Source organism: Malurus melanocephalus, unplaced genomic scaffold (genome assembly GCF_030028575.1).
Source record: "Malurus melanocephalus ecotype Western Australia unplaced genomic scaffold, MMel_1.1 scaffold_116, whole genome shotgun sequence".
Lineage (NCBI taxonomy): Eukaryota > Metazoa > Chordata > Aves > Passeriformes > Maluridae > Malurus > Malurus melanocephalus.
In genome coordinates this window covers 1607817-1679905 of record NW_026623348.1, presented here as the reverse complement: position 1 = coordinate 1679905, position 72089 = coordinate 1607817, and the positions used below count along the sequence as shown (strand labels likewise).

Sequence of the window (72089 nt, the reverse complement as noted above, 5' to 3'; positions counted from 1 at the left end):
GTGGTTTTGCATTTGAAGAAGTACTTGATTTCTTATTCTCAAAAATAAGCACCATATGGTTTTGTAACCCGTTCCCTGTCTGGCCTCCCAGCTCATTTAATCTCTGGCTTCCTGACAAAATTGCTGACTTTCTTTGGTCATGCATCAGAGTAAGCTATTAGTTTTACACAGAAACCTTAACTTGTAAAAGAAAGCTTTAGTATCTCATGTCTGTAGTAATATGCAAATTTGATTTACTAGCATGTATAAAGCAGGCATCAGATTTGTGGAGAACATGTGAAAAGTTTCCAGCACATGAAAGCTTTGACAACTATTTATTTTGCTTTCTCATCAGGGTGTGGTGAACACTGGTTACAAGGATTTGCCAAGTAGAACGGCTAGTCAAGCCAGTAGCCTTTTTTCCAACAACATCTTGAAATTGTTAAAGCTGTTTCTCCTGAGAAAGAATATTTTAACTTTGAACAAAAGGACGATTTAGATTATGGGACTATTGATCATGTCACTAGAGGAATTTGGGTAATAAAGGTGAGTTTCAACACTAAAGCATTTTTGATAAAAAATATAAAATGTGTTGTCTGAAAGCAGTGATTTTGTTMGGGAGTTTAGTCATTCTGAGGAAATACTATCATTCAATATCTACACGATAATGTTGGGAAGGGAATTTCTTGCTATTTTCAAGCAGTAAAATATGGGGCAAAAAGACTTATAAAAATGTCAATACTCTAAAATTACTGCTGTCCCTTAAACTCGTTTTTTTTTAAAGGATGAGTTTTGAGAATCAGCCCATCTCCTGAGCTACTGGGCTCTGCCTTAGCAATAGAACTTGGAGTGCTAAGTWCATGGACTTTAATGCACATGTATTAAAGGAAGGAGCTGGTAAGTAGGAATAGGTGAGCTGYGTGTAATACACAAAAGGACTTCAAGCAGTGCAAGTACTTGAAAGGCCAAATGGTCTGGTGACACTTACTACATCTTTGCCCCAAGGTCAGAAGAGGTGGAGTATTGCTACTTACAAAGAGAAGGTGGTTTTCTGTTGAAATGAGCCTGAGATTATCAACCATATTTCAACCCAGATATGAYATCATTAGGCTATTCCCCGTGTAGTCTCCACTGTAATGGCAGCAGCCCTCATGCCTTCCTCTGTCCTTCAGCCCCTTACTTTGGTGGAAAAAAGGAACCAGATACACTAGTTAAATTAGGAGGCAGCCTTAAGATCTGTGAAAACTGATATTAYTTGTGTGCAATTTTCTGTATGCGAGATATTTCTTGAGATAAACTGATTCTTTTTCAGTCAAGTTTATTTTGGATGTAGTTAAGACAAAAAATTAATTTCTGTAGTCGTGGTGAATTGAAGATTGACRGGAATCCGTATTTGCCTTCAGGTAGCAATAAAACAAAGTACAGTCATGCTAAACATTTACATATTGGCAGACTGGAATTACTTTTCTGCTAAGGAAGTGTTTGTAAAGAGAAGCATATTCATGTCAAACTTTTACGCAACAGAGTCTAGGATTTAGGTAGGTTATCTTTTTAAATGTTCGTTTTCTGTGGGTTTTTTTGTGTTTTCTTTACTTTTTAATTTTTTTTATTGCTTGCTGTTTTCCTCCTTCAGTGGTAAGTATATTACATCTGAAATATACCAGGCCAAAACTGGTTTAGTAAGAACACAAAATTGCTTTTTACAACTGACTGCATTCAGTGGTTGGTGCTATTTAGCAGATCAAGGGTTATAGTAATCAGTATAAGGTAAAAGCCAAATCCCATTCTATTTACTCATGTGAGTAATCCCGGTAATTTCAGAAGGAAAAATGAGTAATCTGACAGAATTTTGCTGAAACAGTCAGCCCATTATATAAAGACAATAGGAATCCATCTTAATGATTGTTTTGTTCTGCAACAGAAAAATGTAAAGTATTATTTAGATAACTTTTCCCAGGGACAGCACCTTTTCTATTAAAAAAAAAAAAAAGTATTAGAGCAAGATCAGGAGGWGTTATATCCTTTTAGTCTAGGAAAATTATGACCACTACTGAAATTTATGTAAGAAGTACAAGTGAATTTATCTATATTTTTTGTTACCAGTTGACATTTTAATGATCAGCTATGCTAGGCATAATTATGTAAAAATAAAGTGAGTACCTGAAAGGTGTTAGTGGACTAACACTGAAAAGCCACAGACAGTGGTAAGTCAGGGTTGCTATCACATCCTGTTGCCTTCCAATTAAATGAAAAGATAAAAATACACTTCTCAAGGTTCTTGGTGAATTACTGTATGCCTTTTGTTGCCAGTAAATTTCCTCTGATATTAATTATGTATGAATAAAGAGCCAATATCATATAGGTTATGATCCAGGGCCAATTGAAATGAACATAGGCTGTTCTCAAAAACTTTTGGATCAGGGCCTGTGTATACTGCATAGCTCCAGATGTCATTATCTGTGTCGAAATACATGTATGGAATGGATAAATGAATCAAATAGCAAGGTTTTGATTATGTTCAAGAGTATTATTCTCATAAACAAGATTGTTACRTGCTTTGCATTAAAAATAATGATGGAATGAAAGAATAATGCAAATGATAACAGAAAAGGATAGATATAACACAGCTTTTCAAGGGTTTGGTACCTTCAGGCCTCCTGTTCAAGTTGAATGAGTAGCAGTAGAAATATCTATTAATTCAAGGAAAGCAAGTTCTGGCAGTGTGCAAAGTTGATTTTAAAGAAGGAAAGCAGAGATGGAAGTCTGTTTCCATAACCAAACTTCATATAGAAAGTCCTCTCTTACTGTCTTCTYCCCAGGGTCATGGTCTTACCATGTTTTGTCCAAAGTGTCCACCTTGTTTGAAGATGTATTCTCAATGCAAATTTGCATATAAGTTTTAAAGTTTTTGTTGAAAACTTTCTAAAATAACAGTACAACTGAAAATTAAACTAATTTCTAAGAGTGATAGGATTGGAACATCTTGCTATTTTGAGCCTTGTCTTGATCAGGGAAATTAATTTTGTACATTGATTTGCTCAGAGCTAACTTGGGTATACTTAACAAAACCTAGTGTGAGTGATGACAAAATATATCTCTGAGTAGAATATCATATTATCTTGGATTAATGAAATGATCTAGTCTTTTCCTAAAGAGGGAAAAACATTTCCTTAAACCACTAACACATATGGTCAAAGAGASTAGTACTGGAAGCAATAATATTTTCTCCCAAGGAAGTATTGTTGAACGCTTTGTGTGGTCTGCATCTTTTAACAATGTTCAGATGCTACACTGTGGTCTGTATTTCTGCTAATGCAGTAAAGGTTGTGAAAAGCCACTGGGGAATTTATGACATATTTAATTTTGGAGTTTTTTTGGTGARCCATTTCTCCATATTTGCCCAAGTGGAATATTTTTTTATTTCATAAATTTTGTTTGGCAGTCCCATGTGCATCTGCCGACTGCTGGGGCACACACTTTGTTCTCACGTTGGCCAAGAGTCTATTATTCCAAAATTAGTTTTCTGGCAAAAACAATGTATACAAGTTATTCATGCAAAAGCATGAGCAGGAAATTCCTTCTGCTATCATGGGTGTCTGTGACACAACTTCTGGGGAAGTAGGGTTTGGGTTCTAYGCCTGTTTTTATTTTATGATTAATAAAGAAAAGTGCTTTTTTACTCTTCTGCGTACATAGGTATTTTTTCTTTATAGGTTTGGCAGGTATTTTAGGACTGATGCTTGTTTCTCCCAATCCTTTTTTCAATCAAATAGTGACCAGATTTATTCTTGCTTATAATAGAGGTTATCACACTACCCAGGGAGACACACCTGGCCTTCATTTGCCTCTCATACCAGAAATYGTATTTATTATTGCCAAGTGTATTGTCTGCTGCCTTCTTTCTCATATGCTTCACTGACAGATTTGAGTTCAATTTCATTAGAAGGGACCATAGGAAATCCAAACAATGTTAATGTCTTATCCAAAGTGAATTAGAAATGAGATTAGAATTTCTGAGTTTCTGATTCAAAACTTTTATTCCTGGCACTAAATTATTTTTTCATATTTACTTTAAATTCATGACACATATTCATGCACACAGATTTTTCTGGCAACCAAAGGATTGTGTAAAGATCATATAGGAATGCCAACATAAGCATCAATTTCATGTTTATACTCATTGTCTCTACAATAAATGTACATAATTTTGTGAGTGATAAGATGATGAAAGAAGAAGTTTAACAGAATTAATGAAAATAGTGAGAAGAAACGATGATAAATTTTGATGCAACTTCAGGTATGTCTGTRTGTATCCTTTGCTTTTTCCTCTGCATAGAACCAGATCCTTTCTGCCTGATCAGTCTAAAAAGGAAAGTATCTCCAAAAAAAGGGAAGTGTTTAATCAGTTAATGAAGCTACTAGATTAAATCTTACATCTGGGGGTGGGTTTGTCATGCTGATTAGGACTCCACAGTTATTTATCTGTTCTTTATTTTATAAGCTATCTAGTTGGTTTCTGAATCATATCTGTGGTCAATCAGTGATGTGATAAAGGTGAAAAAAGAGGCTCTGAATCACAGTTTAATAGTTCCAGTGATTAAAGGTAAGAAAGTWCATTCTAGCATTTCTCTAAAATACTCCCCAAAACTGCATGTAGAGGCAAAGTCTGCAACCACAGAAAAGAAAGAGCTGGGAAACTTATGGGATASATAGAATTTACAACAGCAGGATCGGTTCTGTTTAACGGAAGATGAAACGTTATTGACACATTAAAAAGACTACAGGGTAGTTTTCAAAACACAAGGCTAGGAAAAGCAGAGAAATTAGATAACATAATCTAGCAYGAAGTTCTGTAGCTCTCAAAGCAAAACAAAGGTAGAATTTGTTCAATAGCTAAGTAACCCCCAAAGCGAGGAGGGTGGTCTTGGCTAGAAAGTGAGTAATRTGAGCAATTAAAGAGCTGGGTCCTGTGTGAAATGTTAATGCTACATTCAATAAGGAGCAAGGAGTATGTGCAGAATCAGGCCCTCTTGAAAAGCAGCCCTCTAGGAAAGCCATTCACTTATTTGGGCAAATATTTGTCATCCTTCATTAGATCATGGAATCTGTTATCCCTAGGGCCAGGAAAACAATTTTACAGCCTTTTTGTTTTCTACTGTCCTTATTTGAGCATATTCCTTTGACTGTGCTATGTTTCATTCAAGAGAAAGCAGCTCTGCATTTCCAGTTCTGTAATGTTCAGTCAGTTACAAAAGCAGCAATATTCATCATGAACTTAATTCATTTGTTGAGATGCCAATCTCTAGCTAGTTGAGAGTTTATCAGGAAAGACGGYATTTACTTTTATTTGCTATTTTTTAAGGCCACCCTCAGATGCACTTCTTTGCTATTTTTGAATCCATATCCAGATGCATGTGTTGCTCAATACTTATTAAAACTGAGGTATTTCTTATTAGAGGTAGAACATAACTGGCATTCATCTTTACTAAAGACAGGGAAAGGAAGTATTTTGGGAAGATAACAATCTGTTAATAATTAGACTTGAACTGTTTTTTACCTGCCCTTAAGGCTTCTAACATCCTAGAAAATTGTTCAGCACTTACTCTGGAAAAAATGAGGTGTTGGATTTCATTAATTCTTTGAAGTTTCTCGAATGGGACCATCACTGGGGAAAAAATCTAATGGATGTCCTGGAACTTGTCAGAAGGTGACATGACAATCAAAATACATAGTAACAAAACTTATTTTCCAAATGGTTGTTTCACAATTAGTTTTCCATTGGAACKCTACTATTTGAAATTACATTGTATTGCCATAATAGAGTAGCTTGTCCATTTAAAAAATAAAGTAACAATTTTGCTTCTATAATACACAGAAGGAATGGATCAAGAAAATCTTAATATTTCAAAGATTGAGGGAGTTCAGATTGAACTGAAAATGGCAGCAGATATTTTCAGTTTGTATTCTCCATGCAAATAAAGGAGATTGTACCTTACACTTAGATTTTGACCTCATTCATTGTGAGGATAATAATTACATAAAAACTGGATCAACATATGCTGCATTGTTGCTCCTTCAAAATAAGGTGTAAAATCACTGAAGCTAATTTTTTTCAGTTGTTTTACAAATGAGTGCTTGAGAGGTATTCTGGGAAATTTGTGTTGCTTATGTTGCATCCTTTCCACAAGCCATAGTAAAAGCCACAGCGATACAGTCACACAGCTATTCTGTTTAACCCCAGATTTCCTCAGGATACAACATCTATAAACTTTCTCCATCTCAGGATTGCTCATATCCTTATGTGACAGTTTCCCTTCTGTCAGCTTGAAGCCTTTGGGCTTAGACTCCTGAAAAGCCCATAAATATTTCTTGCAGATACCAGCCAACACATGGTCTTTGACCTTTCCAAATGTTCCAAGAATGTTGTTGAACAGTTATATCTGTCTGTTATGATTTGAGCATCATGGATTTTTCTGGCTATATTGTTTTGGATCATACTTTCAACTTATCCTGTGATGTAGGTTAAAAGACAGTTTATTATTTAAAATTAAGTCACCATGTGCTCTTTAAATATCGGATGATTGTGTTTTTACTAAATAAGGTCATGTGTAAATTTCCGGGCATTTTTTATATCAAAGTATCTAAAATCAAAATGTGAGAGAATCAGAACTTCGTATTTACCTTCATAAAATATACAACTTTTACCCATGGACAATATAATGGCCATAACATTTTTAAATGAGCACAGKTCAGGGCAGGACCAATGTAGCAAAGGTAATTTTTTCATTTTTCAGCTTGAAATAAGGGGTGAATATTTTTCTGTAAGGGTAGAGTATTAAGGAATGTGCCTGAAAACAATAAAGACTAAGGCAGTAATTGAGGCATTTTAAACTAATATTAGAAAACAATACATCAGTGTTGATGATAATTGAAAACATGTACTCAAATATATGTCAATGGATCCAGAGCTGAATTGCTGAGATTCTAATTAGTTTCATAGTTGCTCGGTGGATTGGTGTCAAAGAAATACAGAAACCAGAAAATGTTAAGAAAGGAATATGCAGAAGTCAGATAATCAGAAACGGATATTCACTTGCAATAAGAAACAAAGAAGAAATCTTTCTCATCTTTAAAGATAAGCTATTTGTTCTCAGTCCTCCTGGAAATTATAAAAGAGTTTGAAGTACATTATTACTATGTTTGATGTTTTCCTTTGATTTTTGTGTTTTGTATTTTTTCACCTAATGTATTTCTGTTCAGTTGTKTACTGTGCAGGAGGGATGGCAGGGCTGTCTAGTCAGAACACTTCTGGATTTGGGAACACCCCTGGTAGGACTGAGATGTTAAAGCTTTAGGAGAAAGCAGCAGTTGAAGCACTGAAGTCTTCAACAGAAGTTCTGGGCATGGCTCTGGGTGGCACAATGGCCAKGTTCTCTTCTTGCAAGGTAAATGTACTCAATGCACAGCATCCTTGTTACTGATTATTTTACTATTCTTTGAGAGGATAGGAAAATACATACCATGAAAACATGAGTTCCTAAAGGTGGCACTTCTATCTAAGTGCTGAAAGATCTTATTTGCTCATAAAAAGTTTGCTTTGTTCAAATCAAATACTGTTCCGAAATGAAAAATTGGTATTTGTTTTTTCACATGAAACAATTTTCTTGTTATGAATTTACCAACTGCTTCAGTTGATCTAAATTGCAATAAATTTATGCAAAAAGAAAAATTTGAAAATTTTAATTCAGTTTTAATGCTGATTTTTTAAGGAGGATTTTGTATCCGATAGTGTGAAGGCCAATAGAAATTCTCAAGACTTGAGCCTGAGACTTGGTAAGAGAGAAGAGGGGAAGGCACTACTCTGCCAGTTTGTCACTTAGATTATGGCAGTCTTCTAATGCATCCAGAGCCGTTTTGCCTGCCTTGATTCTCTGTCGGCAAAATGTGTTTGGAAACTCTGGCGGGTACATCCACACAACTCTCTCCCATACATGAAAAACAGTGGCTTCAAAGGAACTGTTCTGGCTCTGTTTCTTACAAGTTGTCATCCCAAAATGTTCTAGCAATGTATTTTTGGAAAAGACTTAAATTAGGTTAAAATTTCCTATAACTATTATATTTCTAATTCATTGTATGAAGAGGAAAACAACATAAGTAAACAGTCCTTTCTTGCTCAATGGTCTGTTTATGCTTTGAGTATGAAACACAATGTAATATTTTATTTTGGATCTAAATAATTCAATTTTGCAGGTCTTACCATTGCAAAATTAACTGAAATCTCTGACCTTYCTCAGCCTGTAGCTGCATTTCACAGTCTGGTTGGTTTGGCAGCAGCAACTCTTACATGAATTGCCAAGTATGGGATTGAATTCCCCCACCTTGATGTTCACCCTTCTGCCAATGTTCTCAAAATTGTGGCACATCTGGGCACTGTATTGGGGATTGGGATGTAGTTTCAGTGCTTCTTTAGTGACTATTGTTAAAATTGCTGGGTACTCTTTACTGCAGTCTCTCATATGAAATGTAGAATGCAATTCACTAGAGGCCCTTTTCTGTTTTCCACAAAATCCAGTTGGATCCTAGGAGGAGATGGGGGATAATTATTTTAGGCTCTTTACAAGCAGAGGGAAGCAGTCTTACACAATTTAGCTTAACAGATTTGGTAGGACTGTAACACAAGGAAAAGAATGTTAGTTACTTTGGCTTTTGTGTTGATTAGGAGAGATGCTGATGTTGGTCTCAAGGATTTTTGGTTTTTTTTTTTTTTTTCTGGATTTGTTAAACAGTATTTGTTTAACAGAGAATCTGACTTAGACTCCGTAGAGCTTTACTCCTAAGAAACTCATGTGAACAACTGTTGGCCRGAGGAATTGTAGTAAGAGATCTTTTAGGTCCCGAAGTAGCAATTATTTCCTACTGTGAAGTTATACAGCTCTTGAAAGTTTGTGTTCTGCATAAYTGCTGTCCTATTTGATATTGCAAAGCAATCATACCCAACTGCTTTTGTTTCCTCATAATTAACAAGGCTGATATAGGAGAAGCCAGAGACTATGGCAGGAAAAGGCTGGAGCAACTCCGTTTCTGACAATTCCTTCCAAAAAAAATTCCTAATTTTTGTCTTCTGTCTGAAATAGGTACATCTTCCTTTCAGCTAAACTGATCACCGAGCAGACTAGTATTATTTGTATTTTTAGTCTGTASTGTAGCTTGTCTTAATTTCTAGTGCTTTAGCATTAAAAATACTTTTGTGCTAAAGGCCATACAGCATTAGAGCACCCATGCTCACTTCCAGTGTGCTGCGTTTGGCACCGTTTCTTACTTGGGCACCCCTGGCTGGCTTGCTGACAGCATCCATGGCTAGGATGATCAGTTTTGGCACTGGGTCCAAGGTGCACTCCTGGATTAGTATGCAGTCTTGGTGTTACAGGACTCTCCTCAATTACCGTCAAAGTCTCAAGAGAGCAATTCTTGAACCATTTCATTGCAAATGGAAGTTTTTTGCACGCACATGCAGCGCTTGCTGAATACTCTCCACAAGGCAGTCTTGCATGTTAACAGAAAAAATTGGCATGAACTATGAGAAATCRACAAAGCACTCTGCAGAATGTTTATCTAGCCCTATAGAAATTCCTTAACAAGTCTGCAAGACCTCGTAGGATCCCACAAACCACACTGCAGGGATCCAACACTTTCTAGCCAGCAGCAGTGCTGTAAAATAAGCCCTGGATGTTTATCTAGTCAAATGTATATGTAATCCTAGCCATTGCTGTAACTGCGGACCAGTTTTGGAAAGAAATAAGACAGTAAGGGTCTTGTCCTGCAAAGTAACAAATTATTTCAGCTCCTATTATGCCTATATAATCTTTGAGCAAAAATTCTCAAGGCAGATTTGCTTACATGGCCAAATCCAATAGTGGTCAAAAGTAACAATCTTCGGCTAACTGGATGATTGAATGAACTTTATTTGGTTTTGTTTCACTTAGTAAATATTTTAAGAATGATATAATTTCTTGAAATATTAATTCAATTTTTATTTCCCTTATATGGTGCATACTAGATTTCAGGGCCTGACAGCTGGAGGTGGAGCAGCTATGCCTTTTACTCAAATACCAGTTAGTCTGGCTGAGCCTTGTGTCCAGAAGGTTTTCTTCTTGACACCAGTCTTGACAGCTGTGGGTGTCTTGATTGGCTCCTCTGGATGGAGCTATCCCGTCATGCACTGTGTGTGTGGTAAGGAAATTCCACTAGTTTTTCATCTTTTCTGTATAAAAAAAGACAAAAGCGTCAACTTTGGAAACTTTTACAAATAAGATGTTGTGGGACATTGGATGACTGGGCTGGCTCTCTGACAGAATTTTGCTTATATTGGTAGTATAAAAAAAGAAAAGTTATGACAACTGGATATAGATGTCTGGTGGGTTTTCTAGAATTAAAATTTGGCAAACAAACTCCTATAATGCCAATGACAGCAAAGAAATCAAAGTATGTCTGGGTTGCATGATGTATGACACTACAGAGATRGATTCAGACAACTGAAGGATTGCAAGCAATATACAATACAGGAGAGCWCTTCCTTACTTTTACCCTGCTTTTTACCCATAACTCACATGTGGCACTTCACTGAACAGTGTGAATGTGCCATCAGTTCAATTCTGGAGTACAAATCACTGGCCTTGGAGACAGTTGATTCCTTCCGATTGAAGTGGTGATCTTATGCCGTAAGAGACCTTGCATAGTTTTGCCCAAGTTCCAACCCTTCTGTAAGTAAACAGTTCCTAGTACATGAAATCTGGCAACTGAACTTAAAAAACAAGGAAAAACAATAGCAGCAATGTGATTTACTTGTGAAACCAGCCATGTAAATTAATATTTTAGAAAACACTGAATGGCCTTCACTGAAAGATCTCACCCAGCAACTGCCTTTGAGGAAATGTGAAATGTGCTGTTTCATAACGTGCAAGATGGGAAATATTATTTAAACAAAGAACATCTTTGTTTTGCTAGTGAAAAATGTTAAGGTGATTTAGGGGGAGAAGAGAAATTGTTCAAAAATAAAAATATCTGAAAAACAAAGTTTTCTCCAAAGTGTATCTGAAAATCTGTTTGAAATGTAATTTTTATGCCAAGTGGGATCCTGAAGCTTTCAAAAAAAAAAAAAAAAAACAAACCAAAAAACAAAAACCAAAAAACCAAAAAAAGGGAATGCAATATTGAGCTGTTGAACCATTTCTGTATCAGCTTCACAGCTTGTTAAAGTAAACTTTAATGAGCTGAAAAATAATGAGCTGAGGAATAATGCAGTCTGACTCCCCAAACAAACTACATGGGAATTTACAGCAAATGAACAAATGAACTATTTATTTTGGTATTCTTTTAATGGACTTGGAACTGTTGTTTTGACCAATATGCTCCTTTACTATATTTACATTTAGGCCTGATCTTTGCCAAATGTCACTTTTGGGTGGATATGGCAGAGCATCTACAGCAGGAAGGAAACCTGTGGAAATTGTTGGAACTTGCACTGAAGCTGGATTAAACCAAGCTGCTGGAGTGATAAAGGAGCCTGATTCTGTCATTACTCTGGGTGAGGGTTCAGATATTTGCTGTTCAAATTACTCAACAGTAGGCTTTCCAARCTACCTCAGGTCTTGAGTAGCACTGAATATTTCACTGTTCACATTAATCAAGTCAAAATCTTCTTTCTGCTTCCTTTGAATCTATTCAATTCACGCTGRTAATCCAAAGGCAACAATTGTTGAATACCTCTTCAGTCCTTTTATGCCACTTGTATCTCATCTGATGTTAGCAGTCATTCCTTTCTTGGTTTTGCCCATAAATACAGACCTTTACAATCATTAGTCACCTTCACAACATACAGCTTGGTAGTACTGTACTGTTCATTCTTCTGTAATGATACAGCATTAGGCAAAGGGGTTAATCAAGGCCTTAAGGCTAATTTCATCAAGTTTACACTATTTGTCATATCCTGGAATTCTGGGGTTTTGCAATTGATGTATATTCCACCTCCAATATAAGTCAATCCTGTTCTTTATGATTAGACCTTAATGAACAGTGACTCACTTGATATCTGTGCACTCTTCTGGGAGCTTTCCTCATCTTAAAAAATAATGAARGCCTTCAGTGCAGGACTGGGGATAGTGGAAATACAAAGAATTGGACAYAAACCAAAATGTTTTTGGTTTTTTTACCCTTTGAATAGTACTGGTTTATAGGAAAGAAATAGGAGATGAAGTCACTGAAGTTACTTCACTGGGCCTCACTCATTGTGTTAATTCTCATTAGAAAAACCCCCAAACTTGCTTTTCCTAAAAATGGGTAATCCAGCATTGCTGAGATTTATGCAGGGTGGTCAGCTATTCAGTTCGAGATTTCTCTAAGAATGGCAAGCTTTGTCCAACAGCTAATCATTCCTCTTTCATTATAAAAAATTACAAATGCCTCTGAACAAAATGCATGTGAACAAAAGACAATAGTTCCAAATATGTAGCAGAAAATCCTTAAATATAATAGTTTTTGTACACTGGATTGCCTGAAGCAATTGAGCACTTGCTATGTAGCCAGCTGATATATTCTGCACCTCTGCTGAAACCTGAGGGGAATCCTGGGTCTTCTGTGCCCTAAGTTACAGGCGTTGGAAGTGCTGTATATCCCTACAGCTGTAATCAAGCTGACTTCTCCAGMTGACCCAAGAATACAGTTGGCTTTTTTCAGAGGCAGCTGCATGCAGCTCGTAGCCAAATGAATGGGTCATCATGATGAGGGGCCTCTGAGAGGAGAGGGATATGGAAAAAAAAGAAAAGAATTGCCAAACTCCCCCAGCAACGCAGGCTGCTGTAGAAAGTAATGTTAAGTGCAGTTCATTTTGTATAGTCACATTAAAAAAATCCAACAGAAAACACTCAGAGTCCTAGAAATTTGTTATTAGTCAAGATGTTGATATACTCTTCCCCTGAAGGTAAAAGAAATTATTTTTTAAAAGGTMAGAGGCTTTACTTGTAATAAAATAGTGCATTCCAAGTAGAACACTGCATTGTTAAAAATATACACATTTTAAAAAAAAATCGATATTTAGGGTGTTAATGATTTGTGGTTTTAATTTTCACTCACTTAATTGTCTCTTTTGGGKTTTTTTTTGTATGAGTCCTAGGTTTGTGAGGGTGGCAAATCTTTCTTATTATATTCCACTTAGCATAAGTAAGGAAGGCTATAAGAGCTGTAATAATTTCTTTGGAGATGAATATGAGCTGTAGCATCAGGAAGAAACGCAGAGATGGCTCTATATTGCCTCTGCCTTTCACTTTCTCCTGAGGCTGCCGACTATTAAACTAGAGACTATGTAGGTCACTGACAGGTGAGGATCTGGTAATTTCAACAGCACCTTTTCAGATCTTTAATTCTCCTTGCAGTGACTGTATTTCCTTCACAGAAGAATTCTTCACTGCTCTATCTGGTTTAGAGCTGCTTTGCGTCGCTGGACCCAGCTTTATGGATGGGAATCAAACTAGATTATTTTTTTCTAAACAGCTATGCAGGTGAGAGCTCATAAAGGAAGCTCATAAAGCTAAGTTTAGTACCATGGGATTTTGAATTTACTGCTTCTAGAAGACTCCATGTCACATTTTTTCAGCTGACAAAATGTTTGACTCGCTTTTTATCCTATAAACTCAGATTGTRAAGACAAGATTATGTATCTGTGTTTCATAAATATCTGAAATAGGTGTCGCTTCATTGCTGAAAATGAGGACAATCTGCTTGCGTTGATGCATCTGATGTTGTAAGTTTGTTGACATTACATTTACATGCATTTTGGAAACTTGTAAACCACAGTGAAATCAGRCACTTCTGTATTAGACTGCTTTTATTCCCTTCAAGGCTCAGAGTAGATCTATGGCTTCCCTAGACCTGGATGTTGTTCTCTATGTAACAGTACACTAAATTCCTTTGGCTCATGCACCTCAGTAGCTTGGAGGGCTCTTAGAGAAGATAGAAAAATGGTACAGCCAAACATCCTTCCATGGTTACCAGGCTCCTGGGAGGCATAGCCAGCCCTGTGGTTAGAAAGGTCAAGAGAAATGGAAGCTGTGACATGGTGCTGATTTTTATTCAGACTCTAGGAGACACAACAGATGCACAGACCATTAGGCTTCACTTTACTGGGCAAACTATGAACAACTTTGARAAAAGAATGAAAATAAGTTGGTAGGCACATGGATGATTATGTTGGTGATTATGTTCAGCAGAGGGATTAGTCATATTTCACAAACCCATTAAGAGCTCCKTGAAGGACTCAATGAACATGAGGAGGATATGGGTAATCTATTTGATACTGCTGGTGCTAAAGCTCTAAACTAAACCCTGTGTTTTTATCAATAGAGTTACTCTAGAAATATACCATTCATGACCACTGTGGGTAGAGGTTTTAGGAACTATTAGCAATTTTTTGAGCTGTGTTCTGCTATCCTAAGTGGTGGAATCTCTTGAATTGCTCAAATGTTCATTCCTGGATTGTGTGTAAATGGAATGCTTCCTGCATGCAGAGCTGTGGAACTGAGGAGCTGAACAGAACAGAGACGTAGGCTTGGCCTGTAAGTAAGCAGTGTTGAAATACACTATGTGGTATAACATAATGCACGTCATCCTCAGATTCTACACATGTGCTCCATTTAGTGACCTCACCAGGGCCTTGCATAACACTGCCTCTTAAGTCTTAGGAGTATTTATTTTTATGATATCTTGCATAGAGAATGCATGAAATTTTTTTAATAGTTTTCATTAGCACATGGAACTGCCAAGATTGGATTTTAGGTTTGAACACCAACAGATGGATTCAATTTTTTCATTCAGATGAAACAACAAACTGTCATCATTTATTGTATGCTTGATTAATGTGCTTTGGTGTTGTCTTGATAACTTGAAGCAGTGGCTTTTCCTTTCATAATAACACATTTTGTAATATATTTCCTTTTTGTCTGAGATACAGACTTGGCTCTGGTCATTGGTGCAAATGACACAGTAAACTCAGCAGCACAGGAAGATCCCARTTCTGTTATCAGTAGCATGCCAATACTGGAACTTTGGAAAACTAAACAAGGTACTAAAAGGCAGTGACAGAGTTTAGTACAGTGTTATGGTATGTTAACCTCTCACAAGAAAATTGCCAACACAGAGCGATATAAACAACAAATTTTCTAAATCAATGCCTCACAAGATGAATATACATAGGCACTTGTTTAGCTGAAAATGACCACTGCCCATACAGAGAAGGCAGAACTTTGCAGAGGCCTAGAGAAACAAATCCTGGCTATTGCCATTGGACTATCCATATGTTGGAACAGCWGAAGTATTTCATGTTACCTTGATTGCTTGAATCCACTGTTAGTTTTCATGGGCTTCAAAAAATTGAAGCTTTTTTTTTGTTTCTTACTCCATTCTTTTTTAGATGAATTCTCCTTTTAAAATGAGCAAAATCAGCTTGGCTATGCTTGCCTTAGATAGTATTCTGCATTCAAGAGTTCAGCACTATAATTTCATTGGCAAATTCCCTGTCTGCTTCAGGCATTGATTTTAAACCAGTTTCCGAATTAAAGTAAGCCATATTCAAGGAAAAGAGGAAGCTTTTGGTCATGCAAAGGTTTCTGTGTTATATTTTTTGCCAACACAGTTATGATACAATAGAATGCAACCATTTTTGTATTGTTAACCAACACAGGTATGCAGATCAAAACCAATATTGTAACCACACTCACATTAAYGTGAGGTTTAATGAGGAAGTAATGTGATCCAACTGCTTCAAGTACACTGAGGTGTGTCACATGATGTTTCTGACAATTGAAACTGTATCAAATTGCTTCCTTGTCTGCTGCAATTATAAAAAAAAAAGGGAAAAAGACTGTAGCATTGATTCTGCCCAAAGAAAACCTGTGAACAGAAAATCTATTTTGCATGTTTCAGCTGCATAGACTAACACTAGAAAATGCAGCTTCAGGTCAGGTGAAATTAATGCCACATTTGGCAAATGATTTAGTCATGAAACTGAAACCTCAAAAATAATTTTTGAAAGAAATAAAACATGATGTTCTTGAAATACAGAATTTTAATTTAGCATTAGGAGCAGCATTTGAAATGAAGGCTGAGTTTCAGCTTGAGAAAACTTCTTTTGCTGGAACCCAAAGTATTGTTCTTCTGTAGGAAAGACAGTAAGGATGCTTTTGTAAATTTAAAAGAGTTTGATTCTCTTCAGTTCATWAAAATCCATCTCCAAAGCAAATACTTTCAGAAGTTGTACTAAAGCTTTCAGATTTCATGCCAGTTCAACTGGATTATGGGCTCAGCTTCCTATATAGACTCTTTTATTAATTTTATTTACAGGTACGGGAAGCACAGTGCACAGGATCAGAGGTGGAGTGGGACTCAGTCTCAGTATGTTGGTGTGGCACATTCTCTTCTGTTCACTTTTCTGTGGTATGTTTCTAAACATCCTATTGCAACACCAGTGGTCTGAGAAGTCAGCAGCAAAATCCTGTGGTAACCACACCAAGATTGCTAAAGTTAGACAAAAGTTTCCACTTTCCATGAGGTGAAAATACAAAGTCTGCTGTCTGTTTTTCATTACAGCACTAGTTCCCACCTCTTGCTCTGGAACTTCAGAACTATTTGAATTTATTTCTGGCAGATAGTGGTGAAGAAATCACACCATTAGAGTGTGATACTCTTTACTTTAATGTGATACATGGCATTCAAAATTCGACAGCATCTCATTGCTCTTCAGAATGTATAAAATGGAGCAATGCGTTATCCTTCCCAACAAGTGAACAGAAAGAATGTGGTAGATTTTTCATATAAACACTTCTTTTAAATGTTGGTATTACTAAGTTTCACAGTCACCATTAACATTCTTAATGATAGCATTGCAATTTTACTAAAATGGTGTCCCTCAAGACGAGGAATAACAATTTAGGAACTCTGTTGAGTGCTTCAGTACCTAAGTAGGTGACCTCATGTTCTGGTTTCAGTAGATCAGGGCTTTAACTGTCACATATTCTAATCTTGATGGAAAAGCTTTCCTGTTGTGAAATTGTGCTGCAATCACTGTTAACTTTTGTGTCCCAGAATGCTCTGAGACACAAGTTAATGGTACCAGGCAGTGTATTAACTGCATTATAGTATATAATGGGAAATTAATAGGAAGTTTCCCTCCCTTCTTCTTTTGATACTTTCAAAGGTAGGGAGAGGTAGAACGGATTTTCATATCACATTACATTTTATACAAGTATGCTATAACCATCATTTATGTAGACTGAGTTTTAAAGCATTCAGGCAAAATGATGAAATGCAGTGTGAGGGAAAGGTAAGAATAGATCCTTGTATTAGTCTGCAGCTCAGCCTGACGAAGACTATGTGGAAAACCAGATGGACTCCAAAATTGCAAGAAGCAGTAGCAAAGGATTTAAATCAGGTAAGATTACAAGTGCTTTGGGAGGTTGTGCTGTAGATTCCAAGTTGGCATCTCTTTTCCATCCCAATGTATCTTTACCCCATGCACTGACATGACCCTTTATTCAACCTCAGCTTGGATGACATTTCTGCTACCTTCCAGGAAAGGAATTGTTTTTTGCAGCAGTTCCCTCTCTTATTCATTTTGAGAAAAGGATTAAATACTCCCTCTGACCAAGCGYACAGGCATGCTAAAGTGAAGCCACTTCATGCTCCTGGCCAAACAAAGAACAAAAATACCCACAATAAGCAAAAGCAGATGCCTTCAGTGGCAGGAAATGAATGAGGCAGACTGCAGGTAAAATGGTTCTCTGAACACATCGCGGAGGTTTGCACTGACAGGTTCTTTGTTATCTGGGGCCTCCCCACAGGAGGCCAGATGTCTTCTGTTGTGAGAGGAGATAGAGATGCTCTTCCTTTTCCTCCCCCTTTAACTTATGGCTGTTTAAGTTACTGCTAATGGAAGCAGAAGCCTGTTTTTCCCTCTTGGTCTCTGATGTTTTTGGAACGAGAAGAGATAGTGAAGGGGTATTCTGATATGAAAGAAAAGGCCCAGAACTGGCCTTTACCTCCCCATGACCCTCATTTTAAAGAACAGGAAGGTCAGTGCTGCTAATTGCACTTGAAAGGATTAACCACTTGATCGCTTTCATTTAGGGCAACCAAATTTTTCTTTAGACTCAAAGCTGGGAAAATGTATCAGTGGTACTGAGATGCTTTCAGTGTGAGATGGATGACTTGGCTTCTTATAGCAACATCAAAATTAAATAGAGGATTTAAATATTTTTCTATATAAGAGCAAAGGGGGAACTACATCTGCTGCTCAGACAGGACASATTTGCAGCAGAAGTGACAACAACCTCTTTCCTGCCCCCATAAAAGGTTATCAGAGGAATACCAACAGACCATAACAAATTACAGATATTAGGTGTACCTCTGTCCCGTGGTATAACAAATGCTCTTCCATTACACTGAGGTTTCACTGGAACAAAAAGAATCTGAACCCAATTCCTGACACAGTGTGCCAAATTTAAATTCCCTTCTGTACATTAATTTCATCTGAGAGTTAAAACTCATTTTCTTTTGGAATAGATTCTTAATTCCCATTGTTCAAATAAAGTGAGGTACACAAAACTTAAATTTGGAAACCATTTTTCACCTTATGAAACTATTTTCCAAAAGTAACAAAGAACAGCTTATACAAGCTTTTATCTGACCTCTGCTTCTTAAATAAAAAACATGTTTTCAGGGAAATGTGTCTTGGAAGTAACTCCCCCTCTCCCCCCAGATTTTTCTCTCTGGTTCCTGTAAAACATTAGGTCAGTGGGTTCATTTTATTTTTGTTTGTTTAAAGTGGGTGAAAGTTTTCTTCTCAAGCTATTATACTTGTGCGATTAAAAAAAAAATACTACAACAATCTTTGTTTAAGAAATACAAGAACAGATGGAAATGGCAAGACTATCAAAATTCATACCAAGGGAAATACCATTAATCATTTAAAAAAGCCAAAATAACCTCTCAATAGCGATAAGAATGAGTAGGCAGTGTTGTTTCAATAGCACTGAGACTGCTGATCTTCCTCATTGCCTGGCACATGAACTCAATATATAGGTAGATATAAAATTTATCTTCCTCATTTTGACTTCAAGCCTGTGTTTCCTGTGGTGCTGTTACAGTTCATACACATTTCATGTGCACTCATAACAAAACCAGCATTTTGTTGTGCAAATGAGGAGATACATTTTTGTTGTCCACTGAAAAGCATTTTCATATGCACTTGTGCAGAAAAGCAAACAAATCTGAAGTGTAACCTAAGAGAGTGTATTTATATCTTGTGTTTGAAGAAACATTAGGATTTCAGTATCTTGAAGCATTAAAAAAAAACAGTACAAACCAGTTGTTTGAGCCTGGATGGATTGCTGTGTAAGCAAGTATTTTCCAAGACACTATTTCCACATTCACCAAGGTTTGAGAGTGCCCTCCTAGAGAGTATGCTACTAAGTGATAACARGAACTTGGATGTTTTGTTTAAAAAWTAATCTATTATAATTTTTCAGTCTGTCMCTTTGACAAGGTATGTTTTTTCTTAATTAAGAAATTTCTGAGAATTTCAGAAATATTTATCCATCTTATATTGTACTGCTAATGGAACATTTTTACTACCTTAAGAATACAGTTTTTATCAATGTGATTTTTTAAATCATAGTATGATAAAAATATATTCACATAACTCTGCTTGTAAAGTTGTAGCTCAGGTCTATTACCTCTGCCAGCACTGGCTGTGTTGGTATAGCTTGGTAAAACTACATTCACACATGTGATGACTCTGACAGCAGTGCTWCACCTACCAACAAAACTCTCATCAGCACAGACAAAGGCTTACCTATGCTGTTCTAATTTGCTCTAWTACTGCAAAAGGAAAAACAGAGCAGGTTCACACTCTGCCAAATTTAAGGAAGCCACCTCAGAAATGCTGTGGTCAGAACCACCATCCTTTTTTTCCTTTAGTGCCTACAGTGTGCCATAGTGACATWTGCTAGGTCAGTGCTCCCCCAGATAATGATGTAATAGTAATAAACACTTCAATTTGTTTGAAGAAGTCTAAAACTACCCAACAAGTTGACAATAAACTGAATATAACACTATATGAATGGTACTACAGAAATCATACACTGTGTAACAGTGTTTTAAGAGACCACTTTTTTATTACTAGAAGAATTTTCCAGAATTAACTTGAAAATAATATTCAATTTATGTCTCTTTCATTTTGTCTTGTTGCCACTCTCCCCCACAGCTGAACACCATCTGCTGATTTCAATAAGCTTTTGATGCCATGAAGGTGATATCAGTATTGCTGTGTAAACCACAAAGAAAACATCTGACATAAGTATTAGTAACAACAAAAGCTAGCATGCTAATTCCTTCTTACAGTTAAGAGATCACTATGGCAAGAGGGGTCAAGTCCTCAGCTTCCACCTCAGGAAATGTGCTCATCACAGTGAGCACATCAGGCCTATAGGTTGAAATACAGCATTATTTAGCAAAATGTAACTGTTCTCAAATGTAATCTAACTAATCTAATTTTCAAGTCTAATCAGACTGCTCATCTGAGTAGTTCTACAACCTCAAGAGCGCAGGAATAGGTTTGCAGCTCACTTTGGACAAACACTGTTACCATTATTTAGGATACAATTATTAAAAAAAMCCCAAAACCCAGTTATGTCTATGCAGTTTATTATTACAAAAAAAAGGTAGTGTCATGCACCAATAGACAGACACCTTAGTCTTTTCCTGCACAACACTTGGCATTTTTAATCAATGTGTACATAAATGAAAAGAAAAAAAGCAGATTATCATATTGTCCTTTGTAGCTCTCTTTCAAAATCTCCTGATGATAGTCCACAAGGAAATAATAAATTGCTTCTATTGTGGAAAGGTATGTATCTGGTTTTCCCTTCTGATGACGCCAAAAACAAGTTTTCCTTGTCTTCAACTCAATTTGCAGTAATCCTGTCAAGAAAAAAAAGGATGAAATAGATTAGACAGTGTGGATGGGTGGCCAGAATGTCAAACAAGACTTTAGTTTTCTTTTCTGAATTTGCTGCTAGGCTGTTTAATGCCTGCATGCCAATAATTTCTCTTCCTGTACCTCCATTTTTCATCTGTAAAACTGAGGCAATAATTTTATCCTCTTTTGTGGACTGCTTTGCAATTTGATGAAGAAGTGCTCTAAGTCCTAGGTTACAATCTTCATATTTACAATTAGTTACAGGTTATCTTTTCACTCAAACAGCCACACAGCCTTCAGTGAACTGCAGGGTGGCTTCACATGGCAAGAGTGAAACCCACATCTCCCAAAACTCATCCATGTTCATAAAATTACAATTTCATCTTTTGCAAAGCTAATACTTTTCAAGTRTAAAACAGAATCCCTTAGACTGTTAGTGTTGCTGAAGTGAGGACTATTTCCAAGAGCCAGAAATTTTCCATTTATGTTAAGTAACTGAAATCTCACTGAAATTACTCAGGAGTAATTACCAGATGTCAGCACCTGGTAATTAATTTTATTAGGAACTAAAAGCATTCCCACTTAAGATGAAAGAGGGAATTTGGTGTCTGTATGGCACAACAAAATCTTTTATCTACTTCTAGTCTCTGTGACTATTCTATTATTCAGATAAATTTTAAATATGTATCTTGGTTTTTATGTTCTTTAAGGTGCACACACCATTCAAAACTGAAACCACCTTAATGTGTTACCCCTTTGTAAACAGGATGGACAGCTGGATCATGAAGAACAGGGTATACACCCTGTCAACAATATCAGAGGCAGATTGTAAAGTTATCTTTTTCTGTCACAATCTGATACTCTGCCTCATGGGATGATTTAGTACAGGTTATAGTACAAAAACCAATATGGTCTAAGAATTGCTTGGAAGTTTTGGACAGAGAAGTTTCGGTACAGTCCAAATTCAGAAGTACAAACTGGGCTATAGCCCAACACTTTAAATTTTATAGTTTTTATCTACAAACTGTGTTTAATTCTTTTCAGTGTAATTGCAAGAGGGATTTAGTTGTTTGCTTTGCAGTTACTAATGTATGATATCCTGCATTGTAAAAGAAATCTCAATTAGAGCATTTAAAAAAGAACTGCAGAGCCTGTCCCTGAATTTAACTGTTATTATTGGCATTTCAGGAACAAAACCTCAAAATAGCATAGTCTAATTATTACTTCTAATAATCTTACATATGTGAAACTTAAAATAGTAGTAGGAAACTGTCTTAAGATGGTTGCTCTCAGGAGTTTTCAACACTTGAATTTTCAGCCCTAACCAAAGTGAAAACTTCCATTAAATTCGGCAGTGCTTCCACCCTAAAAGCTGTGAAGCAAATCTCAGCGATGATTCTTCCAACGTAACTCCCACGTAGTTGTGGTTTGAATACAAATGAAAGTTCACTGAAGGCAACACCATGGACACTAGTGAGCTTATCACAAATGCAGGATCGGTTACTTTCAAACACARTATTTCAGGAGTTTTTTATAAAAATAAAACCAGAGGGTGTTAAGGGTTAGAGTTTACTGAGCATGTTTCATCTGTACTGTATCTGTATACAGCCAAAGACAATGTTTGATTACAAATATGCACCATTCATATGAAAYCTTACAGTACTAATGTATAAGCTAATAAAATATTTGGCCAATACAGAGCAGTTCAAACTTACAGGAAAATACACCAGAGCAATCTATTTCTTTAACAACCATGGTGATACTGCCAATAAGCTCCATCACTCATGTGAGAAAGTAATCATTAGCATTTGATTCAACWGTTTGCTTTCTGATCTAGGGATCACTTTTAATGAAGTAATCAATCCTAGACATTACCAGCTMTCATATATTTCCTGTCTTTAACTGATTAATTTTGTTTTCTAAAGATATATTACACACTTTCCCAAGATACAGAAGTGATTTTTTGTCCAAGTTCTTTAGGCTTTTTTTTTTAAGATTGATGTACTCATTTGCTTTCTCTTGCAGTACAATTTGCTAGATTTACTGTGTATATAAATACAGGCTTACAAAGCACAAGGCTTTTCTTAACATTTTCTTGGCTTCATWAATGTTTTCATCCAGTATTTCTTGTAATCTTTCTTAGTAAGAAGTATGGCAATTAGTTTTTATTTGGAATTATGAACACTCCTTTTTGAACTTTAGTATATGACGAATATTTYGTTGGATGATGACTTCATTTGCAATTGAACTGAAAAATGAAAACAGTTCTCTATTTTTCATGTATGTACAACATAAAAATTTCATCAGTTTATGCCTAAGGAAACTCTGCCCCATTCATTTTGGAAGTCAAAACTGCAATCTCTAAAAGGGGTATTAATGCAATTTATGTTCTTTATGACAGGTACTAAGGAAAGCAATGCATGCACRGCCTGTGCACACTTACACCCAATGCGTGGATGGTTAAAATACTCTCCATACAAGAAACTGACTTGCATGACACTATTAAACTTTACAGCAATCCTGAAATGTGCTCAGGGACCCAGAGGACTGCAAAACAGCTGGAACCGAAATGTTCTGGAAAGGAGGGAATAGTCCACCAGATTAGCAAGGTCATGGGATAAATGGAAACCATTTAAGAGCTCCAAAATAATACCAGTTAAGACTTTTTGACTAATATATGCATAGGCTTCCATGGAAATCTTCAATTCCCCTGGCTGCCTGTTACTTTCCTTGAATTCATTCTCCTAAAGTAAGTTCCAAATGCTTTACAGTAACTTGCAAAATGCAATTACTCTAATCTTTACAGTGATACTTTAAGGTATTTGATAGAGTATGTTTTGTGTGTTAAACKAAATACTTACAACAGGATTTTAATTAGCCAATACATTGTACTAACATGTGGGATTCTTTAATAAACTGACTAGACAGCAAGGCAACATTCATCTTCCATGTAAGAAAGTCTGTGAAATTCTTTATAGGATCCAGTACAAAGCAGTAGCAGTGTATATATATATATACACATATATACATACATATATATATATATACATACATATATATATATATACATATATATATATACACATATATAGCATATAAACTTGACAACCTGCCTCGCAGCTAAGTGCACTTTTTCCACTAATGAAAGTATTTTCAAACCCCTATTCATGTCAAAGGAAATGGAATGCTATTGCTAAATTGTTTTGTCTTTCGTGGTYTTAATTAAGAATGCTTAAATGTAAACTTCTTGTAAGAATCTAAGACAAAATGTCCATGTAACAACTTCACAAGAAAGAGAACCCAAGCCATGCCAAACCTGGGCTGTACCTCCAAAATCCCTCATTTACCTTCTCGGGGCCTCTCTGCCCAACATGTACACAAATGGTCCCRTGGGTCTTTGAAAAAGCTAACTGCCAGGGAAATCTGCCTGGCTTCCTTCAGAAGCCATTCAAATGACTGTTCTACTGTCTAACAAGACAGCTTCTATTCTCTAAGACTGAAGAAATTTTCTCCAGTAGAGAAGTGAGACAAATAAATGTAAATGCTTTATTAGTACTAATATCTTCTTGCAAAACAAGTTACACAGCATGAGAAGTAATAGAGCCTTTGCCTCAGGAAGTAYTCTACAGCACTGGAACACTCAGATATAAGGTATAAGCTTGCATCATGCTTGGGTCTATTACAGACATATGTCCCTCAATCATTTCTGTAGCAATAACATCACAATATCAACTTGTATTTTTTTACCTTGAAGTCGTTCATCAGTTATTATCTTGTTTGTTTGATTCCAGGTGCTGTCAATAAATATTATTTTCTTCAGTCTAGTGCCTTCACTCCTGCTGCTTGAGATGCTTTCATTTGGATTTTTTTCTTCTTTAGGTTCTATTTTTGCTTGTTTAGGAAGTGGCTCTCTGGAACAGTCGTCATCACTATCACAGACACCTTTCTTAGTGTACTTTTGGAGATGGAAAGCAATATCTTTTACTGAAACTGAATTGGGGCCAGGAAATATAAGTGCTATCTGAAGGAAGTAAACAAAGAGATCTGACTGTCAACAAGATCGAATAAAACAACAGGATTTGTGATATTAAATAAATTTTCTATCCCTATCTATAAACATTTAAGTCAGGATAAGACAAAACAGTATCTCTTAAAAATATTTCACTAACATAATGTTAAATCCATGTTAAAAAACCTGTTAAAATAATGAATTGAGACCTATAATAGAGATTTTTAATTGTCACTTCCATGCTTCTACTACCAACTCTAATACTTCTATWTAAAACTGTTTTTCTGCCAAGACAATGGTGCCAGCCCTGAGGAAGTTCAAATGTCACCTGTCACTGCAGTATATGGGGCAGGAAGGACAAAAAGAATACTTTCTAATGTCATTCACAGATTTTATATCAGAAGAAATAATCTTTCTGCCCTTGTGTCTATTGCAGGTGCCACAAATATCTTTCATGAAGAGCAGAGAGKACTTTATTTACTGCACCATACAGAATCTGTGCCTTAGAAAGCCTGGACAATGCAATTTCTTCCCACTTTTGCATGCCCTCCCCATTACTCTTTCTGCTTTATTTTCAGCTTTCTGCCTCTTTGCCACGTATTTGTCATATTGCCTCTTGTTTTCATTGCTGGCTCATTYCTTGAAGAAAATAGTTCTAGAAGTTTAGAAAAATTATTAGAAATTATCATATTATCCTCTTCTTCACAATGGAAGTGTTAGTGATAACATCTAATGTGTAAATACTAGAGTTGAGAGWAACCATACCATTCAAATGTCCATAGTTTACTTTTTCAAGCTCTATGCTATGACAGACAAAAGTTGCATTTTAGTTGTTTTCCTCTGTAATAGTGAATGTTAAATATTTAATTGGGTTTAAATACTGCAGCTGCTAAGTATGAGCACAACACTCAACTTTTGTTTAACTAGCTGCAAGYTGAATACTTTCATTTAAGGGCAATATATTTCTTCAGGTACACAGTGAATCTAATTCTCCACTATGTGAGATGATGAACAAGGAAATTCAAGGCTGTYAAATAGTGCTGCAGTCTTTCTCAGCTTTGGAGAACGAGTTACAGTACAGAACAACATATGTTTGCAGACCTAAGCTTTGAAAGCATAGGGTGGACTGCACTAATGGAACAGTGATTTCCWCCCAGCACCACTGCAGGAGAAAGCWGCACCTCCCCAGCATAAAGCCTGGTTATCTCTAGAGAATCTCTTACTTCGTGTCTCTTTTCTCCATATTCTGGAATGCAAGGGTATTCATAAATTGTAACATCATCAGGTGCCAGGAGCTTYGCATGCACAGCAGTGCTTTTGCCATCAGTTTCATTTGGGTGTTTAATAATGTCAATCTTCAAGGGCAACTAGAGTTAAAAAMCAAAAAAAACAGTATTTATCATCATAGACAGGAACATCAATACAAAAACTTACTCAAAATTCACAAGAAATTCCTATGGGTGTGTAATTAAAACGTATCTGATAATTTTTAAAGTATTTTTAGTTTAACAGGTTTGGAACTAAACTAGAGACTAACTAAAGTTAGAAGAAGCACCTTTTACATTCAATTTATGGAAATTCCTATGTAAGCAATGAGTGCACTTTGGAATGTTGCCAGCAATAGTGGGTAAGATCTCTAGAAATAAAATCAAAAAGGAAAGTAAGATGTGGTCTTAATTTGAGCAATAGAATGGTTCTAATTATGAATATTTATCTCTATTAGGTATTCACCCAATTGTGAAAATGACTATTTCAATGAAAATACACCTAAATTTAGTAGGTCAAATTTCCAAAGTACTTCTGAAGTATTTTTATGATGCTTTCAAACTCCAGTGTCTTCAAAATGCACTTTAGATCCTAAGTGATTTTGCAAAATGTCTCAGTCCTCTCTGATAACTTCCCCAAGTATTTTAGCTAAAAGGCATTACAGGGCTCATTTATATTTTAAGAGTGGTTATTTGAATTACACAACATGACATTTAGGAATGCCTTTTAGCTCGCATTTTATGTAAAACTCACCCTTGGTTATGAACAAATTTTTTGTGTACAGTATAATGTGTTCTGGCCAGAGTTTATTAGAGACTGAAGAATGCAAAAGAGCATCATAAAGAAACTTTCAACAGCTAAGTGAAAACACAGTTGCGTAAGGAGTTGAGTGACTTCAGCCTATATTCTCATCTAGAAGATACATAAATGTTTATGTGAGGACTGGAACATTTTCAGTGTTTGTACATGTAACTCCTCAAGTAAGAACGGTAACTTTATCTAACTGTAGTTTATTCATCCTTATAGCTGTGTTCAAGATGAATGTCCATAAAGAATAAGTCAGAAAAGAAATGGTGGCAGACAGACTATTCTCTRTCTACAGTAACTRAAACCAACAAGRATATTGCAAAAAATCCAAAAGAAATACTCACCTTCACAGTTGGAATTTTCTCAGTAGGGACAGTTTCAACAGGAACAAAGCATGTATAACAATAAAACATCCTTGAACTATTGCATCGGGGGCATTTTGATCTCCCACTCCTTTTTGCCTTTTCCAGTACTTCCTGGGATGCTAACTGTAATTGTTGAAGTGGAYTATCTTGAAATGATGACGGAGTCTGCAGTTCGAGGCCTTCCAAACACTCAATATTTCTTTTTGGCCCTTGAGCATTTTCTTCATTTAAAAGTGTAGTTGCATTTAAAGACATGGTTAGCTGAAACGACAACATGTTAAACAAAAATCCAATTACTATGAACTAATCTACTGGAAATTATTCTGTATTATCCCGTTTAACAAAAACATCTTATCAAAGAAGGTACTTCTTACAGCAGAAGCAATAATAAAATCATCTGATTCCAGAGATTTCAGGAGAGCATGAAATGAACAGCTGGGAAGAACCTGAGATCTGCATCCTTAATGCACACAGATACACATTCATTATCTCACTCACTTAACTCCTGCAGAAGTCTATTATTTCTCTGTTAAGATTTGTGCCTAGAAGTTTATGAAAACACTGGTAAGCAGTGTTTACCTGGGTCAGTAATCCCATTAGTCTCCAATATGTCTACTGACAAGGAATTACATGCCTGTACGATAGAAATTCATAAGACAAAAATTAATTGGACAAATTTCARTCTACACCCTGAAATTTGTTGTGTGGGGCCAACCAAATAACCTGAATGAAATCCCTCTTGAATAGAACTTTGTGAAATAGAAGAAATTTTCCAGAAGAGCTTGAGGCTGAGAAGTAACAGCTAAAAGAGGGCTTTGGTGCTCCATGTACCAGAGAGTAAGTGCTGACCCAGTTTAGACTTCTGCAAGTTTGTGTTTATTTAGTACCACTGATGGATTTTTTTTCAGGCTTTCTTCAGGACAGCTGTTGTCTCACCCTCTGCAGCTGGCACAGAATTTTCACTATGCACTGTGAGCAAGGCATCAGAAACATGACAGTGTGCCCACCCCAGTGTGGACAGAATTTTTGCTGTGGTGCTGTCACAATCCCTTCTGAGAGAGCACTTGGGATTCTCTTTCATGCACAAAGCAGCCCCCAGTCAGGAGCCTGCACTTCCTGCAGTAGTTGTGAACTGCCTTTTGCACTTTGTGCTGCATCACTTGAAATGAAAGAAGTTATTTTCAGTATTTACCTTCAGCTAATTTAGGTTTATGTTTTTATGTCAARGACCACACTTATGAAATGATGTAGTGAAGTCATGTTTAACAAAAACAAACAGTAAGTCTTGAAATGTTATCCAAAATCAAGTGATTAAATAAAATCAAGTGTAATATAATTGGAAAGTAACAAAACAAAACAAAACAAAACAAAAAAAAAAACCAAAACAAAACCCTCAGCTAACTTTCCAATAAAAATGAAATCAATCCCAGAAAAAATTGTTATTTTCTAGTAAAATTAAATACTCATGCATGCTATGATACCTTCCCCTCCCCCTCTGCCAAGGTCTAACTTTTGAAAGTTCAGGGATGTCCACTCAAATAAACACGAAATCTAATATGCATACAAATTTTCTACTGCAATTTGCTTTCAAGTTTCTCTGAGATAAAGCAAATATATATATATTTCAGAGTAACCTGTGCTATTATCAAGYTTCCTCCAGAAGGAGAGGGTGAGAGGCCCTGGAATTGGACATGCATTCCCAGGCTGCAAACTGATTCTTTTCAGTGTAACTATTACACTCTGTGGCGCTCGACGGTGACACCCTGAAGCACTTTTGTTATTGATACTGACGAGGGATATGCTGTGGTCTCAAAACAGTAACTGTGACCAGGCTACAGCACTGTGCACACAGTACACTTGAGAATGCAGCTTCCAAGACCCAAATCTCTTTTCATACACATACTTTTAAGACTGAATAACAACTCAGTCTGCACCTCATCTTCAAACCCCTGGTAAATCACTGCCGGTGGCTGGTACTCTCCACATTCCGGCTGTAATTCTAGGACACCTCAGAACCTCGGCCAGGACACCTCGGGGGGTTGTGTAAAGCTAATGGGTGCCATAAGCTCCCCGCCGCTTCTCGCTGCTGGCAGCCGAGCGGGGCGAGTGCGGGAGMGGCTCTGGAGCGCAGCGCTCGCAGCTTCTGCGGGCCAAGGTAGCGCAGGGCGGGCACAGCCCGCAATCCCTGCATCGGCCACCGCAATAACAACGCGGCTCTGCCGTTCGGGCGTGTGTGAATGGCCCTCGTTCCTCCGCCGCAGCGGCACCAAGGCCCCTGTGGGCGCAAAGCCGCTGCCTATCGCTGGGCCGCCCGAGCCCGCCCCGCGCAGAGTGCGGCCCCGCAGCGCTCCCGAGCCGTGCTGCCTCCTCTCTCGGGCCGCCACGGCCGCGGTGGGCCGGGGGCTCCTCAGGCGCTCCTCAGGCGGCTCCAGCCCCCCGMACCGCCCGCTCCTCACCCGCCGCCCGCCGCCGCTCCCGCGCGGCCCTCGCAGGCCCCGGAACCAAAGTGCCGGGCTCGGCCGCCGCGGGGAGGCGGGGAGCGGAAGCAGCCCAGGCTGAGAGTGGCTCCCGCCGGGCCGGCTGTGCCTGAGGGGTTTGTGCTCATCGGGGAGCCTCACGCTCGGAATGSGCTGTTGAGTGTTTTGTGTCACAAAAACCTGACCAGAAACCACATCCACCCACCTGTCTGGGATGGCGGGGAGAATCCGGGCGTTCCCAGCTGGGTCTGTGCCAGGTGTYTCCTGCCCTGAATCCCGTGCCCAGCGCTGCCCAACGTGAGGCGGCACCGCCTGGAAACCGCTGCTGTGGGAGGCTGWAGCTTTGCTGGACTCCCAGGAGAACTCCAGGAAAGACAGATCCGATTTTTTGTTTACCCTGTATATTTCTTCGCACTTAGCAGTATCCTTCGAGCATATTTACTGRCACCGAGGCCTGGAGGAGTTGTGCTACTGCATTCCTCTCTGCTTAGCATCTCTCTAAAGGGAGCATGGGATCTCTTCTCTGGAGTTCCTTGGCCTGGTTGAGGATGCTGCTCCATAGCAGCATTTGCTCAATATTCAGACTTTAGTAACTGCATTTYTAGGTGGAAGTGACTAAACTAAAATAGTCATTTTGGTGTAGAGAATATTGCTCTCCACTCAGTGAAATAAGAAAGGTTTATTGGGCACAAAAATTACATTTATAAAGGTTTCTAAAATCCTTTCTTGCCAAACTTACATTTTGCTGAGTTTACCCTATTTTATTTTATCTGAATTATTTTTTTAGGTCCTTAATCCAGAACTCGTTTGGGAACAAACCAAGCTTCCTTTTTATTTAAAATCAGGCTCTGAAATCTGAGTTGCTTCTCTGTATTCTTTTATTCTTTACAGTTATTTACACAAAAATTGCAGACTAAAAAACCCTGTGCATAAGATTTTTAGGAATGTTTGTCATATAGCTTTCATTTGGGGTTCTTTACTTCCAAGTACATTAAAAAGACAGATTTGTGTTTTCAAACCAGCATTTCTCACGCTTGTTTTCTGCTCAGTCAAAACCCTGAAGTCTRAATTTTTAGTTATACTGAACTCAGCATATATCACTTGATAGATGTCAATAAAACTTTGGCTAATCTACAACCCTCATATAGATTCCAACTTCTAAACAAAAAACGGAATACATGAGAATAATAGCAGATTTGTTGCTTTTTCTTCAGTGTGCATTTTAGACATGCATGAATAATAATGGTATAATATTATGGAACTAGTGAGCTTTGTGATTACGTGCCTTTACATATCTTTCACATATTTTGCATGTTTTTTAACATGTAAGAATATGTAATAGTATTTTGTTTGTGGGAAGAACCTACAATGAACCTGCTCTCTGTAGGTTATAGTGGTTGCTCTGACTGTATGTTTTAGTTGTCTAAATTTTAAATATTTTCTACTGTATATTATCTTAGGGGTTTTTAAAAGACATTTGGGTGAGAYGAATTCTTAATGTCCGTCAGCAGAAAATGCAAAAACCTTCTTTTACTTTCCAAGGATTATTAGGGACTCAAGAATTGGTGAGTCAAATTGGCTATTATTGTAACTACCTATGTGTATGGAGAAATGAACATGTAGGAGTCAGGTCCTGAGCAAAGCCCTRTGAGTGTAAATACTGAGAATTAGGTTTGAGTGTAGACTGTACTTCCAGGACCCTTGGAYACTGAAAAAGAATTTTGTAGAAATGGCAAATCTTTAAGAGAGCAGCCTCTGTTCTGTTAACTTTCTTTTTCCTCAAAGCTATACCAGGAAGGAAAATGTCTGCCTGCTGTACAGCAATTTTCTGTTGGAAGCATGCTTTAGTGATGACACTGAATCAAGCTTTGTTTAAAAGATTTGATCAAGCCATGGCATTACTAACACAAGAGAAAGTTCTGTACCCTGAGGCAGAAGCTTCTGGTGAGGATGAAAAGGGGAATAGTTAGTTCTGATTTTTAATGAGCTTTCTCTATTTTCTTATACTGGTGAGACTGCTAGGGAAGTCTTAGACTATATATGTCTTTTTATTTTGTTGAAGGATTTAATATAATGTGATTTGTCAGAATGACATTATTTTTGGAAGAAGCAGGACATTCGTTTTGACCTGCCTACATTATTTGCAAGTATTGATTCACTCAAAGCCTGTACACCAGAAAATTTGCCTTTTTGAGCTTTGAACCGGAACTTTTTTTCTCACTGGAACAAAGAAACAAAGAATGTTTGAAAAGAGGTGGGACATTTCATTATAAAAATATTTTTTTTTCTTAAAAGATCTATACCTGAGAGGAAGAACCTGAAATAAATATGGAAACACAATAAATTAGGATAATGCAAATAAAAAATATTGATGTGTTTACATTTTACAATTGGTTTTACTTCCCATTTTACCCTGAAATCACAGCATCACAGAATGAACACTTGTGTATTAATAGTTTCATTGCAATCAAAAGTATTTCATTGACTTACTTTTCCAAAGAAATAATTGGTCCTGCTGCCCTACTATTAAGAGAGCAATTCAATATCCTTCAGCTATACCAGAGGGCTTAGAAATACTGATTACTCTGTTCTTAGTAATGCTTACTAAGTTATTTCAGGAAAGTGATCAATTTGATGATATGGTTTCAACAATTTGCTCAAATATTTAAGCTGCTAGCTTAAATTCTTTGCTAGATCAAGGAACAGAGTTTCCTCCTATTTCCAAGGCTGTTCTCAACAGATGGAAGGCATTACTGGCCTTTCCGAGAACTTAAATTGCACATGATTTTATTTGTCTCTTTAGAAACATAATGACCCTTTTTTCTTGAGTTATCTCCTTCTCTAACTAAAAAGTTATAGTCTTTTTAATTACTCTGTGTCTGCTGTAATGGGCCTCCCTGGTCTATTTCTGTTTTTCTGACTCTTTGAGATGATGTAATCATCTCTGAATGCAGTACATGAGAGAGGAGGAAAGCACAGTCTGCATTGCAGTGTTGCCAAAATTAGAGAATCTTAGATGTAAAATGCATTTATACTTGTGTTACAATTCTTTATGGAAAATAAAGTTCACAGATTACTTAATTTTATCTTTTAATTTTCAGAAATAGCTGTTTTTAGAATGTCCTCATTGCAGAAGGAATGGCTGAGTTGTAGCTCTCTTGACAAGCTTTACTCTTCGGTGGGTAAGTTACAAGAAGATTATTCCTTCAGTGTTATATRTAAATATCTATATGGACATCAGTCCACTCTCAGACTTGGAGAAGAGAATAAACACATGTCACTGAAGCACAGAAACGTGCTGAAAACATGTTGTCATGACAATGTGGCCCAGCGTATCTAGAGGARCATCTCACTGCCCTTGGACAGAGCACCTGGCAAGCATTGGTCCAGATGAGTGTTTATAGCTTTCCCTCAGTCTGTGAGTGTGAAGTGTCAAGTTTATAATTTAGAAAAGCCTAATAAAYTAAAGTCCCACTGCCTGGGTTTTAGGAAACATTTTGTTTAGGCCTAAACAAAGTGCAGGCAAAAGTCTATGCAAGCATGTTCTCCACAGATTGTGATGTTAATGAAGGAAAGATGAGTGCAAAATGATTACTTTTAAACCTTCCAGTCATTCCAGTGATGCAGGGGGACTGTACAATGTGCTCAGTTTTGTGTGTAGACACATTTAGATGTAGATACGAATACATGTAAAGTCTTTACCTGAYTTGAGCTTTTAATCAATAAAATCATCAAATCAGCCTCTATTTCTAGCTAAACCTTGCTTATTTTTCTAAGACATGTGTACTGAGTAAATTACTACAGAGGAGGTTCCGACTCAGGCAAGTGAGATGTGGAAAGCAAAGGAGTATTAAATATTTTTAATTCTTTTTATGGATAACACAAGAAAGATCAAATTATTTCCCACTGGATACAGAAATGGAATGATACCTCTCTCTGCATGTTTGTTGAGATATGAATTCAGATATATTGGATAATGGACATTACATATACTGTGTAAATATGATGACTGACTTATCTGTGAAAATTGTGAATGACAATTTAGAGTATTATTTCTTGGAGGTTTTTACTCCAGTGGGAATTAGTTATGGCTTGAAATATTTTAGAAAAGACTAATGAGAAGTCACGGTATTTTCCTGTGAATTCAGGATTTTAAATAACATTTGAAAAAAACAGGGCTGATTTTGAGCTATGTCTCTTTGTGATGCCTTTGTGATCTGCTTCAGGTAGCAATCCCTGTTCCTCTGGCTGGTTGGTCAGGGCAGCTTTCTCCTTGGGCAAGTCAGAATCCTTGGGGTAGAGTCAGAATTCATGGCTCTGTAAAGGGGCAAGATTCTGGATTGTTTTATGATTTTGAMTTGGAAATGTTTAAGCTTTCATTAATATTTATCTTTAACATGTGAATGCTTAATGTAAGAAAATACAGACTAGATCAGTATGCATACTTAGAGCATAAATTAAACAATAACGAACTAATTTATTTTAAGAAAAAATTGAATTCTCACTATAGAGATATATAAAGGATTTCATAATTAGCTGTCAAAAAATACTTCCTTTATGCTATAGGATCAGTAGTATTGTTACAGAAATATATATAAACAAGAGGAACATATTCCCAACATTTACCAAATCATTGTTATCACCAACATAAAACAATGTCTCTGAAATCCTGACTTTTGAACCATATATGAGGTTGCTATTATCAATAAAAACTATTATTTTTTGCAGATTAACCTGTCAGTAAATAGTATTACACTGATTGAATTTCTCAATCTATGTTAAAATAGTTACAAACTGATAAGACTTAAGGGTGTTGTAAATATTCTGCCTGAATTTGACTGCTTCACATTTATAAATAAAGGAAACCTAATTCTTGTAGTTTGTCCAAGTCCAAATACTGTCAAGCTGATAAAAACAAGTTGTGCAGAGRGAAGGATAGATTTAAAATTCAGATCGTTGAACTACCTTGATAAACTCTGTGTCTAAATACTGARCTGTTGATAGCACTTGCCACAAGTGTATTTTGATGACCTGATACTGAGATACCCAAAGAAGCTGCTTTTGTTCCTCCCAGTAAAAGCTAGGCATTCCCACTACTGTTTTTTCCTTCACTGTCCCTGCAAACTGAAAGAAGTTCCTATATGSTTTCGGGTTGTGTTTCTATTTAAATTCCTTGTACTTTTTATGTTTGTCTAGTTTTGATTTGTTTTGTGGTTTTAGGAATTTTTAAATCCCTACACTTAGTGTACTGAATGTTTTTTCATTGTTTTGATAGGAAATTGTTCTCAAAGTCTGGAGAAGTTTGTTTCTCTCAGAATAATCTATTGTAGTGTTTCARGATTCTTTGTGGTCTTGGTTTCTCCAGAAGTATAACATATAAATTAATTGTAAGTATTCTTAGATCTGTTATATCAAACAAATAATATGCATATTCCACAAGTACAAAAATGCAAGTGTTTTACTCATGATGCTCAACGCCATCAGCTGTAGGTCCAAGATTAACTTTCTATGTAACTTTAAAGAGCTGTGGTTGAAYATATGAAGAATTAGTTTAGTTAGCAGGTTTATATCATGAAGCTTAAAATAAACTTTTAGATGAAATTGACTGTTTATTACTTTACTTACTTTGTGTTTGGTGCTAAAATTTATAAAAGGTATGAGTTTGGAATATTTTGGTTAAGAATATAAATCAAAAGTGTATGGGTTCTGTTACCTCAGGTGTTCACTATGTTCTTTATTAAGAAGAGAATGAAAATATTCCTGTGGCAGGAGGCTGTGATTATGTACGCTGGCTTTGATTCAGTACATCACTTAGATTCCATCTTAATTGTTGGCTGATAAATTTAACATATGCTTCAGATAATGCATGTTTTTCAGAGCTATTCTGAATCAGGAACTGCTTCAATATACTCAAAAAAGTTCTTGGAAGTTGTTAAAATGTTTAGAAGAAAAACATATTGATGTAAGAGAGGGCACTAATTTAGGGATATGTGTTTCATTGCTSTTCCTTTGTGTTGACAGGGCCTCCCCTCACAGGCTAGATTAGCGTTCACAATGTGTGAGCTTTCACAGTGTGCATCAGTATTTTGCATACAGMTGTATTTGAATTTATGTTGACTTCTTTTCCCTGATTTTTTTCCCCTTTGAAGTCTAACCAAGATCTCTTGTTTGACAGAATGGCAGATTTTGTGGCACATTTGCTTCTTGTTTCCGGGGATGCTAAAGATGTGTTTTCTCAGGTAAGAACACAAGTTGCATTTTCAGCTGTATATGGGCAACTGCTGCATTTTGGCTCATAAAATAATTGTGACGCATATGCCAATTTACCTGCATCCAGATTGGCAGCTTTTGGCTCCAAAAAACAGCTGGACGCACATGCATGTAAGTACTAGAGAGAGAGAGAACAACCAGGATTGGTGAGAAAAGGCTGGAAGTTATCACAGGTGGTCATTGAAGGGAATTTTTTGGCTCGTRTGATACGTGAATGGTAAAATTGAATTATGCCATTTAATTATGTCAATTTTAAAAGCTTACTTGATTTTCATTGAATATAAAAATTGTTCAATATTAATAAATATTACTTATTCTGCATCCTAATTTTAACCCTAAGGACTTGTTCAAGCTATGTAATTTGTTGAAATCAGCATTCTCCAGTTCAGGTTTAACTGGGAACCTTGACTTACACATTGATTACATAAGTTTTTGAGAAGTGAAGTCCCTGATCATTCATACAGTTGCCTAATGTTTCACACAAATAACAAAGGGTTATACTTCTTTTTCTATAGCAGAAGGTCTTTGCAATTGCTTCACTTGAATATTTTTACATTTATTAATTACAAKATGAAAGCTCTTGTGCAGACTTTTTAAATACGGTGTTATTTTTGTCAGGTATATCCTGATTGGTTGTCACAAGTCGTTTATGTTGCTTTCTGGGAAGTACTTCCTGATTCTATTAAATATTTTGGTGATGACTTTAAGGACAGATTGGTAGACTTAGTTTTTCAGTGGATATCAGGTACAGGTAGGTATTTTCTTTCTCCCTGAGGCATATTTTGTCCAAACTACCAGGTGTGCTTTTCAGTGAGATTCTGTTGTTTTTTCTCCTCTCTGACATACATGGATACATACGTAGAAAATGCMGTACTAGCAATACTGGTGTAAAAGCTGGCATTCTCTGCTCAGTAATAGTAATTATGATTTCTTAATACTGGTTATTGGTATATAAATGCAGATAAATATTTTTAAACAGTACCCTGGAAAGGAATCAGAGCTAACTACCCATGGCATTATTTTTCCTTAAGAAAAATAAAACTGTATCAAACATCTCAAAATGCTTTTGGCAAAAGTATCTGTTTGTAGGTGGCCTTGAAGGTATCTCCCTATAAAAAAGAGCCATCTTTTTGAAGTATTCTTACACAATTCAGTCTTTATCTRTCCTAAAAATTTGTATTGGAAATAGTATTATTTTACCATTAAAGGAAGTGGTATTATATTACCATTACATATCCACATGTTTTGACAGTAAAAGTTTATGATTTTTAGATTGCATATGTAATTTGATATCCATTCCAAAACTTAGATTTAGAGCAGATTTCTATCTTTAGTGTTCATTTATTTAGATTACACGACAATGTGGATTTTATTATCTTACATGTTGAGGCTGATTGACAAATGCAATAGAAATATGTTTTTGAAGTAGATGTAAAATACAGAAATATTTTCTCAAAACCTTTCTCCATGTCAGTCACTGTCTATTGGGCAGAATTTTCTTTTTAGTTACAGACAGAGAAAATTTCATGTAGGAAAAGATTACCCTGAAAAATTTTAATTTAGAGAGGGTTTACATACATCAARGTTATACATGCTCCAAAATCCTAAAGGGCCTTTAACTTGGAAGAGCTGGATAAACCCACAGTATTCTCTGTAATGTGTGACCACTATAAATAGATAATGGATGGATTTAACTGAAATTTAGTCAAACCAGAAAAAATCCCAGGACTCTGAGAGACCACTCCTATGGCACAGATTCTATGTCTGCATGAAACTTACGGTGTGGGAGCTGTGTAAAATTTTAGTCCAATGAAGATTGAAAACCACAGAATAAAGTAAATTAAGTATTGCTGCGAGAATAAWTCACAGCCTCAACAAAACATATGCAAATGTATTAAATTACCAGAACTGGAAGAACCACAAAGTAAGGATATTCACCCATATGCAAACCCAAGCAGAAGCAGAAGGGAGATAGCAAAAACTATTCTGGTTGACTTTAAGTGTATGAATATAATTAATTCTTGGATTAATTATAGGATAATTAGGCAGGCTTGGATCCCATGCCTAAAGTTGACAGTGGCATAAAAATTTGCACATTGGAGGCAGGAAATGAAGCAATTTTAATTTCATTTGAGGATAKTCATGGGGTGATTTTCAAAATTCACAGAAACATTTTTCTAAATTAAGTTTTTTTTTAATTTTAGGTCTAAAACCAAGGAAATGTGTGTGGAAGAAATGGCATCTCAAAAGCTTTAAGGCTACCACRGTAAATCATACTAATAAAGATGCTATTGCTAACATACAAGCTGGTGCATCTGCCAGTTCTGCAGCAGCCAGTCAGTCTTGCAAATATTTTAAACACATAATGCATGGGACTATAGATTTTGGAATGAAACTTAAAGTACACTGCAAAATCTTGTCAATATAAATTATTACTAGTATTTTCAGTTTGTTTTGCACAAAACCAAAATGTTAAAGCAATCCAAAATGAAATGTGAATTTTGATCAGCTCTAAAGATATATCCTRCCAATACATTGATAATTCCATTTGATTAGGCTGTAAACAGTATTACAAAGTATTTAAAGAGGCTGYTGATACTCTGTCTTGGTTTGATTTGTCAGTTTTCTTATACGAATGACAGCTACTCTTTTTTTCTACTCCTTTCTCTTGTGTCTGGATCCCATTTTCAGTATGTCTTGTAGCATCTAACTCTCATGCCCTTGTCTTTCCTTCCCTTATGGATCAGTTCTTCATTTTTATAGTTTCAGACTAGCCTTCTGTTCTCTCTCATGGGCACTATTTTAACTTAATTTTTTTCAAGCTTCTTGTGCTGATGTTGCTTCTAAGTTGCTGCCTTTGTGAATGTTATCCAGCATTTTCCAGAAGAAACATCCAGTTTCTTCTCTCTTCCTCCTTCCTGAAATTACTGTTTTCCTTAAAGCATCTACCACCACAATTTTATGCTGACTAATTTTACTTCTTTTTGTCAGTCTGCACCAACCATAACCATAACTTTCCCTATCTTGCCTTTTCCCCCACTCATTCTTTTTGCTTTCATGGGCTAATGTTCTTTTTCTGAATTTAGGTAATTCATCAAGGTAGGAAAGCCTTATTTTTGTTGCAAAATAATTCAGGGAAAAATATCTGAGCGGGAATTTGCAAGTTTGCATTGCCAGTCCCCAGCCCCTTCCATTTTCAATGATACCATTCTGATAGATTATCTCTAGAATTAAGTGAAGTGCTTAGGAAAAGATGGTGGGTTGTCTCTTGTGTCTGTTAATGTTAAGGAGAGAAGGTTTGCAACATGCTSTAGCCAGGAAATCCTGAATTAATGAGGTACTGCAGACATGTCAGAGGAATGGAAGTGTTCTTGCCATGATTTCCACAAAGTTTTCTCTTGTAGTGTGGATGTGAAAGAACTGTATGAGACTACCTAGGCAAAGAGGAGAGTTCCTCTTGAGGCCTAGAGGAAGGTTTTGGTCTCTACAAATGAATACAGCCCTATAGAATCTTTGTATATATTGGCTATGCACAGCTGTGACTTCATAAAGTGAACTTTCTTACTGTCATTATGTATTGCCTGTTAGCTTTCCTGAATAATTTTCCTTTTCTTACTTTAGTGTTTCTTTAAAAGTAGAGTTAATGTGGTTTCTTTAAAATTGAAAGTCTCTTTACTCTCATCAAGTTACAGTCTTGAAAGGAAATTCTTGTTTACAGAATCCATTTTTGTGTGTTGCTCAGCTTACAGTACAGTGTTTAGAAACAGAAATGTGTCTGTGTTTTTGAACAGAGGAACATTTGAGTATTTTTTAAACCCAAAAACCTAAACTCAGTGGAAACATTTGTCTGATTTTTATAAATTCCAATGGTTTCATTCTAGTATAATCATATATCCTTTTAGCTCATGATACTTAACTAATATATGAAAAGAATATGAAGATGAGCAGAAAGTGCTTATTCATGAAGCAGGTTCAGTGAATCACCTCAGCTGTTGATCAGCACTTCTGATCTCAGAGAGCATGTTTTAATGACAATAATTTTGAAATCACTGGAGCTTGATGTTTCTTGCCRAGATATAATGACTTGTTTTTTCCTSTGACAATAAAATAAAAGGGAGAAGCCTTACTATTTTAGCCCTCCCATTAGTGATCTGCCTTACTGCTTTAGGCTTTCAGGGTGCTCACAGTTTTGTTTAATAATCACTTTTCTCTTCCATGACCACTGAGAGGTTAGTTACTTGTCCAGATCCACTTTTGTGCCTGGTGTTTGGTGAAATCAATAGGAATAGGGTGCATAGGCCAATTAGCTGTCATGTTAATGTATCTTACACAAGAATCGAGTGTCCATGGCTTTCAAATGTTCCCTTTCCTCTAATGACTTCCTCCCATTTTCCTGTGCTGTGCAATAATGTCAGAGCAGCTCCAGCAGACATAAACAGACTCACCCTCTTCAMCCAGGTGACCAGAGATATTGATCTTCCTGTGGCACAGGGGTGTCCTGTGTAGCAACAGAAGTCGCTATGAGTGTGGGTACAAACAGCTGCAGCTCCTCTGCTGCCCTGGTGTGATGAGTCAGATAATTTCATTAGTCAGGTAATTTGTTTGTGGTTGATGTTTTAGCAGTGTGTACCAGACTTGAGCTTGTTTTTCTTACTTATCAAAGAGGGCATTGAAAGTGGCTTGATGAAAATTATAGAAGCCATCTGTAGCAGAGAGTGGTTTCAATARATGAAGTAGATGAACCCTGAAATTTCAGCAGTCACTAGCTGAGAACTGGATTCTTGTCCATCAAAACTGGTGCTGTCCAAGGTAATAGTAAATTCTGTTTATTTTTGGACAGCCAGTTGTAACTGTAAAGGGAATTTGTCCTGAATTCTGATTAAAATGATACAATATAACATCATATAAAGCATTCCTAGGGGTAATAAAGATAATACTGGATTAGCTGGAAGAATAGGGAAGTGATTCTTCTGCTCTACCGAGCACTGGTGACACCACACCTGGAGTACTGTGTTCAGTGCTGGGCTCCTTAGTACAGGAGARACATGGACATACTGAAGAGAGTCCAGTGGAGTGCCCCAAAGGGGATTAGGGACTGATGTGTCTCTCCCATGAGGAACGATGGAGAAATGGGACTGTTTAGCCAGGAGATGAGAAGGCTTAGGGGTAAACTTAGCAATGCATATGCATTCCTGAAGGGAGKGTGCCAAGAGAACTGAGCCRGGCTAAMTTAATGTGACATAACCTTTCTGTTATTTATGCATCTTCATTCTATTCCTCTGCATTTCTGGTTAAGACTGAAGTAAAATAATTATTTCATGAGAAGGTAATTTCATCTGAAATGAGTAATTTTGCTTTTCCCTCTGTATTAGCCAATCTTTTCAAGTGCCAGGCCTCTAAATAAAAGAGTTTCCCTAATGAAACAACCAATCTKGGTATGCTAGGATCAGCCTTCCAAACAGAATTGAAGAAAATCTCCCTTTTTAGGCCTGGAATGTAAGCAGTTATGGAATTTCAGTGTCTGGAATGCTTGAGATTTACAACCTAGCTTTCCTCAGACAGGTGTTGTAAAGTTATATGCAGAGCTCAGGACTTAACACTTGGTAGTTTTAATACTATATTAATCCCTTCATCCCCCAAATATTTATAATTAAATTCTGCGGTTTTATGAATTTCAATGTGTGGTGTTAAAAAGCTTTTATAGATATTTTTCTGGGGAAATATTACAGTTAATATAAATGTCATGTTAAAAACCTTGTGCAACTGTTTGAATATTTTTCCCATCTGAATTTCTGCTTTAAATACAGTTCTAATCTTCAGAATTATTCTACCAAGAGCATGGAGAATTTAGCTTCTTTTTCTGCTAGTAAAGTCACTTTCTCCACTGTATTAAGKGTATATGTGATTTAAATAACTGCTACCTTTTAAAACTCACCTTGCGATTTAAAGAATTGTACTTCCTTTTTTACTTTTTGGTTATTAAATGTTAGTTAAAAAAATAATATTGTTTCAAGTATGGATCTCAACTCTGAATTGGACTGTTCTCCTGATTTGGGGAGAATCATCTAATCTGTCATTTCCTTTTTCTACATGTTGAATGTTATGAAATCATTATGGTATTTGAAAAGGTAGTAGTGAGGATATAGATTTCATAGGCTTATGAAGTATTAGATACTGGTCATTGAGTGCAATGAAATACTAATGTTCTCATTACTTTATTGATTTAATGTCAACTTACATTTTGCTTTAGCTTATTCAGAGAGAATATACATATTTCCGTAAAAAGGTTATTTAAAACACAGAGAAGTGTATTTTAATAATTAATTGATCATTTAGTAATGTGATTATTACAGATGATATGCGGAGGCATGTTTTAAAGTACTTGCAACAGAACTAAAAGTGAGACCATATTGTACCATATAATGTATTTTAAAGGTCATGGATATTGTCCAGTTGTCATTTTTATTGTGTTATGGCATGTATTTACACCATTTTGCATACSTTTAAGGACTCACAAGTTATGAGACAAATGTGTAATTATCCCCTTAACACAGAAAACGTTTTGTGTAGTTGTTTGAAGGGATTGTTTCAAGAAAAATAACTTTCCTATGGAATCCTAGATTCATTTAGGTTGGGAGAATACAGCAGGTCTCTTGTCCAATCTCCTGCTCAAATTAGGGCCCACACTGGTTGTACAGGGCTTTGTCCAGTCAGATCTTAAAAACCTCCAAGAATGGACATTCTGCAGTCTTCTCTGAGATTCCTCAGATGAGATTTGCTCTTTTCTATGTCCTGGAATGTTTATTAGCACTAATAGAAAAGTAAGTAAAACTTTTCTAGTAAAAGAGCCCGTGTAATGGAGCAGTTTCTGTGAAACTTGACTGGCTGTTGTAGGTGCTGCCCTGACCACAGGAGTTTATATTTCACTTCTGAACCCATCTGGAGACACTGTGTAGTGACAGTGGAAAACAAAGGAAAATGTACATGGAAGCTAATGTCTCTGAAGAAAAACAAAGAAATTACACTTGATGCTGGCTTTTATAGCCCTCTTTGCTTGGGTTTTCTTGAACTTTTAGTATTATGAAGGTTAGTAATGAACCATTTCCAGACAGGTCTATGTTTCTTTAGTATAAACATGTTTTCCTCGTACATGGCATATTGCATGTTGCTGTTAAGATTGYGTTGAATTGTGATGTAATTGTAATAGACTTTTGTGAAGATTTCTGGCATCTTTTAAAATTCCTGTTTAAATCTATTCGATTGTTCTTATTCTCCTTGTCTTTTAATAATTTGCTGCTGTAGATGATCACCATCATTTTTTTATTATTATTATTCTCCGGTTTTAGCAATGAACAGAATTTTTTTTGAGTMAGTATTTCAGAAGAGATTTTCTGTCATAAAGATACATTGAAAATTGCTCAGTGGTAAGGATGTATGACTGTGTTACTGACAAATTGCACCATTAGCAGTTCAGGTGTCTTTCTAGGCACAATTCTCTCACGGAACACATTTCAGTTATGACACCTGTAAAACACAAAGCAGCCTTGGCTTACCTGATAATGATGGTAACATAATGATTTGTTATAAAAGCATTTAGCAGTGAGGGCTAATTACAATTTGGATTCAGGATTTGTTCAACTGTTTTTCTATATTCTTGAATCACACAATCAAAAGATCATTTAAAAGAGCCTGTCTGCATCTGGTTTTAAGATCTTTTTACATATATATTTATATATTGACGTGCATGTATACATTTTAATTAAAATTCAGTAAAGCTTTTAAACACAAACAATCTTATCRAGGTTTTGTTATTTTTATTTCAAAGCTTCAACTAACCAAATTTAGATATAGAAAGTTCTGCTGTTACTGTGGATCATGAGTGTGAACTTTGTTTCACTGTTTATATATTCATAAAAAGTAGTGCAGAGAGGGTAACAGCAAGAAAGCTTCAGTCATAGTACAGTCTATTGTGTTCAGTGAACAAGTGATAAATAAACTAGCAAAAGCACACTGAAGGTTTACTGATGGAGCTGTATTGACAAATTTTTCTGCATGGATCTGTTCTCATATTCTTTGATTTTTGACTTACTAATATCATAATTGATTTTCAAATGGCACTATTTGTTAAACAAGCTGGTTTTAARAAAATATTTGTCATAGGAAATTGTCACCATTTTCTCTAGAGTGCTCTTAAAAGTGCTTCATGTAGGAAGAAATGGTTGGCTCTAGACACTTGTTATTCAAAGCAGAGCATTTAAGACCATTTTAAATTAACTTGACCCTCTCGCAGTCCTGTGTCAGCTGCTTTAGCTAGTTTTTTGGTGATCTTTATCTAAGTGAAATTATCACAATACCAAGAAAACGTGTCAGGAAACTGAACAGAAAGAAAGGATATAATGCATAACTCTGGTAGGGCTTAGCTGAACACTTAGATAGAAAATTAACATGTCTTTTCTTCATCAGGTGACGCTGGTTTTAGCGCTAGTTTCAAACYAGTCACATAGACTTGCACATACTTCTGTGTCTGTGAGTGGAGGTTCTACCATCTGAAGATTATTTCCAGTTCCTGCTGGAACTATAACCTTCTTTTACCTGACATAACTCTGAGCATGCCAGTAATTCAATTATYGAGAGTATGTGACATAGATTTTTAAAATTTTTGCATTGTTTCTTTTGAAATGTCCATTGTGTGATTTGCTGCAGGCTGTCATTTTTGTCTGCCATCCAATGTATGTTGGCAGGAGGGTTGTGTACTAGTCTTTGTGTCTGGTCACAGAAAAAAATTCATGCATCTCAGCCAGACCATTTTGTTATTCCTTTAGAATTAAAAGCATATGAAACAGATGCAGCTTAATAAGTATCGTTTTTTTTTTATAAATAACATTTAAATAACTTAAAACAATAAGTTCAAATACAACTTAAAATAAAGTTTAATGCTGTAACAACAGAAGAAGCATGTATAAGAATGGAAAAACAATATTGAAAGCTGTTTGCCCTAACAGGAATTATACAAAAGATAGGATATGTTACATGAAAAACCTTAATATGTCTGAATTTTTGCTTCATTGTTATATAAAATGTTAATTTGTGAAAAGTGAGATGAAGTACATTATTTATTCCTATTTTTATTTTACATACACTATTTGAAACATCTTTTAGAGCAGCATTAGGTATTTGTTTCATTAATAGATAGGAACATTTTGTGTTAGAGTAAACTTAATTTTTTCAAACTAACTCTCTTATCTGAATACAACAATAAACATTTACAAGATTATATATTTTTTGATCATATAGTTTATGTATAGGATATCAGTTTCTTGGGGGAAGTATTTAAAATACTGCTCAGCCTCCACATTTTCTATTGACTTGATAATCTGACAACTCATTCCAGCAGCCTTAAAGTCTGACATATTTTACACAACATTATCATCTGCTTWTTATTATTATAGCAGCCATATTTAAGAAGCAGATAGTTTTTTAAATAAAATATTATCAGATAATCAAGTAATGAATTATTCTTCAGGGTAAATTAATTTAAGAAACTACCCAGTTACAATGACTAAGATAATGATTGTACAACTCTTTAGAATTTTTTACAACTTTTAGTTAGTAAATCTGGTTTTGTGTATATTTTCAAATCTTTTTCATGTAGTCTCTTAAAAATAAACATAAATGCGCAAGTCCAGCTTGTTCAGTTTCTCAGTAGTATTCCAGCCTCTATTGATATCTTGTCAAACAGTCTTCTTAAAATTAATCTTCCTGCTGGAACTAGTTCTTTATAGACCATCTGTGATTAAGATATTGCCAGAGGAAGAAAGTGGGATGCTCTGTGTTCTTTCTTTGTTTTTTTACCTTTCATTGGAACCCCTTTGTGGTTTAGTGTAACAAACATCTCCTTTCCTTTGTGTGTCCATTTTGCAGAAGCATATGTATTATAATGGTTTTCTTCAATCAATTCTATGAAGTTGCAGTCCTCATTGCATACTTTCTGTTGAGAGGAAATAATAAAATAAGATGAGGTAAATACAAGTGTCTTTTAAAATACTTAGATTAGGGAAGAAAGGAGAATAATATGCTTTATAGACCCTTCATACTATGAATATTTTTAAAAATAAAATTGACTTCTGAAATCTGAGTATTGAATATTTTAGCTTTGTCTATTCCCCCTTAGTATTCCACATTTTGAAGAAGTATGTATAAGACCTAATAACTGAATTTATTAAACAGACATGACACTCTAATATGGGATATGCAAGATAAGTACAGAATACATTTTACTTAGTTAGGAATCTGTTATATGAAAAGCATACAGGTGCTACAGTTAGAAATATATAGCTTTAAGATTGTAGAGATTTACATGTAAGAAACGTTTGCATCCATACCTTTCCATAGAGTCGTCCTGACTTGTTCATTGCCAGAAAGTATTCACTTTCCACTCCTTTGATTGCCACTATTCCAACTGCCACTGTACGGATTTCTAGAATACCTGCAAAGGTACACAGTAAGGGCTGTAAAATGGTTGGTTGTTCTCCAGTCAACTTAGATGGCTTAGTTGAACTAATATTCTGTAATATTTCCATATTTGTTGAAAATCTGCAGCAATCATTCTTGAAGAGTTAGGTGTATTTGTGTGAAGAAAGGGCTAGACTTTAGAAAAATCTCTTTCTGATTATGTCTGCATGCAGCCACTTAAAAAAATTGTATGGTGATAATTTTGAACTGAAGTTGTGATGTCAGTATAAGTAATTTCTCTATTTTCAGAGAATCAGGGTAACTTAGAATTTATCAGGATCAGGGTTTCATTTGGTATATGTAGTTAGCCATGAAGGTTCACAGAATTTGTGTAAAGCCTTTATTTTGAAGTCTTGTGYAGCAGTATCATCTCCTTGAAAGAGTGTAAACCTTAGAACTTGYGAGTGATAGAAAACAGACCACGGTGTCTGAAATAAGATAAAGTATTTGCTTGACCTTTGTGTGCTTTTATGACTGATCGGAGCTGTAAAGATACGTGTATTTGAAAATCATTAAAGGCTGCCCTGAGAACTTACTTCATGTTCTGTTTTGCTTTTCTCCTTGCTGTTACTGATGTATCAGTCTTAGCACATACACTTATTTTTATTCTTCCCATTTTCCTTACCAGATCACTTCTCATGGTGTGTGCACKGCTGGGCATTTATCTCAGAACATTTATACTTCTAACAATGCTAAGCCAGGCTTTAAGAAAAGATTTTAGAATGGTTTGACAAATTCAGTTCTGCTGCAGGCCTAACAATAGTTCTTACAAAGGGCAATTTGTAACCGAAACTTACAAAAATTGTATTAACTTTCATTTAAATTTCACTTTAGAAAAACCACAGTGAGGCTAAAAACCAGATGAACATCTGCATTTAGCCAAACAAAGAACATAACAGTGGAAGGGATCTCTGGGTCATCAAGTCCAGTGCTCTGCTAGCCTGGGAATTGCATCAGTTAATTCTCTTTTCATAAACTTTGCCAGTACTAAATTGGAGTTGTTCTTTCTTTGCCCCCRGTATTTTTGCCGAAGGCTGTTCCAGAGTTTGATTTATTTTAATGGCTAGAGACTTCGTAGTAATTTGCAATCTGCATTTCTTCAGTGACAGCTTATGTGCATTTGTTCTTTTGCCTGTGCTGGCCATTAACTTAAGAAGAGTTTTTTAAAAAAATCTGTGTTTGAGTTTTCTATTTATGAAGAATTTTTGAAAATGAAAGATTTAAAATTAGTTTTTAAAACAAGTCATACTAATAGGAATTGAGATTACCTTGAGTAAGCTGATTTTGGCTGCAGCTACAGTAGTAAGAAATCCTACTACTTTAAAAAAGGAAATGCCACAAGGTTTTGTCCAAAGCAATATTATTATTGTTACGATTTTTACATTATTTATTTTAGGTTTTTTTTTTCTGAGGTAGATTGTCCATTCTAACATGCTGGATTTATTTTATTTTGGTTTGAGATACTTGTTTTTCTACTTTATTTGCAGTTGAGGCAGCAATGTCTTTCCTTGTTTTAAGTGAGCAGGTCTATTCTTATGTGCTTCCTTTTGAAGTAATGGGTTTTAATCCTTTCAATATCTATTCATGAAAAGAAAAAAGTCACCAAAATAGGATGGGAAAGAGAAAATTCTTATTCACAGATTGTTTCATTGAAATACTCTTTTCATACTCTAATAACCAAAATTACTTTAAAGGCATGTGTAAATTAAGAAGATGTTGATGAGGAGAAATTCAGAAGGCCAAGCTTCAGCAAGGTCTTAAATATCCCAGATTTAAAAATGAAAATGTAAACTATGTTCTTCAGTTGCTTTATCTAAAGCATGCCCAGACAAGTTCAGAAGAGGTTTAAGAGAAGACTTGAATAGACCACAAAGTAACTGGGAAAGAAATCAGATTAAAGCCAGAAAGAGGAAAAAAAAACCAACCTAGAGATGGGCATCCAAAATTGAAAACAACTGTACTTTCTATAAAATCAGCATGAAATTCCAAACAATTTTATATGGTTGTATGGTCAGTGTATCAAATGTAGCTTAAAATTCTTGTAATGAATGAAGTTTCCTACAGAGCTGAAATTCTGTCTGGTGTATGTAAAAGACACTCAATGGAGATGGGCTATAGTTTGTCTTCAGAAAAAAACTGGATGGTGGCAACAGTATTTATAATCACTTGGTGGAAATTCAATAACAGACAGTTGATATCCAGTACAAAAAAAAAAGTTAAAGAAAAAAGAAACAAGCGTGACACAGCAGTTTTAGTGGGTGAAAGATATATCAGGTTTTGGTGAAAATTTATGTCATAAATGAGGTGAGTTTCCTGGCATTCTGGTCTAGAATGACAGCTGCTCAGAAGTTCACAAGCAGAAACTTTTATGTCAAGACTTATTCCATAACTGTAGCCTGATCGACAGGAGAGTACCTCAGGCTGGAAATTTATATAGGAAAATGGCATTTAGCTATATCACTGATATAAAATTGAGCTTTGTCAGATAGTTATTTTCTGGCAAGGGGTATTGATGATTTTATCACCTGATACCACGGGAAAGTGTTTTTTCTGATTTGATTAGTATTTTCAAATCACCATTTTCATCTTCCTTTTATTCGTTAGACTTTTTTTTCTTTTACAACACACTGACATTTTATTTGTTAACAATCTTTGCTTTTATTKCTACACAATCCATTTGCAGACTATATTAATTTCCATCAGCTTGCAGGCATAGCTGAATAGGCAGTCTTTTTATGTTTGCACGTAACACCCGTAAATAGTAATGTCTTGTCTATAACAAAGTAGCAAGAGCCTTGTGATGTGATTTGGCAAAATCAGGGCATTTCTCTTTAATCATTTGTCAGCTAGAGGCTGAAAGAGCAATTGCTACTCTTGCTTCTGAGAGCTGTGAGGAAAGCARTAAGTGCTGCTTGTGCTAGAAAATCCTGCAGGCAGGGATAACCTGTCAGGGGRCTTTTGGAAGAGGAGGGGCAGCAGAACCACACCGAGAGGTCTCTGTTCACATGCTTGAGAACTGCCCCAGTGTGCCAGGAGGGTTGAAGAAGATTCTGTGAAGTACACATTGTGTTCAGTCCCTCATCAGCTGGCTCTGTTTCTAGACATTCCGTATGACAGGTRTCCCAGACAGGTATCCCAGACAGGTATCYCCCCARTGTCTATCMCATGAGGTTTCTGGTCACTGCTCCTCAATTTGTTAGAGTCACAATTTCTGTAAACATTCATTCGAAGAGATATTTTGACATCCATTACATTTTTCAGGAAGCTGACAGGCAGTTTCATCCCAGTACTTTTCTATTCTSTTGGGTAATATGTCGTGAGATCACATATGATATGTACAGCACTTTATTTCTTGAGGCTTCTCTGTGCAGTGAAGTTGAAAGAAAGAAGTGTGTTGCTGATTTTTAGGGGTAGGGAGACTGGTACTGACAGTTAAGCACTTGTGAGGAATGTGTTTTTGRAACACCCTTTCCTAGGCAGAATTGTCTTAAGATAAAGTGTGCAATCTTAAATAGAGACAGAAGGGACTTGGGTAGAAAATAAGTCAAAACAAAATGTAACTTCTAAATTTCACTAACTTATGTTTCTCATTAATTGAATTTGGAGCATGTATTTATGAATTCAAATGACCTTTGCAAATGATTCAATGCCAAGAAAAATGATCTTGTCTTTGCTTACAGTACACTGTTTAATGGTATGTAATGTAATTTGTTCTTTTGTTCTGGGACTTAATAATTTAATGTTTTTGCCTCTTAAAGCAAGAAAATATGAATCCTGATGGTCAATCTTGGAAATCTGTCATGGTGTTATTGGTACATGCGTGCATTCGGTGACCCAGGACAGTAAATGCGTTCATTAGATGGTGTATTACACTTACATGTTTTTCCACAATAGTCTTATCAGTGAAATGAATACTTTTATTGGATCGTTTTGAAAGTAATTGGTTTCAAGAACTACTTTTCTATCTCTGGGNTTTTTTTTTTTTTTTTTTTTTTTAATATAGTGTCTGTATTGTAAAGTATTTGTTTGGTTTACGTTATTTTAAGTCTCATATTTTTAAATGCATGCATCTTGATGTTCATGTTTAGGTAAAACAATTTGTGTGCTCATTCTCTCTCTAAAAAACTAATGGTAAAAAAATTTACTGCAAATAAAAGTATTGATTCAAGGTGTTTTGTAATATGACTTAATTTTTACCCTTCTCTAAGATTAAATCAAAGTTGATAGAAAGTAGAATTTGCATTTGTATTGAGTACTTTCCTTAGGAAGAAAATGAAGGAGTTTCCTAGATAGTACCTCACAGAACTCCAGTTCATAAGCTTTCTAAGTAGAAATAAATGTACAAGTATATGTTATAATGGCTTTTAAAGCAGAGATGAGATTTCACCACACCAGGAACCKTTTTTCTATGGATTTGAGTTTAATGAGCAGCTAATTAAGTTAAAAGGAAACAAGTTGCTACATACATTCATTATCACTTTCTTCTTTAATCTTCTCTTTGTGATATTCAGAATTTTGGTTTATGTCATAAACACATATATGTTGTTATTTACAACATGGACCAATATAGAAGGCTAAAGAAGTTCTTATTTAGGGGCTTTGTGCCATATCTGGGTGTGCGTGCGTGTAGATTCTCTGAAGCACTTTAAATATGAATATGGCTGTAAAAGTGATCTGCACAGAAAAAATGGATCTGTCAAGTGTTTTCAGGAGTACGGTTGAAGCTACTGCTTCAGTGAGGTGCCAGACATCTGGATATCATGGAAAAATATTCAAAGCACTCAAAACTCCTGGGTTTGTCCTGTGCATAATTTCCAAGGAGGAAAAACTGTAGTTGTCTGAGGAAACATTATTAACAACAGAGAAGTATTCCTTGAGGACTTGATGCAGCACATTGTTCAACATCCTCAAGCAGCAGAATTAGCTTATAAGATTTAGTCTGTGTAAAGAATGTTTGATTAAGCAAAAGTAGCTGGTGTTTAATTACCCTTTTGCAATTCATTGGGCACAAAAACAGTAGGCATACTGTATTAAGAAGACTAGCAACTAAGTGCTGAAAAGAAATCCATTAATGTATTTTTTGTAGTCCATTGGATTTCCATTTATTGCTAATTTTTTTTAATTTGACATTACCTTATCCATAAATTTCTCCACTGTTTTTCAGTCATACAAGCTCATGAATGCATGCATTGCTAGGTGGAGCAACTTTATAATAAACCATTTTCCTGGTGGTACTCAACCAGATGACAGATAAGTTAGTTATGGAGTCTGAGCCACGTCAAAGTTAATGAGAGAAACTGCTACTTGATAACTATGTGAAACAATATAAAAGGGCAAAATGTGAACCAAACATAAGAGGGAATATACAACAGGGAACTAAAATTATTGTTTAGAAATGCAGTTATTTTACTTAYAAGATCTGTTCTTTGCATGTGTACTTGGACTTGTGGGTGTTTACCTTTATGACAGAACTTAAGTCTGCATTGTTCAAAGTACTTACACAATTTCTCATGCACCATCAAGTGTATAATCTGCCCTTTCAGCCGTGTATGGCTGGTACTGTATAGTGAAGAGTCTGGTTTGAGCTTCCAGACTGATGTTTGGAAATACACCTTCCTTTTTATTTAAACCTCACACATTTGATCTGCAGCAGGAAATATTAAAAGCCATAATATCTTTTTTGAGTTATTTTTCAGAGGGAATAAGTGTGATGCAGTGCTCATCAGTTTAGAACTTGCACTAAAGTTTACCTTCCCTAATTACTGTAGTGAGAATTTCAGTGACTATATTACAATTAATAATGGCTGAAGAAAAATACCTTAACATTTTTGAGTATTTTCCCTTATTGTACAACCTGTTTGGACTCAGTTTTATATTAACTTTATTTTAATTTTTGTGAGTTAGGAGATACTTTTATAAATCAAATGCTTTGTTCTTCATTGAAAATGGTGGCCTAGTAAGAATTGATCTAGGATGTTCTGACTCTAAATTGCCTTCTTCTGTGCATGTCTCTTGTGACCATTAGCAATTTAGACCACTGTATTTCCAGTATTTCTCTTGATTTGATCTTCAGAAAGGGTGGGACATYTGTCACTAAAGTAGATTACAAAATCATGGAGCTTTTCAATTTAGAGGTGTGACTGGTGAATAGCAGTATACAGTAACAACTGACTAACATGCTGCCCCGGGCAACCATTCTCTTGGGAATGTCTCATTAAAYTTATTAGAAGCCTTTACTTCGCTGATCTCCACTGTGCGTTATATAAATATTTTCTTGATCAGCCTCTTAGACAGCATGTAGTCATTTCTCATTTTTGCAGGAAACTACATTTCCCTCCAATAAAAATTGCCTTGAAGCTAAACATATGGTTATAATGAAGAATAATATTATTTTTTAGAATTAATATTGTCATGTAAAATCCAAGACTTAATCCTCAGTCTGAAAAAGTGCTCTCTTATTACAGCATTAATAATTCACTGATATGAAAAATGAAGAAAAAGAGTGGAATGACTGTTTACAAAATGTAATTGTTTCCAAGCAGTAATAAAATTAATGATTTAATAGTTTAGAGCTGAACTTGTACAACAAATGCTTCCCCTACAGCTCAGACAARGAGTTTTTCTAGCATTTAAATATTTTGTGCCAGTTTTGCTAGAATAAGTGATCTTTTCAACTTCACAGACTTTTAGAATGTAGACTCAAAATATCAAAAGTAAATGTAAAACATTGCTTATTAACTTTTTCACAGCAAAATRAGATGTATCCAACTAGAGATGCAAAACTTCCCAAATTCAGTTTCAGTGTCTACAGCTATTTTGATTCTCTGAACTTGGATAATTCCACATAGGACCACTGCCTCCTGTTTCCAAATTCTTCCATAATGCAAAAGTCTTTAAATAGATTACCTTGTCTTTAAAAATTTTTATTACTATGCTATTTTGTGTTTTCATCTGGTAAAGACCTGCTGTTTTCCTTCCCCCTTTCCTTAATTAGTGATCACAGTTGATGTAAAATCAGTCACGTCCTTTCTGTGGAATACTTTTTCATCTGTTTTTCTAAGACAAAAAATGAGTGCATGTTCCCATGCCTTTTCCATGTATATGAAAGTAAGGGATTCATTCTCTGGGTTTTGTTCTGAGGGACGTTATTTCCAGGTGCATTTCCCATATATCACCTGTRTGAATTGGCTGCAGGCAGTCGCAAAATCAGCTTAAATATAACATGGCACTGGCTGCTGGATTTACTCTGCTAAAGGGGGCAAAAATAAATCCAACATAGAAACTGCTGGGTTTTATATGAAAYATTCCCTGAGATCAAGGTCTTGCTGTTTGTTCTGTGTTGCTGTACTTCTCCAGCTGTTCCTGTGGCAGCTTTTCTGGTTCCTGAAACAGACTTGATGGAAGAGCAGAGCCATATTCTGGGGAGAAACTGAATCTAGGAACTACCTTCCTATGTTCTTTCAGGATAACTTAAAATTGTACATTGTTGAGACAAATTGCTAAAAGCAAATATTAAATTAAGTGCCTGGAGAAYGATCTTAATTACATTCTACAATGTGTTATGGGTTTAATATATTAATATATTACAATATATCATACAACACATTTTTAACAGTGAAAATGGTCCCAGAAGTAGTTAATAACCAAAATAATTTAAAATAAATTAAATTCAGAAAGGTTGCATAAGAAGGAAGGTGACTGCAGTACTCCAGAGCTTGAAGGTATCCTTAGGGGCCTATGGCATAGAAGCAAATAGTTTTAAATGGTTTGAAATTCTAGACAGCAAAATTTTATTTCACATAGTTAAGAGATCATTTCAGTCATGGACACTGCAATCCCTATTGAAGAGAGACATCTTTTCCTACTCTAAGTAGTTACGTAAAATGTAGGGCAAGCACTGTCCAACTGGATAGATTKGAGTTCAATTTCCAGATCAGATCTGCTATTTTGTGCAGGGACAGCTGAAGTCAGACATCTGAATATATCAATTACAATGTTTAGAAAAACACGAGCAGGCACTACGTMATTCCTTCCAAGGTACAGAATGCAAGAAGCTGCTAAGGAAATCTTACCAACCCTTTGCTGCATCACAGAGTGGGAATTGATAGAAACCAGCTGGCTCACTCCTGCCTTCAAAACACTGCTGGACATAAATTTATATGTATGGTTTCTCAAATTGGTCTGGTTTACTGCTGACAAATAATTTAGATTTAGCTGAACTTTTGAAATCTGTGTAAGACCAAAGACGAAAATATAAACTAGTAGAAGGAGAAAATTAAAACCCACTCTAAGTCAAAACAAATCGAATAATCTATTTCAAATCTGATAAATAAATTGGGATTTTAAGCAGATGTTTCTCCTGGCTTTCTCGGTRCATGGATCAAAATGTGAGTCAATTTTCCTACCATCGTTGTTTGTTTTCAAATAGCTGAAGTCATTCCTTGTCTKAATTTTGCCTAAAGTAATTAATTTCCCTCTAATTGCACACCTTTTTCTACCACTCTAAAATWTAAGCCTGACTGGAAGCCTGACTTTAGGGAAATCAGTAGAATATTTGCCATTACACACAGGCACCACTTTGAAATCTCTCTTTTTCTTGACGTGACCAGATATTGGTCAATGTATCACTGTYATGCTGTTGTTATCTTTAGTTGTTATCTCGCTTTACAATTCTATGTCAAAAACATCAGCAGCAGTGGAGAAAATTGTTCCTTTGCCACAGGACCAGTTGCTATTACCAGAGCAAATAGACTATAGGAGCTGCAGACAAATTTCTCTTTTATTCTGTAATTATTTGTGTGATTTTAAATCTGCCTTTTAAAATTCAGCCGAATTGACCAGTTGGAAAATCTGGAAACTTCTTTTCAGTTTTGACTGCAAATGCCAGGATGTAGAGGAAATCAGGTATTAACCATCTTGAGGCTGGTGATAAAATTTTTAGTTTTGTCCACATGCATAATATACAGAAGTCTGTGAGAAAACTATTTCAGCTAGAGTAATGTAAATATTTTCTTGAGTCCACAGCCTTTCTGTGCTTTGCTTTTTTTTGGGATATAGAAATAGTGGCCTTACTTTTCAKTGACAGTTACTTGTACCCTAGAAGTAGAAATCAGTGCTGTAGAACTCATGTTCTAATGTGTTATGATGTTGTATTGTGACAATAAGTTATCAGTCATAGCTAAGGTAAAAATGTAATGGAATAAGTAATCAGTACTGAACAGTTACTAGAGCATWGTATTAGACAAACTGTAAAACATTTCTTTAAATTTTTAATTAACTTTTCACCATTTTTAGTGTATTATTGTACACAATCCAGCTTCCCACTGCTTTTTGTTCTAATTTTTATATCGCCATATGTGAATTACTGCAGTTGTATTTATTTTAATTCAGTTACCAGTTTATATCAACTGAAGATATATAGAGGGGACAAAAGAAAGGGCAACTATGATGCTAGAAAGCTGCCTTGTGTTCTTACCCACTGTTCCTTTGCATTGTCACCAAGAACSCCACATAAAGTATTCTCCCAATTAACCAGAGGAAAGTACATAAAATATGATAGAAACCTCTTTCTTTACCTTTACCTTTCACTTTACTTTTGCCTTACCTTTACCTTCTCTTGTAACTAAGGAAAGTTTCTTGTGGCCCTGAACTGCCTAAGGAAGGATGTGAGCTCTCCTGTGCCTRTAAACTGCAGTACTTTGTTTTCTCAGCTCTCTGGTATCTGTGATATCTGTGACTAGTCTGTTAAAGGATTTAATAACTTAAATTCAGATCCTTTTTGGCATCCATATTGTAATATTGGTGGAATTCCAAATTTCCATCTCTGACAAGAATCAAACAACCTGTTTGATAGACAACAGCGCAGTGCATTGGCATAAGTGTAAAGACATACTTTTCTCTTGATCTTGAAACAAATGGCTGATTTCATACCCCTCAAGCATTTGAGGACAGCTTCAGTCAGGGGTCTTTGAGAATGTTCCACTTTTCAATTTTTTTCTGCTACAGTTTGCTTTTATATGTATTGGTGTCATGAAATTTTGATGAGCTCTATAGCAGTAATACATAAGCAACCTGCAGCAGAATATGTGGACCCCTTTAAAATCTGGARAACAGCTGGCCTATGAGTTGTAGATATTTGAAAACATGCATTTCAGCTAATGTGTTTAAACAAGGACCTTGTTTAAGCAGGGAGGAATAAAATGTTCGTTTTAAGGAAGCAAAATTACAGGTAGAGATTTCTTCCACAGATTTATAAAGCTAGAGGATTTAGGCAATGGTTAGCGGGGTTTTAATATTAGAGTCTGGACTGGGTAGCAGAAGCTGCATATGCAAATAAAGGGTTTGCAGCTCTTACATTTTTATTTTGTGAGAGATTTGTGTTAAGCTTGCGTAATTCTGTGATTGGCAGACTCAGTGTGACAGCCTTTTTGAGTSTGCATTATATTTATGATCATTTCTATTCCTTATGGCAATATTCTCTCCTAGTATTTGTAGCATAAAAGTGACTGCATAACATTGAACTTAGCAGGAAATTTTTGAACTGCCTTGAAGAGCATACGGTTAAAAGAGAGCAGGGCTTGGCTGTGCCCRTAGTGGTATGTTCTAAAATGTATAAAGAAAACCTGTTCTTAGTAAAGGATTTGCTATGCTTTTTGCTCTAACTGAAACAATTATGCCTATTCCAAGCACTTAAAGTGGKGAAGAAACCTTTTCTTTCTTTGCATAAAATATCTGTGACTTCAGCTGTATTGCAACAAAGAGCTGGAGAAACATTACCAAAGTTCACTGAGATGATGATTGTTTTTACTGCACAAAAATAAACAAAGTACTTTTGCTGCTCTTTACTTGGTCTTTTTGTGCGACCTCAATTCCCCCATGACTATCAATGTATTCTTTATTCATATGTAAATGYCAATGTTCAGTGGTAGGAAAAAATCTTAMAAACTGAGATTATGCTTCTGCTATCAAATACATATTCACYATAAATAATGCTATCTGTTTTGAGTCTATATAGAAATGTGAATCTGTAGTTTTAATATAGGTCAGAAAAAACCTAGAATAAACTTATATCTTTCATACATAAATATAAATTTGCACATATATTTGAAAAGTGATWACTGCTAAACTGAGTTTATTCTGATGTATTGCACTTTTCAGGCCATATCTTGGGTAGAATAAATAGAGRTAGCAGCATTACTCCTAYRTAGATATTGGTAAGATAAATAAGTMRTTCTGACTTGAAAGGCAGGAAGAGATTMATAGTGGAACAGGAATTTCATTTTTCTTTATGCCCAGTATTTATTACCAATGTTATGAAATGGTATGTTAAAGTAAAAGCACCTGGATTTTCAGAAGCAATAGTTATTATTTGCCRTATTTTTAAATAAACTGGTCAGCCATGGATAGGCATCAGTAACAAAACTTTTACTGATTTCAGTAGAGCCAGGCTTTTACAAATGCCATGTATTTGTCTCTTTCCTAATATAGGTCTTTCAACTCTTGAGCAAACTTTTCCTAATGAATCACAGGGCTAGATAGCTTTTCCACTAGTCAGTAACTTAACTCCTCCACAGCTGTGCAATATTTTTTACTTTCAACAGCAACTATTTAGACTCAGTGATAGTTTTCCATAGTACATCCCTAAGTCAGCATGAATAGAAAAGCCATATTTTGCCTTTTTGTTGGAAAGAGCTAATGCTGTACTTCTTGACAATTACTTTCTCATGTTGATTACATCTCTGTGCTGTTGAGAATGTATTTCAGTCAAATACCATGCACACAGAGTGGGAATTGTTTTTTTCATGTAGAAATCTATGTTAACGAAACAAATATGTCACAGTCTGACAGGGCTCAAATCAGACTTTTTTGTACAATATCACCTGTGATGTAGATTAAGAGATGATGTATATATAGGAGTCCATTGACAGAGCCTAGTTTGGGGTGCAGCTGCCAGATAGGTCTTAAGAGGAAAACAAAGAAAGGAATCATCCCACCGTGACGGGTCTGGTGTCGGAGAGTAAACTCATGAAACGAGCACTATAACAAACAATTCTACTTGCTAAGCTCAGTTCAGCTGAAAACACCCATAACTGCATTGCTGAAGTATGAACAAGAAGACAATATAATAAATTGTGATCCAAAATCCAAAATATTTRCAGTGCTGTATACAGACAGAAATATTGTTCATTTTCCTACATCACCTAAAAAGGGGTGATTACCCATGTTCTAATTCTGGAATCCGGGTAGTCTACTGGGGAAATAATTTATACAAAACTAATGCTCATCCGATTTTGTGACGTATGAATAAGGATGCCCTAAACAAAATWATATCACTGACAGAAAAAAGTGAACAGCGATGTGAAAAAGAAGAAAGGGAAAAAAGATTTTTGTAACGGCAGTYATGATTTTAATTGAGCCCTAGCAGGAGAAAAATACCAGTATCTTAGATATACAAGATTATCACTTGTGATAATCACAAATGATTAGAACAAAGTCAGGAAACACGGGTTCTGTTATTTTTGTCTTACCCAGCTGCATGACAGTGGCTACTTGCACATTTTTGTAGCTATCACCTGTAGTGATGTAGAAATGTACGCACCATATATATGATACGGGATTTAGGCTAAAGTATTGCCTTTTTTTAAGGTATCTAGAACTGTCCCTTGAGTACTTGTTAGGCCTTTCAGAGAACTGTCTCTAGGTTGTCTACATATCCTATGGGAAAAGTACAGGGTACAGATACCTATTTGTGTTTACGGAATATTTTGTTGTCTAAAAATAAAAAGTCTTATTTTGACAAACATAGAAGTAGATTACATTTCAAATGTTGAACAGTTTTGAATAATTCTCCAATAATTTCTCACAATAATTATGATAAATATATCTTTTATCACTAGATCGTTTTCTGCTTAAATGATATAGCCATTGTAACTCATCCGTTTCTCTTAAATAATCTGCCTGGATCAGAGTAAGGCTGTTCATYACCAAACTAAATTAAGGGGGGTTTTGCCTTATATATTGTGAATAATATGAAAATTCTGCTTTTGGTCTAATGATATGATTTTGGTAAGGCTGGTTTTGCTTCCAGTGTTCCCTCTGGATGAAAGTGCCATTTCAGAAGTTTTCATCAGAATGTGTCCTAGAATAATATGACTAAATTAGAGGAATTCAAATTCAAAACACCAGATTACTTAGCTACAAAATTAACAGAGCATGATTTCTGCGAAATATGTGGTAATACTTTTCTAGAAAGATGTGGTAATTTTATTTTTTTTTGTATTTAGTTGCATGACAGTTCTCTTCAGTAATATAGACTGAATTTCTCAAGTCACATAAGGGTGCAATCAGAAATGAAGGCAAGTTAAATGATTTTAGTTTGATATTGGTCAAGGAGGCTAAGCATAAACATTGTGATTGAAATTGGTGCGTAATATCTAAAAGCTTGGTTTTATTAATAGCTGTATTATTTTCATTGCTCAACTTAAATGGCATCTAAAGGGACAAGAATAAGTGGTCTAGGATTCTTGCCATTTGCTTTATAATTTGAGCAGACTCTCCTAAGGCTACTCTCAAAACTGATGTAATATTTGATTTCCTTTGAAGTAATAAATATCAACTACGAAGTCCAATACAAATTCTCCCAAGTATGAGGCTGTTACACTGTTAGCAAGGAGGAAAAAGTGCCAGACTGTTTGTCTTTTACAGCCTCAGTAAGAAAACTTCTTTCTTGGCTGCTGAAGCAGGTGCTCAGACAGAGTGTTCAGCTCTGAAACACAGTGCCAGCCAGTACTGATGGAGTGGCAGGATGCAAAACACAGCAAGAGGCTCAAAGCCCCTGTGWGCCTGATTGCACACTAATGAGAGGAAGGAGGGCAAAGCCAGGCCCTTGGAGCTGGCCAGTGGTGGGAGAAGACTCCTAACAGGAAGGGGCTCTCCACATGTTCCCCACTGGGTTTTTTCTGTAGTTCTTTTGTGGTCCCTTACCTTGTGTGGTAGGTGGTATTTTGTTTCCTGAGTGGATGAAAGGTCATTTTGGAATCATAATTTAGACATAAAGAAATTTATTTCTTTCTTTTTCTGATTGGTATGGAGTGTTTTAGAGTGCGCTAAAGAATTTGCTTGCCCTGGAAATTATTTGATTTTGGTGTTTGTTTGGTTTTGTTGGAAATACCGACCAGAATCTCCATGCTCAGTAAAAAATGCTATGTTTGGTTGGAAGAGTGGAGCTCACTTAAATTGGAAGAATGTTTTTTTTGTCACCAGTTAGTTTGAAAGTRCTTGTAGTTGTGTACAATTTACCTTTTGATTGGCAGCAATGTTCGTAGGCAGAGTGCTGTGTGAGTTCTATCACACTTGCTGTTCARATGTTGTCAGAGGTGTGCTGAGTGCATGGCAGAGATTTCTTTCTATGCTATGTCGTAGCATGGTATTGCAGAGATGGTGCGAAACTAATGCAGACACTAGTGCTGGGTGTGGAATTCAGCTGGGATGAATCTCACTTTGAGCACAGGTATTTGTCTCTGTCCTTATGTAAATTTAGTATTACAATTTTTTTGCTGTAGCATTGGGAAGTGACATGGCTGTGATGACTTCAGGGCTTCTCAGGTGCAGTTTCCCCACACAAGCAAACACAAAGGGCTGCTGCTGAGGGAGGTCCTTTCCCACAGTGTAAGTCTGTCTCTTGCTATAAGGTAGCTCTGTCAAGCAAGTCTCATTATTTGAATCACTATGTGATGGATTTACATAGCCAGTTCCCTAAATCCTTGTAAAATTTCACCAATAAGTGCTCAAAAACAGCTTGGATTTTTGTGTATCATCTTGCACATTGTGTGCAGTCCCCAAGCTGCCCAGGCTGTTCCAAAGGAAATAAATTAGCATGGTGGAGTTAAAGTTGCTTTTGAAAGCTGGTGAAAGTTGCAGTTTCCCATTGTGTCAGTACTGACTGCACTCTCCAGGATTCAGTTATCCTTTCTGTTTTACTTCAGTTTCTGTCAGGGAGTACAAATCTTGTTGTCACAACAGCTACACAAACACTGGATGGAATCACTGCACTGTTTGCTGCCTTCTTCCTTTGACTAGATCCCCATTTTCTCCCAAATCCAGCTSCTTAGTGGCTTGCTGGAGAGCCTGAACATTGCCACCCGTAGAGTTCACGTAGACTGCTCCAAGGGCAAATCTATCATCACCATGTAATGCTGTGTATGTGTTATACMAGAAGCCAGAGCACTGAGCATTTCCACTGCACCTGGCATGTAAAACTCCACATTTGCTACTGCATTCCAGCTGTGCACACAAACACCCACTGAACAGTGGCCCCAGTTCACCTGGGCAGCACAGATTCACAGATAGCCTTTTCCAAATTTGATGTTGATTTGGGTTATTGTTTTTCTGTCCAATGTTTTTCAGCTCTACATAATATGTATGTTCATCGAAAATAATTTCTGTGTTTAATAACCATAAATTCCCCTCTTTTTTTTTACTGTGAACATTTAACTTTTGATTGAAATACCAAAGCCCATGTGACATTTAAAAGTCTTAATAAAACAAAATTAACACAGGTGATTAAGGAAAATGGGCTTCTTTTAGGTGGGGCTATTTTTTCTGCTTTGAAATACATTACCTTCTAGTTAGACAAATATTAAGATTTCAAGGTATCAAAACAGCCAAGGACAAGTCTGATCACCTTCTTTTTATAGTCTATAGCACCTCCCAGTGTCTGTTGACACATTTAAAAGGAAGCAAGCCAGCTTAACAAAAATGGAAGTACTAATGCAAGGAAATGCCTTAAAAAAACCCAACAGGTTATGGGAATATTCAAAAGGTTATTGTTGAAGCGATAGAGATGAGTGGTGTTGTTGATCCCTGTTGAAGTTATTGTGGGTATCAATGCCATGGGATGGTCATGTTTGCTGTTTTCATTTATACTGGGCTTAATTTTGAAAGACTGGATGCAGAAGGAAGACTTTCAGTATTTTAAAAAGAGTATCTAGACCTTTTAATGACTTCATTCTCATTTTGTTCTAGGTTTTAAAAGCTAAATAGTCAAAAGAATCTATTGATTGCATTGATATTTTTATTGCTTTTTGGTGYGTTTTCATGAAGTTGTAGGCCACATCTTGAATATCCGCTTCTAACTTTTCAACACCAATTGTTACAAAGAATTTTTTCCATTTACAAATGATGTCATGTGTTATGAAAGTTTTAAAGTGTGACAATTCAGTGCTATGACTGTTAACCTCTACTATGTTACTGCCATAAAAATTCTCACTATTAACTTTTTAATTAATGATGTTTCTAAATTGCATACACCAGAAGTCTTACTTGATCTTGCTTTCGTATCCAGAATTAAAAATAATGTCAAAGGTCAAACAAGACAATTGAAATACAGTTGCCAAATATAGTCATAGACAATTATGCAATGAAAGCAGTKTGCCACCCACGAAGACTAGCAGCCTACATTTGCCTAAACTTACTCTGTTTTGATGAGAAAAGTGTTCCAAAATATGCTGCTAGTTGATAGATCTTGTAGTATGGAGCAGTATAATTATAGGGTTTAGGAGGCTTGGTGTTCCTAAGCTTTAAGGAAGATGGAGAGGAAAGCCAATGCTGTTCTGCATTCCAGGATCCTAGAAATCTGAAACAATCACTTTCAGATACTCAAACAGTACAAAAGTTGGAAACTGTGAAGGGGGGTATATGGATTTCTTTTGCAAGAGTTACTGCATAAGAAATTACATTTTCTACCTAATTCTATTTGCCTGTGTGGAAATTGCTTCTTTAGGATTCACCTGAGCTCTGTGTTTTTCTGTCTAGCTACTGACTTCAGGTACTCYAATTAATTTTCTGTTAGTCAATCAATGTTTTGTTATCAAATTATTTATTATTTCTAATATTAACACACAATTCTTTTGTGGTTTGGAAGGTTTTTCACTAATACTTTTTTTAAGCTCTTTACAGAGAAGTGAAAATATCTTTCTCATAGGGGTACAGAATTTGAAGAGTTTTCTCAGTCTGTAAGCAAATTGCTTAGAAGTTTGGATTAGCCTCAAGTCTCTTGAGTCTCAGCTCAAGGCCACTTCAGCACATTTTCTTCAGGATGGGGCAATAGCATGCTTAATGATACAACACTGAACTTTTTGAAGATTCAGAAATTTTAAACAGTATGGTCGAGAAAGCTGTGGGGGAGAAGGGGCTGTAATTTATCTTTTTAAAAGTATCCTGTAACTGCTTCTGCAGTMGGCTGCTAAATTTCATTGATCGTTACATAAAAATGCATGTTTCTCATTTCTGATAAAACTTAGTATTGAGAGATTCAGAAAAACTGCCAAGTCACAGCTGTACTATGAGGGTGTATCAAGGTCGAAGGAATCAGTAAGGACAATKTGTAGAGATTCAGATGTTTTTCACTGCTCTGACTGGTGTTAGCTCAGTTTTGAAGCTCCCCCAGGCAGGCATAGCCCTGTTAGTATATATTAACATGTGGAGCTGCTGCCTGGGCCTGAGTCCAGAGGTTTGAGTTTTCCCAGTTTGCACAGAGCTTATGCAATCATTTTTGTTCATAAGAGTGAGAAGAAAGTGAATATAAACTGCTACCGTCTGGCTTTACACCTATTTTTCAGCTGGTAAATGCCTAAGAATAGACAAGGTGATGAAGACGTAAGACCTGAAGAATCTTGCTGCAATAGTTCAAGGCTTCACACCCTGCTTTCTTCTCTTCATGTCCCCAAAGGCTACACTTACCAAAAAAGTCGATGGAAGCTGTAAAACAGATATAGCTCAGCTGGCTCTGTGGTTTGCATCGTTGTTAAACCCATGTTCAGCAGCAGCTGAGGGTGAAAACCTGGGATTTGTGATATTTGTGATAAGGCATAGGCTGAGGGACAGRCATGGATCTCTCTGCTGGCTGAAACTTGAGGGCTGGTACATCCCCCCAGTGCCAAAGAACTGGAGAGGCAGCAGGGAAGTCTGGTATTAGAATATTTAGAATATATAATATATAATTATTCTGTTATATAATAGAATATCTGATTAATCACTGTGGGAGAGGAAATAATTCTTGGTGCTGTGGGCTAGGTTTTGAGAGGATATGCATATATTTCTATTTGAGTGAAATCTCCTGTTATAAAGATCAGCAGAGTACTGATGTGAAGCAAAAGCATTTTCATGTTGATATAGCTTTGTCTTCTCCTGACATCAATGTGTTGGTTGAACCAACAACCTCTTGAAAAATCAAGAATGCAGCTGCAGAGACAGACTTTCTGTTTGTTTGGAACACACATAATCCTTAACTGAAACTAATCCATCAATACCTGCCTTGAAATACCTGATTTTCAGAAGCTGAATCTTCTAGTTTCTCTATGTAATATGTTTTTAAGTGACTGAAATAAAATTTATACRCAGCATACATACATTTGGTTTATGCTAAGAAGAGTATATAAAATGCTAGTGGAAGTAATTCTGATTTCTAAGCAAGTTGGAGTGTTTAACCACTAAGATGTGTACAAAGTCATCAGCTAGGGTTTACATTTGAGCAAGACTGAGTTGGAGTTAATTGAATGTTGCTGAAAACCATGACTTGTTGGATTTGGGTCGAAACAGAAGTAGTTTTCCAAGATAAAATTCTAATCAAGATTTCAGCCATTTTATGTCAAGATCTCACTAGACTGCTTTTTCTACTTTTTTTTTTTTTTTTTTTTTGTTGGCTTTATCCACTGAAAAGAAGAGGAAATAGGCACTTTCTGGGTTTAGAGCACACATGGAATATGATAGGATCAGACATCTTAGGACTCAGGTTCCGGGAAGGCTTTTCTAGTAACTAAGAGACCCTTTGAAGTCTTTAAAATGAGATTCCAAAGGCAACAGAGCATGGGAAGTCCTGAAGCATCATCCAGACATAGTTATAAATCCTCCTGGATAGGGTCAAAACAAACTGATTTTTGCTACCTTTTTTTTTTTTCTTTAACCAAAATTAAGTGGAATCAGACAAAATTCTGAAATACAAACTGAAATGAAGGAAAGAGTAAACAGTGGTAAGGAGAGATTTCTCTTTCTATCAAAGATTAAGAGTTAGCAAATTCCCTTGTTAACTCCAAGATTCGTTCAGTCAATCTTGCATTTTACAATCATGAATTCAAAAAGTGTGTTCTGTGTGCCCACTGAGATTCTTTTCCTTGAGCAAGATATAAAATTTATTTTTTTCTTTGAAAAGGTTTAGGCTTCAACAAGTTATAGTAAGTTTCTGTCAAAGGGTAATTTTTTTATGACTAATGACAGATTTTTCTGGGTGACCTAACCTCTTGGCTGCTGCCTAATTCTTGCTTTAGTTTTCAGTGAGTGACTCTCAATTCTCACTCTGCCATTTAGTTTTCAGACTGAAAGCAAAGCTGTCAGGTGCAAAGTGATTTCCCCTGCTTAGTGGAGATCACTGTCCTCTGATTTGATTAGTTCACTCTTGAGTTATCACCTTTATGTCCACCAGAAGGCTCTACTGCTTTCTGAAATGTGCACAGAACCATTCTTTGGGTACCTAACAAGGTCATCACTGCTGTGAACAGGATTTGGCAATTCACTGCACTGAGACAGCACGCTTATTTCTTGAACTAAGCAGTTGAATTCTATTGTCTTTTGAAGCAAGTGAATGACACATACAGATTATTTACAATTGCCAAGTGAGGATTTGGTTCAACATTTAGTTATGYCATGAAATTTGAATCCACACACATTTAATACAGTGGCTGTTAACTTAAAACCTTAAAAATGTTCACACTTTCACTATTTGTGCTGCTACTTTTGTAGTATTGTGTGTATATGTAAATTTATTCTGTAACCAGAGAAGTTTGAAATACAAAGGCCCTAATTCCTCACCATCTTAAATTCCCATAGTCCCTACTGATAAGAATACCGCTATGAATTTTGGCACTTGCCAAAGTTGTGATGAAATTATCTTTCTACAGACATTTCTCAATGTGAAGATTGTTCTTCACAATATTCATGCTTCACATCTCATGGGCTGCAAAGAAGTAGTTCATTTGATCTACAAAACTGTCAGGGCAGGTTCCTTCATGAAGCTAAGTTAAGATAGATAAAAATATGCTATTTCATGTTTTATTTTAGTAGCACAGGTTAGCAGTTTCATAAGGGAAAAGAATTCTTTTTRTTTGTTGTGTTAGTGTAAAATTAGGATAAAATGAGAAGAAACCTCTTGGAGTAACACTTTTCATGTCCATTGATTAGTTTGACTGCAGCGGTTCTGGTATTCCAGCCTAAGAAACAGGTTTGATTTACCTTTTACTAAGTTTCAGAACTGGAAATCATGGAAGAAGAGAGAACACACACAAAAATACATCCTTTTCATGGGTGTGGTTTTAAAATTATGCTTTTTAGAGACCCTGGATAAAAATAGCCTGTTTAGTGTTCTCATGTTAAAATTTTTTTATTAGGGAAGGTGTACTAGACCAGGTGAGGGGTTTTTTTTCCCTCTTTGTTGTTTGTTTGCTTGTTTTGCTTTTTGCCCCCTCACATAATATTTTTTTTATGGTTATGAATTTTAGTAGACAGCCATAAGCACATCTTCAGAAAAGCTGTTTACATCTTTTGTTGAACAAAGGGTATGACAAAAAGTGTTTCTACAATAATACTACAAAGCTAATTTTTTGAGTTTCTCAGAAAATCCAGATTATCAGTGTTCACTTTTTTTTAGTCCTCTTTGTCTGTATTTGCCTATTCTACTTGTCCAACAAAAGCATTTGGATCCTGTTCCCTAAGGTACAATAAATTGGAGTATTTGACTTAAGAYGGTGGGAACTTCCTACATACTTCAGCCAGATTAAATGACAGTTCATCACAGTGCACATCAGTTACCAGATAGCCATTAAAATTTTGGTTTTTCTCCTGATACTCGTTGTGTTTACCAGAAAAAGGATTCAATTGTTTTTCCACTGAAATATAAGTGAAATGGTTTAGTGACTCAAGTTTGCCTTTCTGTAATTTGTTACATCACTGAATTATCATAAAGTGTTCAGAAAACTGCAAGAGACCACATCACTGGCACAAGAGATCTGGTGTTCTCTAATGGGCTCACTACAGAATGTTTAAAGGTGTCATTAAAGTGCTTAAGCAGAATTGGATCCTTCAGAGAACTGAGAACCTCTGCTTGAATTAGAAATAATGCTAATTTGCTAACAAACTTTTTACTCGGGTAACATGGAATTAAAAAAAGCAACTGTGTGTGTAGTTACTCAGCTTTAGATACTGTCATAACGTGTTTGTAAATAATAACAGAAAATGATTGGTACTGTGAATATTCACTTATCTTCATTAATTTAGAAGAACCAGTTTCAACAACAATTTTTCCAATGACTTTATGACAACAACATTTCATTTCAAAAACTAGCCCTATGGATGTCTATTGTAGCAATGCCCTCTTGAAACTCAAAAGGAGTCTTCTTGAGTATGGACCAAATAATTGAGTTGGCTGCTGGCCATGTGTTGTCTTTCAGAGGAATATTCACTGTGTAATAGTGTAGGAAGAAAGTACACATATAGAAACAAATTTTAAAAGAAACAGTAACATTAGGCGATGCAGTTTTAGCCACACAAGTTGCCAAGCCGTTAATATAGTCATGAAGTAAAGAAATAAATTATGAAGCCCACTAGGCAGGCTCAAAGCACACGAAAGTGCTGTTCTGATAGGAAACAAGCATTCAGCTGAAACACACAGTTCTTGAAGTTTGATTTATTGATTTCTTTTGCTGCTGCTGTTATGAAAAGCACATAATTATATACAACAAATTAAAACTGTATTTAACAGCATTCTTGGAATTATATTTGTCCTTTTATTTGTCTTTAAACACTGGACCAGCATGTCCCTGGCCCCTTTTCATTATAACTTTTTAAAAATAATCCTATGTATTTTCTCCTTATATCTTAGTAATGTCTTTTCAAGCAGATGTCATGTTTCCCTAAATAAACAATAAATTTGTAACAACACAAAAGACAAAGTGGCAAAATAGTGACTGTAAAAATTGATGCCTTCAAGTGTAAATTGAAGTTTATATAGATATTGTGTGGAAAATACATATTAGTACAGCAATTCTTTTTCCAGTTCAGAATTCATACTTGGTACAGCTTTGTAAAATATTATATGTCCATTCTCTCTAGATGAGTCATGATTTTGGAAGAAAGGGGGGAGAATATTTTTTCAGCATCATGATCATTGTAATAATGAACTGCAGAAACTATAATAGATTTTGTTCCTGGCTTGGCAAACTATCTAAAAGATTTTGCAAGAGAGTTTACATAATTCTTTCCATTGAGYTTTTTAGTATAGCATATGTTTTCATTGTTAACTCAAACACACCAAACTTTTAGGTAGTTTGTACACTATATAAATGTGGTTTAGTGTTTCAGGAGTATTTTATGGGCAGACTTGGTGGTTATACATTTTCGTACTTACAACTTTAGTTCACTTGTTAAAATAGGCTCTCTGTTTGCTAATAGTTCCCAGCTGTAACTAATACATTAGCAGATCTACAATGTAGGATTTAAAATGACGCATTTCAAAATCAATAGCAAATGTCTGCTCTACRATTAATTGGAAAACTTGTTTTACACAATGGTCAGTACACGATACAGAACTCTTTCGAAATTATGATAAAGAATAGAAAACCATGTGTAAATTTCTAAACACTTAGAAATAGGAAAATCAAAAATATTACTTACTGTAGTTGTTATTTGCTTCTCTTGTCCCTTTCACTTTGCCTCGCTTATCAATCCTCATATACCACTGAGTTCGACAGAAAAGTCTTCTCACTCTTACATCCCCCCCTTCCATATAATCATAGCTTCTGGTATGTCGCTCAGGGCTGGAACAGTTCACATTTGTAGCCATTTGCTCTGGAGTCATGTCATTGCAAGCTAAAGATACAGTGCCCATTAGAAAGATAATGTAAAAGTATGATCTGTAGAGCAAAATTGGCAGGATCCATGTCAGTATCCATTTGTGCATTATAGTGCAGTGTTCTGGGTGTTCATGAACAACATAATGAAAATTAAATCTCAAGTAGATTGTTGCTCTTAGGTCACCGACCTGCCTTCTGTCTTTACGAGTTACAGATTCATTTAAATGAGATTGCTCCCTCTTCTAGAATTCTGATCGTTATTCCTTAATAGTAAATGGCGAAATAGAAGAGCTTCTTAAGTRTCTCTTCAGTCAGAATATCCTTTAAAGGCACAAGTTATAAAAACCTTTGTTGTCGTGACCTTCTTTACTACTTGAATTTGCTGCTTGCACTGGAAGTAAAAGATCTGTGAGAAAAGGTGCATGTGTAAGTCTTTATGCTCGATTGTTACAAACGTGCAAGGATACATTATGTTACTGAAAAGTACTACACATAAATATATTATATGCTGAGCTCACTTTTTAAAATTCTGCAAATGCATATACAATAGATATCTCTCATACAACTTTTTACATGAACAGACATTTACACTGATTGTAAACACAGTTCTGCCTTCAGTTTTAGGTCCTTCCAAAAATCTCCTATTSATTAATTTCAACTGCTTTCTCATGCATGATAAAATTCTCCTGATTACTTCATATCTTTATATTTACTATTAGCACAATCTATCATAAACTTTTCTCTAGTTCGTTTCAAAACAGATCTCACAGCTTTAGCCCTGTTTTTTTATTCACACTTTTTTCAGATTAATASTAGTTCTCTTAATTCTCTTTTTAGTATCTAGCATATAGAAATAAAGATAAGTTATTAGCTTTAGAAACTGTTGAATGATCTCATAAAAGACAGATAACTTACTTGTTGCTGTTGATAAGAGCTGGATACCCAAGTACTCCATTTCTGTTGTCTCCTTTTTGCAACATGAGACACTCTACTGTAGCTACAAACTTTCTCAGTTCAGAAAGACTCCACCAGAATTATAATTGTTTCCATAAATCAAGCACTGGAGCGATGGTGTGTATGTGCTTATGCGTGCGCGTGCATGTGTGTGTTGAGCCTGTTGTTCAGTCCTTTTCGATAAATACCTTTGCTGACCTCACTTGGAAGCAATTAGAATTTAACCAGTCAGCTGTCAGTTGAACGCACGAACAAAAGTAAAAGGAGACTTGCATTGTATGGTGTCCAATGGTCATCAGAGGGAGCTATGTACATAGTTTATGCTTTAAATCTCCAAGAATCTACTTTCTAAAAAYGTATACTTTGTGCTGCCTGGATAGAATTGCTTCACATGCTGGTTAGTGTTTCTGTGCTCTGGTTTAGGTCAGTATTTTTCTGTCCTTAAAAACATTCCTCCTCCTCTCTTTTGTACTCACATGTTTATCTCAGTTTGCTTTCAAATCTCTTCTGCAGTTTGGTGGATTCACAGTCTGCTTAGTGCCTTTCTGAAGGGTATGGGAAATGTGGGTCTGTTAAATGCTGTGGAGAAGAGTGTGCTGTAGCCATTGTAGATCACACGGTGTATTTTTATATCTTGGGTTTGAAAAGAGGGTCTACTGCACTGAGATTTTTTTGATCAGCCACTAGGTGAAAATGAGAMTGTATCTTTGGACGTTTCAAAGTCTTATATTCTAACACAACATTTATCAGCGTGAAGGAAAAATTGCTACCAGGGAGCAGCCTTCCTTAGCATATGCAGTTAGTTCTGGAAACTCACAATGTGAGAGTGAAAACTGGCAACAATGTAAGAAAATCCTTAATACRCACCAACCAACAGGCTTAAAATCGAGATAATCAAAATAATGGGTGGATACACCAGGTTTTTTGCTTTTGTGTACCTATTTCCCTGTCTGGCACCAGCCTGTCCGTGTTCCATTTCACCCTACAATCTGTTGAGTTTCTGATGTATGTATTTGTAAAACATACAGAAGCAAAGTTTTCAATAGCTCCTTATCCTATTTAACTGGCACACTGTTGATGTGAATACACCTCAGTCCCTTTAGTGAGCAACAGCAACAAGTAAAGTTTGGAATTAATCCGGTTATTAAGAATAGTTTACTTATGTTTCGTTGTTTATACTCGATAATATAATACAGTTTATCATTCCATGCCTTTATCCCATCCCTACTCCTTTCTTTCCTCTCTAATGGGTACCAGTTAYTTATTAAAAATTGTGTAGAGGCATTTAAAAATCCCAGGGAGTACATCTGTGCCACCTTGTGGTGAGGGGGACATGAGTAAACCGGGGTGTTTCCCGGACTGATCCAAACGAGCAGAAAGGTGTGCCAGGCAACCTTGTAGTACTCAGCCTTTCCTATACGCAAAGAGAATGAGTAATTTCCTTCCTTAACATCGACAGCTTCCTTGTCAGCACTCACATGGATTAATCCCATTTGTCTCTCACTTTGYGGTTTTTTCTCACATGAAGTC

The 72089-nt window shown here is 36.0% G+C and overlaps 2 protein-coding genes and 2 long non-coding RNA genes across 6 annotated transcripts in view; 2 read left to right on the top strand and 2 right to left on the bottom strand.

Moving 5' to 3' along the window:
• Positions 1 to 14278, top strand: part of LOC130575778 (uncharacterized) — a 20575-nt gene extending 6297 nt beyond the window's left edge. Inside the window, exons 2-7 of the long non-coding RNA XR_008965598.1 lie at positions 335 to 525; positions 764 to 876; positions 7240 to 7424; positions 10037 to 10209; positions 11412 to 11563; positions 13407 to 14278. This is a non-coding gene — a long non-coding RNA (uncharacterized LOC130575778). The remainder of the gene's footprint in view (positions 1 to 334; positions 526 to 763; positions 877 to 7239; positions 7425 to 10036; positions 10210 to 11411; positions 11564 to 13406) is intronic.
• Positions 14279 to 20176: 5898 nt separating this feature from the next.
• Positions 20177 to 29546, bottom strand: DTWD1 (DTW domain containing 1). The gene is given in 7 exon segments (XM_057369909.1): positions 20177 to 20439; positions 20442 to 20506; positions 20778 to 21003; positions 24749 to 25022; positions 26234 to 26377; positions 27428 to 27709; positions 29352 to 29546. Coding segments are annotated over 7 exon segments (1059 nt in total). The 5' UTR covers positions 29388 to 29546; the 3' UTR covers positions 20177 to 20407.
• A 3481-nt stretch (positions 29547 to 33027) lies between these two features.
• LOC130575818 (uncharacterized) lies at positions 33028 to 38889 on the top strand. Its single transcript, XR_008965599.1, has 4 exons — positions 33028 to 33107; positions 35201 to 35312; positions 36101 to 36164; positions 38400 to 38889. It is a non-coding gene; the product is annotated as an uncharacterized LOC130575818 (long non-coding RNA).
• Positions 38890 to 42404: 3515 nt separating this feature from the next.
• On the bottom strand, positions 42405 to 70766 carry FGF7 (fibroblast growth factor 7). 3 transcript variants are annotated; one of them, XM_057369906.1, is made up of 4 exons: positions 70521 to 70766; positions 69427 to 70011; positions 46578 to 46681; positions 42405 to 46183 (listed from the first exon to the last, which is right to left on the bottom strand). In XM_057369906.1, the coding sequence occupies exons 2-4, from the start codon at positions 69710 to 69712 to the stop codon at positions 45989 to 45991; spliced, it is 585 nt and encodes a 194-aa protein (XP_057225889.1). In that variant the 5' UTR covers positions 69713 to 70011; positions 70521 to 70766; the 3' UTR covers positions 42405 to 45988. The 3 variants fall into 3 exon arrangements, with proteins under 3 accessions (XP_057225889.1, XP_057225890.1, XP_057225891.1); XM_057369907.1 differs by having other exon boundaries at positions 69427 to 69996; XM_057369908.1 differs by having other exon boundaries at positions 69427 to 69621.
• Positions 70767 to 72089: the final 1323 nt, after the last annotated feature.

Coding starts and splice junctions, on each gene's coding strand:
- FGF7 (XM_057369906.1), bottom strand. CDS start 69,712: ATGCACAAATGGATACTGACATGGATCCTGCCAATTTTGCTCTACAGA. Junction 46,682..69,426: donor AGAAGCAAATAACAACTACA/GTAAGTAATATT, acceptor GTACCTTTGCAG/GTATTCTAGAAATCCGTACA. Junction 46,184..46,577: donor CAGGACGACTCTATGGAAAG/GTATGGATGCAA, acceptor TCCTCTCAACAG/AAAGTATGCAATGAGGACTG.